The 69,613-nt window shown below is 58.0% G+C and overlaps 1 protein-coding gene across 1 annotated transcript; it reads left to right on the top strand.

Moving 5' to 3' along the window:
- Nucleotides 1–22,896: 22,896 nt before the first annotated feature.
- On the top strand, nt 22,897–57,258 carry UNC13A (unc-13 homolog A; the record flags this gene model as incomplete). Its single annotated transcript, XM_080359153.1, has 44 exons — nt 22,897–22,918; nt 27,320–27,349; nt 27,737–27,836; nt 28,048–28,165; nt 28,372–28,495; nt 28,651–28,724; nt 28,815–28,869; nt 29,728–29,763; nt 30,324–30,534; nt 31,078–31,203; nt 32,709–33,293; nt 34,869–34,962; nt 36,001–36,050; nt 37,196–37,292; nt 38,556–38,627; nt 38,935–39,154; nt 39,398–39,625; nt 39,876–40,017; nt 40,401–40,570; nt 41,025–41,140; nt 41,244–41,407; nt 41,667–41,829; nt 43,812–43,880; nt 44,016–44,105; nt 44,270–44,404; nt 44,736–44,869; nt 45,053–45,138; nt 45,390–45,516; nt 45,604–45,700; nt 45,845–45,988; nt 46,511–46,594; nt 46,862–46,939; nt 47,214–47,302; nt 47,458–47,610; nt 47,761–47,884; nt 51,131–51,169; nt 52,244–52,273; nt 53,478–53,534; nt 53,730–53,810; nt 53,933–54,080; nt 54,744–54,800; nt 56,314–56,406; nt 56,483–56,642; nt 56,970–57,258. 44 exons carry the CDS (start codon nt 22,897–22,899, stop codon nt 57,256–57,258), a joined length of 5,361 nt encoding a protein of 1,786 aa, XP_080215279.1.
- Between the last annotated feature and the right edge of the window lie 12,355 nt (nt 57,259–69,613).

Raw genomic sequence — 69,613 nt, 5'->3', positions numbered from 1 at the left:
GGTGCTGGGCGGGGAAGCTGAGCCAAATCTCAGCCCAGTGATAACGTTTAACACTGATTTTTGTGTTCCCCTTTGGCATGTGCGGAGCCAATATCTCCTGCAGCCACAGCCTCCTCGCCACGGGGCTACCCCCAATCCGTGTGGCCTCTCCATCCTGACCTGGCCCTGATGCCCAGACATGCCTGGGGGGCAAAAAACCCTCCAAACCAACCATATTTTGCAGGGGTGGAGGCACCCTGCCTTCAGGGTTTCTTTGGCCAGGAGCAGGCCCCCGCGGGCCGTTGCTGTGTCCCCTACCCCATGCTCTGCGCCGGCTCATCCCCTGGGGCTGCAGAAGAGCCCCAGTTCCATCTGTTACCCCCCCCCCGGCCCCGGCTGCCGCTTCCTGTGCAAAGCACAGAAACGCACATGGAAATCAAACCAATTGCAAAACGTGGGGCCAGGGCCGGGATTCCCCACCCCGACAGCCTGTTGGCACAAGAGGAAGCTGATGGAGGTGTCCCCGGGCACCCCCGCACTGCACTCGTGAGACGAGAGCAGGGCGTCGAGGAGCGTGGCGCAATGCCTGGGTTCCACATTGTCCCCATAAATACCGGGTTTGGGTCACATCCCCAAAGCCCCGGAGGGGACCCCACCCATCCCAGGCTCCTGCATGGAGCATCCCTGGCCATGGGGCTGGGTGTCTCTGCCCGGTGCACCCCAGACCTGCCGCCCCCCCAGTGCAGGGCTGTTGCTGCTGCAGGCCGGTCTCACCCCGCTCCTGCCCCGGCTTTCTACCGGCAGTGAAGCGTGCCGTGGCGGCCATGGCTCGGGGCTGCCTGGAGCCCCGCGCCGCCTGCCCCGCAGCGCCATGGACCCAGCTCCAGCCTCTGAACTGGGAAGTCTGTCTCGAAACCAGTCTGACTAGAATAACTGGGAAGGCAACTGTGGTTTCTTTTCAGGAAAAAAAGAGATCTCGAAAAAGAACTGAAACTGTTTTCATTTGGACAAAAATATTCCTAGACATTTTTCCACGTTTTGCCAGCGTGCAAGAGCATTTGCTTTTCATTTTTCAATGGAAACCCAGAGAAATGTAATTGAAAATGATGTTTTCCCCAAGGAAAAAAAAAAAAGCAATTAGTGCTGAAAATCCATTTTGGTAAAAACAAAGCGACTTGGTGAAAGAAAACCCTTCCAAAACTGGGCCTGGCTTGTGCTGACTTGGTTCCCCCTGCGCCCACGTCCTGCCGGAGCCGCGCTGGGCACACAGTGCCACACGCCACAGGCCGGCCGGCGGCTGCTGGAGGTTCTTGGTCCCTCGGGACGGGCAGCAGCCGGCAGGACACGCGGCTCCGGCCCCTCGCCCCGTGCCGGGAGCCGGGACTGGCCCGACGGCGGGTGCGGGGCACAGCGAGGCGTCCCCGCTGCGCCGCGTCCCCTGCAGCCTGCCTGCTTTTTGGAGAGGGGTGTGAAGCAAACATGAGACAGCCTCAAACACTCGGTCCCATGGTGCTTTTTGGAATAGTGATAATTAAATTCAGACTTTTTTCCTTTCAAAATGCCCTGGAAAAATCCAATCACTTTGCAAATCAAAATAAGCATTTCCAATTAATCCTCTAACTCGAACCACATGGCTTTTAGGGAACGCGGTTGCACTCTGCCGAGACGCTATTTTTAAACCGGTGACAGCTCCGGCGATGTTCTGAGCGTGCTGCAGGCAGGCGCGGCGCGGCCGAGGCAGCCGGGAGCTGCCAGGGACAGGCGCTGCCTCAGCGGGGCTGGGGGTCACATTGTCCCTGTCCCCATAGGTGTGAAGGTGCTGCCTGTCACCAGCGTGAGGGTGGGTGACACTCATGCCAATGGCCCCGCTGACTTCAGGGATGCAAGTTTTCCACCTCAACGTGGCGGCAGTGACCCCCCTGCTCCTCCCCATGGCCAAGGGGTCCCAGTGCCAGCATCCCCCAAGCACCCCCCCCACAAACTCATAGGTGGGGGTGCATGGTCTGTGGGGCAGGCACTGGGGCAGTGCCAGGGACAAGGGCAGGCAGGGGTGGGGTGGGAGCAGCGCCAGTGTCACCAGGGGAGGACGAGAACATTAAACCCTCCCCCTGAAACACGCTCCCGGGTGTACGGCAGAGATCCTGCCAGCAGGCGAAAATCTCCAGCCCCCCTGAAGGCCAGCAGCACCTGGCACCGCACCCGGTCGCCCCAGTGGGGTGAACAGGTGGCACTGCCAGGCCAGCTCTGCCGTCTCCCTCCACCCCGGGGACAAGAGCCTTGAGGTGCCCTGTGGCGGGTAAGGACACTTGGCTAAGCAGTGGGGCCAGATCCTGCCTCTCAGTCCTCGTCCCCCACCGCAGTGGTGGCATTTCCGAGGCCCCTCCGCGATGGCTCCAGGGCGGTGCTGAGCGATGCCAGCTGCCACCCGCCGAGCCCAGGGGGTTATTTTTAGCCCTGGCTGGGGATTTGGGTGCTAAGCAGCCGGCACCTCGCAAGCTGATTTGAGCACTAAGCTGAAAAGCTGGGGACGTGGCCAAGGCAGGCGGGGATGTGTCCCTGTCCCCCACCTACCCCTGGCGTTGGGAGAAGTGGTACCTGAGGCCTCCTAGGGAGGGGACCCTGGGCAAGCAGGAGATGCTGTGGGGTGGCACATCCCCTCCTGCCGGCTGTGTCCGTCACCTCTCTACGTGCAGGGATGCTGGGGGGCAGTGCTGCCGGGGGTGTGGGGTTCTGGCCCCCCTCCAGGCTGCGAGGGCGGGCGCTGCGCGCCGCAGCCAAAGTCAACTCAGCCATTGCCGTTCCCAGGCTCCGTGTGCTGACGGGTGCCCCAGTGCCCCGGGCCTATGCAACTGAAGTGCTACCCACCCCCCCCATCCTCCTCTTCCTCACACGTGCTCCTGTACTGGTTTTAATTCTGGGACTGTTCTGGGAGCAGCCAGGAGCCTGCAGCATCCCCTTTCCCCAGGGGCCGGAGCTGCGGCGGGGCCAAAGCTGGGCTTGGCACTGTTTCGGGCACCAAGCCAGCATGTGGAGCTGGGGAACAGGGGGATGCCTGGGGCCTGGTTCACCTCACTGTGGGGGCTGGAGCCCTCACATAATCAGTGGAGGGAGAACTGAGGGTACTGAGCTCCCCTGGGAGCTGCAGCAGAGGAGGGGCAGCCGAGCCAGTCCCGGGAGCAATGAGAGTGCCCCACCTCAGCCCAAGGTGCCCCAAACTTTGTGCTGTACCCCCCACCCCAGCTACTTCTGATCAGCATCCTGGCCTTTCCACCTTTGTCACCTCCTGCCCATGCCTTGTCCTCTCATCTCAGCTGTCCCCATGTCCCTACTGGGGTCCCCAATGGGCAGGAAGGAGCTGTTCCCCCGGGGACAACTGATGCGGTGGCAGGCTGGGGGTGGCCCACCAGGAACAACAGGTGGGTGGCAGAGGGGACAACCTGCACTCCTTCCCCATCACTCCTTGCTGGCTGCAGGGTGGTGCCCGCCTCTTGCGAATGCCCCGCAGCCGCCTGCCGCCCCAGCTGGCTGCCAGCCCTCCCTGGCACCCGCTCCCTGCCCGCTCCTGCCTGCACACGCTGCCGGCCGGGCCCTCGCCCAAGCCCCAGCACGCACAGCACCCGCCTCGTGCCAAAGAGCCCAGTCTGACCCGCTTCTCCCTGCCGCAACTTTGCCGATGATGGCGCAGACACCAAGTCTGGCCCCACACGGGAATGGTTTGCTCTTATGCTGATGACTGATTTATCACCGGTAGCTGGGCTCATGGCACCCAACGCCCTGGCTGTGCCGGGGACAGGCAGCATGGAGCCAGCCGGCATCGTGACCGGCTCCCCTTCCCCTCCCGAGGAAGCCAGCAGCATCTCCAGCTGCGCCCAGGCGGGTGGGTGTTTGGCAGAAGGGCGAAGAGGCGGCTTTGGGCGCTGTACCTGTGCCAAGCAGGCAGCTCCAAAACACCAACGGTGCTGGCAGCGCGTGGCTGGACCCCATGGGTGCCTGGGCCTCCCGGGGGAGCCGGCAGGGCTGAGAGTGGGGTACCCTAAGGGAGAAGGACTGGTCCCTGAGGGATGGGCAGAAGTAAGGGTGTTTTGCGGGGAGGAAGGAGGCCACCATGCTCAGCTCCTGGCCTCACAGTGTAGGCTTTCCTAGATGCTTGCTGTTCATTTCTGAGCTTATTAAGAGCTGGGCTTTGTCAATAAAGCACGATGTAAAGTTGTTGTCTCTTAGCAACCTTAACTAGTTTAAGAATTTTTGTTTGTGTGGAGTTTTTTTGTGGTTTTTTTTTGTTGTTTGTTTGTTTTTAATATAGAAGAAGCGCACCAGGAAATGGCTGCGCCAGCCGGGTTCATCCGGGAGCACCAGCTCTCCCGCGCGAGTTGTCGGCGCAGCACAATGGCTTGGCCCCAGCTCCCTGGCGCCAGGCCCCAGCTCCTGGCAAGCCGGCCCCGCTCCCAGTTACAAAATGGGAGTGCGGGGAGCACTGAGAGGCTGCTGGAGGGGTGGGATGCAGATCTGGGGATGGGCAGTGCTGGCGATGAGGAGGTGAGCGGGTCTGCCATCCAGGCAGGGTTCAGGGAGGCGAGGAGGCGGTGGAAGGGACCATGTCCCTGACATGAGGACAGGAGGGAGCCTTGGCAGTGCCCCGTCACTCTTGGCTCGGAGCCCTCTCCTGCCCCAGCCCTGTCCCCGGCACAGGAGCTGGTTAGGTGCCATGGCCAAGGGCGCTGGTCAGAGCAGAGCAGACAGGACCCCAAATCCCCCACTCTTGCCCAAGGGAGACAAGGTTGGACGGGGTCAGGGCTCCCACCACATCCCTGCCTAAGCTATACTGGGGTAACTGGGCCCCAGTCTTGCTCTCCCCATGGTGCCGGAGCCAGTTAATGGCAAACAGCGCCGGGGAGGATTAACCGAAGCGGGCGGCGGGGCAGGGGTATAAACAAGCGCAGAAGGTGAATCTGCAACTGCAGGAAGTCAGTTATTAATTTGAGAGAGACATTTTGCCCCTTGATTTCCTGTAATTGCATCTTTATGTAATGGTGAGGGAAGGGTGGGCGATGCTGTGGGGAGGGGGCAGCCAGCGAGAGGGGCATGTAGGGTCCAGGTTACCCCCCGCCGCACCCCTTCAGCTACTTCCTGAGCCCCACCATGTCAACCCCAAGGGAGAAGGGTATCAGGATGGGACCCTGGCTCAGTGTGACACAGCTGTGTGAGGGGGGACATCAGGGACCCCGAGTGCACCCTGTGCTTTCCCCATGGTAACTGCCCCCCCATCATTCCTGGCCTGGGTCCTGGCTGGCTGTTGTCCCCTGGAGACATGGCCAGGGCCTCGTGTCCTCATGTCACCTCCTGGGTCAGGGGACAGGAGCTGGCAGAGCTGAATGCCTCCTGCACGGTGCCAGCGTGCAAACGTGGGTCAGTTTGTGCATGGATGCCCTTGCATATGTGTATGTAAGTCCAGGTGTGTCCGTGTGGGCATGTGCACATGCCTGAGCACTCACATGCCCACCAGTGTGCATGCATGAACATTTGCATGTGTGCACACGTGCATTGCCCAAGCACACGCCATGCGGCACCACCACACACACGCTGAGGAACACAAGCGCACACGCAGGCCTGTGGCAGGGGCACACGCGGAGTGCTGGGGCCCATCGCAGCCCTTCATGCTGGCTGGCGGGCAGCCGGGACCATGGTGGGCTTGGAGAGGGCTGGGGGATGCACCACTCCCCTGCCTTCAATTGGCTGAACGGTAAATAAATAAAAGGGAATTAAATAAATAGAGGCGAGTCGGTTTATATAATCGCTGGTACAGTTTGTCCTGAACCTCTGCACGGATTAGAGAGCTGGCACCGGCTGTGGGTCATTAGCAGCTGGGCTGAGTCCCCCCAGTGCGGCCTCCCTGGCCCCAGCGCCCCGGCCAGCGGCCCCCAGCCTTGCCCCCTATTTACCTACCCGGGTACTTTTTAACAAGCAACCTTGGGAAAGCCTGTGCACGTGTGTGCACATGTGTGTAAGTGCCTACATGGGTGTGCGCACACATGTGGCTCTCTGAAGACATGCACAAGTTATGTGTGTGCATGGGAGGGCGCTCAGGTGTGTGCAGGCGCGTGCCTGCGGCTGAGCATGTTGGTGCGTGTGCGCAGGGGATTGTGAGTGCATGTGCATGCATTTGTGTGTGACTGTGTCCATGCAGATATTGTGCCTATGTGCATGGGTGTGCGTACATGTGCATGCATAGGTAGACGTGTGCCTATATGTGTGTGCGCACCTCCTTGTGTGCACACGTGCTTGTGTGGGTGTGTGTGTGCATGGGGGTATGTGCACGTGTGTTTGCATGGATGGGAGCATGCCAGCACATGTGTGTTCCTGTGTGCAGTGTACATGTGCATATGTGTGTGTGCCTCTCTACACAAAGGTGCGTGTGTGTTTGGGTGGGAGGGTCACCTCTCCAACGCTGTGGCACCCGAAGGAGGAGGTGGCAGACAGGATGCCACCAAACCAGGGTCCCAATGTCCCCCCACAGCCAGCCTTCACCTCCTGATCACCCCAAATGCCCCCACACCCTGCCCTTGGGGCCAGAGTCACTCCCAAACCTTGACCTCATTGGCCCGACGGCGCCCCCAGCCTCCGCAAGCCATGGCGGGGTGGCCACGGCAGAGCACCTCATGGCAGAACATCCCACGGTAGAGCACCCCATGGCAGAGCATCCCACGGCAGAGCACCCCAGGGCAGAGCACCCCAGGGCAGGGCACCCCAGGGCAGAGCATCCCACATCAGAGCACCCCAGGGCAGAGCATCCCACGGCAGAGGACCCCAGGGCAGAGCACCCCACATCAGAGCACCCCAGGGCAGGGCTACCTGTCTGGCCCGCGGCACCGCCCGGGCAGCGGGGACAACCCCCGCGGTGTCCCCGGGCTCAGCCCGGGCTGTCCCCGCCGGCGGCCCCGGGATCAGCGCTCCGCTCCGCGGCCGTGCGCGCTCTTCTGCTGCCACCTAGTGCTTGCCCACGGGCGAGCCCCGGCCCGCGGCCACCGCAGGGAGCCCATCGCCCGTGGCCTTTGGCCACCCCAAGACGGGCAGAGCCCCGGATCTGGGTGAAGCCACCTGCGAACCGGGCTAAGCCCGGGCACCCTTGTCCTTGCTTTGGGGAGGTGCTGGTGGGCTGGGACTACCCGGACCCTGAGGTGGTGATGGGGCCCTTGGCTTCGCAGGGATCTTGAGCAGCACCATCCTGGAAAGTGGGGGGAAAAAAAAGGCCTTTTCTTGCATAAACCCTATGGAATCACGGCGCCAGGGAAGGGTTTGATGGTGTTAGATGCTGTGATGCCAACGCGCTGCCAGGGACCGATGCTGCAGGTGGCTGCACCAGCCCTGGGCAGTGCCCGGCATCTCATCACCACTGTGGTGGACCGGACCGCAAACCACCGCCGCAGCCGTCCACAGTGGAGCATTTTAATGCAGGTTTATGTGAGCAGGTTTCCTCCCTTTCTCCCGAGGCAGCCTAGTTTCCAGGATGGATGGCCTCACCCTGCGCTTGCTATCTGCTGACTCAGGGACTTGTGTGCTAGCATTGACTGATCAGCCACCACATCCCTGCTGGGGCGCAGCAGTAAATCGGCTGTGCCGAAGCCAGACAAGCCCGTCAAACACTCGTATACAGATGCTTGCTCCAGCCCCATGAAGAAGGGGGTGATCGATGGGGTGTCAGCAGAGATTTGGGCTCTTTGGTGCTTTGCTCAGGGACGTCTCAGCAGGAGACACCACAGAGGTATTTTTAGCTGTGTAATTCACAGCTACCTTCAGCCTGATTAATTTTTTTCTCCATTGGTCAATCTATCATGTGTCCTTCACTGGCTGATGGTTGTGCACTGAGAGCTGGGCGTGCTGGGAGGGATGATACAGAGCCTCAGCCCCAACCTTCGCTCCTGTTTAATACAGGGTAATGCAAAATGCGACAAGACACGGCAGAGCCCGCCAGGGAGACAAGCCACCTGTTTCAGGGGGTTCACAGCTGGCTGGCGCCACCCAGCTGGGCAGGGTGGGCTCAGAGATGGGGGATTGTGGGGCAGAATTGGTGCTGGGAGTGTATGTTGACCATAGACTGGCTCCAAGGATGCTCTAACCTTTGCCAGGGCACTTTCCCAGGCAGAGATGCCTGAATGGGAACCAGGGAGAGGCTGCAGCAGTCCACATCTTTCATCCCCAGCGAAAGCATCTCCACTCAGCCCTGATTCAGCAAAACAGTGCTTTTGCCAAATTCTGCTGCTTCCAGAGCGAGGACAGACAGCCCCAGCGCCTGCCGGCATCTCCCAGGGGTGCAGGCACAGAAGGTGGATTTCCAAAATTTTTGGAGGGTTAAAATCAGGTGGCTGATGTGCTTGTCCTCTGGGTGGGTAATGGGGGCTGAGGGAGCTGAAAGGACCAGTCTTATTTGGGATTTAGGGTCCCATTTATGTTTTATCACCTCCCCATGTGCCCACTGCCTCTCCAACCCTCCCAAACCCTGTGAGCACCGTGGTGAGCAGCATGTCCTGCTCGTGCGAAAGCCGGCACACACGGGCGCACCACAAAGCACCTGACAGCAGGGCCACCTTGACACCCCCCAGTCTCCTGCCAGCCGCGCTCCCCGCCTGCCAAGCGTCACCCACCGCCCCCCGTCCTGGTGCGACCCGGCTGCCCCTCACCAGCGGCCAGGGACAGAGGCGGCGCGGGGCTGCGGAGGCGGCCTCAAAGGGCCAATGTTCTTGCTCTAAAGCCCCGGCTCTGTTCACTGTGTCAGACAGGGCCACGGGGCTGCCAAGACAGCGTGGGCGCTCCTGAGCAAAGGGGCACTGCGTTCCCACCACGGCACAGGGGACAACCCGAGTGGGGCAAAAAGTCAGTGCCCTCCACCTACAACCCTTTGATACGGATCCAGCCTCTTGCCCTGGAAACTGCAACCACCCACGGCAGGGCCACACAGGGCAGGATCTGCCCCTGCCCTCCATGCCTGAGCCCTGGTGGAGCTGACATGATGCCGAGTGCCATCCCTGCACGGGGACAGGGTGACCCAAGCGTCCCAAGGGTTTGTTTGTGCCCGAGCGCCCTGTGCTGCTCATGGCTGGGGCTTCTGGGCTTCTCTCGCCAGCCTGAGCTGCTGCGGCAGCAGCGTCTGGTGGTTCCCGGTAGGAATCTGCTCAGCCTGTCTGCTTCCCAGCAATCCTGCGCACTGATCTGGGGGTGCCGCAGAGCTCCTCGCAAAGGGAGACAAGTGCTTGGGAGATGCTGCAAGTGCCTGGGCAGAAACCTTGGCTGGTCCTCGGGGACGCATAGCCCCTGTCTCAACCTTTTGCTGCTAAGCTGCAGAGGTGTTCCTCTCCTTCCCAAAACCAGCCTAGGGCTGTGCCCAAACCAGCCTTAAGTCAGGCTTGAGCTGAGCCCTAGCCCCTGCCTTGAGCCAGGGTGGGTGCATGCCTCCCTGCTGCGGGGAAACCGCCCAACCAAACTAACATCAGCGAGTGGGTTGCACGCCAGACCTTGTCCTCCTCAGTCCCAGTCCGGGCTGTGACCCTCCATGTCCTTGGCCCAAAGTCGCGCTTTTGTACCACGACTGGCCTGCCCCCTCCAAAATCAACTGGCCAAGACCTGACCCTGGTTCCCCAACCCGGCCGCCCTTACTCACCATCCACCACGTCTTCGCCCTCATGTCGTAGCACAGCTGCCACTTCACCGAGCCCTCGTCCGCTGGTGCTGCTGCCATGCCCAGCTCCTCCATCCCCACCCGGCTACTCCAGGAGGTACCTGCGTGACGGCCCGCTCCCAGTGCCATCACAGACCCTTTGCCTCAAAAAGCATCCAGAGCAGCCCCTAGTCTGAGAGCACTTGGGGAAAAGCAGCTGGATGGAGGCGAGGAATAATCTCAGTCCCGGAGCTCCCTCCGCTGCCCCGGGGGAGGCGGGTCGTGTGCTCCCGGCCGGGCTCGTGGGTGGTCACTGCACCACAGAGGCTGTGCCAGCGGCCTGCGGGCACGCCTGCGGCATGGCACCCATGTTGGGGGGATGGAAGAACCCTGTGAGGGTGGGGAGGCAAAGGGATGTGTGGGGTCTCCAAGGCTTTGGGGGCTGTTTTGCCTCTGTCTTCCCAGGGAAGGGGCTGCTGCAGGTAGCATCTTCTGCCCACCAGCCCCCGCGCAGGGACCCTTGAAACCAGCCAGACACATAGACACGTTCCCGCATGGGTGATGGACTCCCACGCCACCCCTGCCAGTGCTGCCCACCTGTGTCCTCCCAGAACGTGCACTGAGCGCCGCGTGCTCGGCTGTGGGGCCCCGCTCCCCTCTGGCTCTCACACCTGTAGAAACTCGGGGATGCGGTGGGTGTGTGTCGGACAGGGGGGCTGTGGGAGCCGATCTCTGCGCACACGGTGGTGGCAGGATCTGGTCATTGAGGAAAGGCAATTGCAGCTCCCGGCCGGGAGCCCTGGCCCTGTTGCCCTGGTTTGGTTTCAGTTTGACCCAGCCCTGAGGATGATGGAGGCTCCTGGGGGGTGACGTTTTTCGGGCCCCACTGGTGCCATGTGCACTGCAGGGATCCCTGAAGGATCTGGGCCAGTGTCACGCTTGTCCCCTTCCCCCTGAGCCTGTCCCCAGCTCCCCACCCAGGGACTGGAACTTGGGCTCTGCTGTGAGAAAACTCCGACCTCCAGTGAGCGCTCACAGCTGTCCGTTGCCCGTGTCATAATCAACTTAGATGGATTTAGTATCCATCCTCCCAGCAATTACAGTTACGGGTTTTGGGGATCACGAGCTGATCACCTCCTCTGTGTATGGTTGAACTGCTGGTTACGGCAGCTGCAGCCGGGTCCTTGCAGGCACTGTTCACTGGGACACCGGTCCCCGCTGGGTGTCCGGCCTTCCCACCTGCCCCTGCCCGCGCTCCCACCCGCTGCCTGCGGGCTTTGCAGCCCAGCCTAACTGCCCGAGAGCCTGGCTCCTCCAGACGGGTCCGCACCCTGCCAGGAGAAGCAGCGGCTCCCCAGGGCACCCCTGGAGCCCGAGACCCACCGGTGGTGCTGGCAGCAGCAGCTGGGACACAAGGGTTTGCTGGGAGGATGGGGGTTGGAGGAGGTTTGGGTTTTTTGGATGTGAAGGCCCAGGAGTCACAGGAGAAGCTGGTTTTATGCTGCCCTAGGGATTCGATGACATTTGGGGATATTTAGACAAGAAGCTGTCAGGGATGGCAGCATCCTGCCGGCTGGGGCGGCCAGCGCTGGGCATGGCCTGTGCTGAGGGCTTGTGCACTGCTGCTGATGCGACACTGAATAATTTGGGGATGGGAAAAATGACTGTGGAGGGAGGAAAACAGTGTGAGAGGCAGGTTGCAGGAGTTCAGCTCCTGGAAATAATTTATTTCAAGGCCTGGAGATTTTTTTTTTCCTGAATACAATTTTTTGAATGCTTATTTTTGATCAAAAGCCAGGCTTTCCCTGGGAAAGACCTCAGGAGCTTTTCATGAATGCTTCTCCTTCCGACAAGGTTTGTTTTCGTCCAGGTGAGGGCTTGGAACAGAAAATAAAACCAAAGGTGAGCCATGGAGCAGCTCGGTGCCGGGGCCGGAGGAGGCGCTCCGGGCAGAGCGCGCTGAGCAAGGAAAACCTTCCTGTTTAAGAACTGCTGTATGGCTTGATGTGGCAGATGCAGTTCCTGTGCCCCCTGCCCTGAAAGCACCAGAAACCTCTCCATGATGGGCCGCTCCGGTCACGCAGCCACCCCTGGGCGGACAGACAGCAATGAAACGCCTTGGCTGAGAGATCTTCCTGGACCAGTCCCATAAATGGCCACAGCTCAGATGAACTGGGGTATAAATGGAGCCCCCGAGCCCCCCATGGAGTTGGTCTTCTCGGAGCAGCCGGTCTGTGGTCCCACAGTCCCCTCCTCAGACTGGCCGGCTCAGGAAGGTTCCTGGAGGCCTGAGGCCCCTTCCCTGTTGGGGACCCTGGAGAGGCCTCACTGTGCGAGTGGGAAGATGAGCATTTGAATCATCACCCTGGAGCTTTGGGATCCCTTGAGCCTGAATTGTCTGTGTGGTAACTGAACTCTTAACCGGTATCTGAATCTGTATTTTATAATGTTGTCAGGGTGTTAAATAATTTTGGATAAACCCTGTTTCTATTTGGTTCTCCACTAAACAATTCTGGTTAGAATAAAGTCTGTTTGGAGCTTATTGCCTGCCTAAATTAACCTTTGGGGTGTCTCTGTGACATTTAAATTGACATACTTGGCAGGATATCAAAAATGGAGAAATTATGGAGGCACAGCTGTAATCCTTCCTCGCCTTGTCGAGAACAGACAGAAGAGAGATGGTTTTATCCCAATGTGGTTGTAACCACGCGTGCTCTTCTGGTGCTATTGCATGTGTCGTTGTGCTGGTTTGATTGAAAATGGGTTAGTTTTCTTCATGCAGTTACAAGCCTTTCTTTTTCATAGCAGGCATGCTCGTTATTTGGGCTTTGAGAAACAGAAGATAACACCCAGCACAGAGCTAATGTTTTTAATTGCTCTGGTCTGAGAGACAAGGACACTCTGAGCTCTGCCCACAGGTGTGAGGCAGCAAGGAAGGGGATGGACAGACAGAGCCGGACTGACACCCTGACTGATCAACGCGACTGTTCCATCCCATTGGCGTCATGCTAATTATTTAAGGAGGTGGGACCTTCTGGGTTTTTCTTCCTGCTCTCACTCTCGCTTGCTCTGGGGTGCAGACAGGGGAGTTTGGTTCAGGATGTTCCATTCGGCCCTTTGCCATTTTGCAGAGGCCTCTGAGCATTTCTGCCTTTATCCTCTTTCTTCTCTTTTGGAGCAGGTGCTGTTTCCTGGGACTGGCTGCTCAGCGTGTCCGTGAAGAATTGCCTTGAGTATCTTTTATTTCTATTTTCTATATATATTTACTAGTAGTGTGTTAGTATTTTGTTATTTTATTAAGCTGTGTTTATCTCAGTCCAAGCTTCTCCCTTCCCTTTTGATTCTCTCCCCTGCTGGGGGGAGGCGGTGAGTGAGCAGCCATCGTGGTTGTATTGCCAGCTCAGGATAAGCCACGACAGCCGCCCTATGTGTCTGTTTAAAACAGGCACAGGACCTGCCTAAATAAGCAATTGGAACAGGTTAATTCTGAGAGGGGATCAGAGATAAATGATGTAAAGGTAGAATTGCAAAGAGAAAGAGAGCAGACACGTGCATTGGAACAAAGGATTGAGAATGCGCTGGCGCAAGCTGGGGAGCACCCCCACCTTGCCCAAAGCTGAAAGTTTGGCTTGGGTACAAATTTCGAGGATCAGGATGAAGAAGTCAAGGGACCCTGACGAAAGTAGTTCTAACGAAACGGAGAAATTGGAAGGAAAAGGTGTGTGACCTCTTATTAAAACAGAGGGACACGGGTCCATAAGCTGGGAAAACCTGAGCCATTGTCTGTGCAGACCCAGTCTGGAGTGAATTGCAAACTAGGTTTTTGCATTGACTGGGAGAAAGGGAGACAGAAGCACTGTCAAATGAGGATGAGACAGGAGGATGCTGCGTGGCTCTAAGAAAAGCATTGTTGGAGTTAGCAGAGGGAATACAAAATCCACTTGTGCACAGGTTTACATGGGCAGAGACTTTGCTTAGTATAGTTATTGATGGGCATGTGAAGGGATGGGCAGATAGGGGTAGAGGAATTTGGAAAGCCAGTCACGAGCCCTGCACTGGATGGTTCCCACCTCCCAGAAACCTGAACCCTCCTGCAGCCGCTGGGACCAAACCGGTGGCCCTGAGCTGGGTGACCTGTGGCACGGGGCATCAGCCTTAGGGGTACTTGAGCGCTGCTGCATGGATGGGCCACCCCTACCGGGGCCAGCAATTGCCCCCCAACCTTGGGAGCCTGAACCTCCTCTCCATGGTAGACTGGGTCAAATTTCTGATCCAGGAGGGAAGGATTTGTTGGAGGGGAAAACCTGTTCGGCAACTGCACACATGCACCACTTCAGAAGGGGAAACCTGACCTTTTCGTACCTCTGTGGGGGGAGCAAAATGAGTTACAAAACTAAGTTGTGGGTTGGGACATGGGCCAGGCACCCCATGTGGTGAGGTCTTGCTGGCGGTCCGCTGATGGTTTTTGTAACGCGGGAGTTGCAGGTGGAGCTGCTCGCGCCGCTGCAGCCTGAGGGAGCTGCTCCTATTGGGATTTTGCGCCTTGGTCCCGCATTGCCACTGTCCGAAACAACCTGCGTTCCACGATACCTACAAAACTCCACCAAATGGGGAAATGTGGAGGCCATTGACAGTCTTGAAAAAAGACAGATAATCGGCCACACTCATTCTCCCCATAGTTCTCTGGTTTGGTTGGTTTGCAAACCCAATGGGTGCTGGTGCTTAATGACCGATTATAGAACACTGAGCAGTAACACCCCATCCCTAACGGCCGCCATCCCAAACATGACTTCAGTGATGGCTGCGATATGAGCAGCAGCCCATCCGTGGGCCTTAGATGTCAAAGAATTGTTTTTCATGATTCCCCGAAGGGAGGAGGACAGACCCCAATTTACCGTTACCTGGGAAGGGAGATAATGCACGCCCAGTTGGCTCCCACGGTGGTGCAAACACTCATCCACTCCTGCTCACAGTGCCCTGGCTGTGTTCCTTGACGCTGTGAAAGTGCCCTCAGTCATTCACATAGATCAATAGATAGGTGGCAACGTGGTGGACTGAGACAATAACGGACAGTTTAGGCAGGTAGCCGAGACTGTCTAGAACTTATTGACAAAAGATGAACTGACTGTTCCACGCTTCAGGGTCCCGGGCAGAAAGTCAAATCCCAAGGGGCTTGCTGGGTAGCGGGAGCGTTGCAGTATGTGGTGATTCCCCATCTGTTACTCAGAAGGGGCAGACCCTGACCAGAGGGGACTTACAACAGCTGTGGGGCACACTGGCTACTGGAGCAAACACACACCAGCATTTTCTGTGGTTGCCCGCCCTCTGCTTCAGAAAAACAGGAGATGGGATTGGACCCTGCGGCATATGGAGACCATTAACGCCCTAGAGGTCCCAAAAGGTACCGTTGTTGTTTTACCAGACAGTGTGAGTGTTGTGTGGGTAGTTCAGCGTTCTGCCCACCCCTGGGAGTATCCAGAGTGACAACGGAACAGACTGTATGGCCACAGTGGTTCAGGACTGGTCTCGAGGGAAAGGTATTAAGTGGGTGTTCCATACTACCCCAAGCCAACGGGATCGTTGAGCAGACTAACAGTCTGATTCAAAAGCATACTGGTGTCTCACAGCCCAATTGTGACGCATGGCTGACACATTGTTAATAACCACTGGGGGAGTTACAGAAGTCCCCAAATCAGGGCATTTTGCCTCAAGAGGCCACCAATAGATGACAATTCTGTACTAAACAATGAAAAAGCCCGGCCTCCACTAAAAATACCTGTGGACTAACCTGTTATGGTGACGCTGTCCACTGCCCACTGACGCTGTGCCCTGGCAAAACCCAGAGGCTGCCGCACCTGGGGAGCCCTGGATGGCAGTGGGAAAACCCGTCACATTAGCGTCTGTGGGGTAACCCTGGACTGAATGCCCAGTTTCAAAGCCTGAGGCGAGGTTTGTGTTTTCTTACAGGATAACAGGAAAGGGATAACCCTCCCACTCCTTCTGGTGGTGGTGACAGCGGCCACCACACACTTTGAAGTACGACAGAAGCCCTGATGCAACAGCAGAGGCTGGAAATATTAGTGGCTAAATCTAGAGAATACCTGCTGTTCTAAAGAAGTCATGAATAGCTATTGTAGCTGTCTAGATGAAGAAACTGTCTCTGATAACCCTCAAAACAAGTTTAAGGTTATTAACGTGCATGGTGATGGCAATGAACTGGGTTCTGGCTTAATGGAACTTACAGATATGGAACTAATTTTATACACCCGTAAAGGGGATTCTGTAAAATCACACCTCCTCTGTTTCTTTCGCTGTGGCTATGACTCAAATATTTTCTCTTTTGAAGGAGACTGATGCACCAAACTGGACAAGAAATGTTTGCCTTTAAACGTGCCTGTGCAGAGGAGCTGTTTAGTATGTTGCAAGAGATAATGCAGAACAACGGCATAAAAGTGGTAGAAGAACCAGTAGAAGCCAGGTGTGTGAGTATGTGATGTCTTGCACATCTCAACGGGTGGGTGCTGCATCCACATCTCAAATGTATCGATGGCACCTCAGGACCAAATCACCACAATGAAGAAAACATCAAAGGACTCAGAGACAATTGTTGCTGTGCTGGGGCCTAATTGCTTGGGAAATGTTTAGACGTGTTTTGTTTTTCTCTGTCAGGAGGGCTAACCAGCCTACCTCAGGATAGTGCTTGCCTAACTACCTATCGCTGTTGTTGATTGTTGTTATAATTCTATTGTTGATTAACTATTGATTGATATTGTATTATTGATTACTGATGGTGTTTGTAACGGTTGGAAGATAACTGAGAATGGTGGTTCACAGTGTGCAGTAAGAATCACCGAAATTGCACTCACTTTTAACTTTGGAGGCAGGAGGTGGCTGCACCCGCTCCAGAGAGACCAGTTGAATCATGACTGTCACGGCGGCACACCAGAAATCAATTGAGGCAAGCAATAAGCTCCAAAGAGACTTCATCCCAACCAGAACTGTTTAGCAGAGAACCATCTAGAAGTGGGGTTTATCAAAAATTATTCAGCACTCTAGCAACATTTAATAAACTGCAGGTTTGATGTACCAGTCGGGGATGTTATTACTGTAAGACCACACAAGAATGATGGTCCACAGCACGTAGGCCCTCACAAAACAAGAGGTCTCTTTCACTCAAGGGTACCCAGAAGAAATAATCGCTTGCTCGGGGTGGGCAAGGCCTCACTCAAGGGTATATCCCAAAGAAATAATCACTTGCTAAAGAGAAGGTGAGGGATCTCAGTCCTGGGAAGTCTCCTCAGGCAACACCCCTGGTCTGGTACGGCCCTCAGACTACACGTGTTACTGGGCTTCCTTGTGGGTGGCGATGAAGTTGTGACCGGTAGTCCAAGGGCAATCAAAAGAGACTTCAGGGCCTTGGGATGGCTGGTGAGGGAGTTGGGAGTCCAGGTTGTTTTCTCCTCTCTCCTTCCAGTTAAGGGCAGTGACATTAGAAGAAACGACGGATGCAATCTATTAATGCATGGTTCCACGGCTGGTGTCACCACCACAATTTTGGGTTTTTTGATAATGGGATGGCCTACATGGCACCAGGTTTGCTGGTGTTGGATGGAGCTCACCTTTATCAAAGCGGGAAGAGAGTCTCTGCACATGAGCTAGTGGAGCTCATTGGCAGAGCTTCAAACTAGACATGATGGGGGAGGGGGATGGTATCAGGCTCACCTGTGACAAGCTGTGGGATGAGACAGAGGGGTGGGGTGTTAGTGAGGACCCTCAGCTGACGGCCCTGAGACGTGCTGGCCTCACTGCAGCACACCTGAGGTCTAATGGAGATGAGCCAGGTGCTCCTGAGGTAATAGAGGCCAACAAGGAAACACCAGTGAAACATCTCAAAGGAATTAAGGGGTGTTCCTCTGAGAGGGCGACGTGGCCAGCAGCCCAGCTGAAGTGCCTTTACGTCGATGTAGGCAGGGTTGGCACCAAACAGGAGGAGATGGAAGCCACCACGCTGCTGGAATGCTATGACCTAGTGGTCGTTATTGAAACTTGGTGGAACAGAACCCATGACTGGAGTGTGGCGATCAATGGCTCCAGGCTGCTCAGAAGGGACAGGCAAGGAAGGAAGGGTGGAGGGGTTGCCCATTAAGAGATGGATAGAGTGTGAAGAGCTGTCTCTGAAGAACAGCCTTGAGCAGGTTGAAAGCTTATGGGTAAGAACCAAAAAACAAGACAACATAGGGAACCTCGTGGCTGGCATCTACTACAGGCCACCCAATCAGGGGAACACTATTGATGAAGCCTCTTACTCCAGCTACAGGAGGCGTCGCACTCGCGGGCTCTTGTCCTGCTGGAGGACTTCAACCACCCAGACATCTGCTGGAAATTACCATGGTGAGATGTAGGCAATCCAGGAGGATAACTTCCTCAACCAGGTAATGGACAGTCCTACCGGGGGGGATGTGACGCTGGACCTGATGGTCACCAATGCAAGTGAGCTAAATGGTGACATTAAGACCAGAGGCAGCCTGGGCTGCAGCAATCGTGCTCGTGGAGTTCATAGTCCTGAGGGACGTGGGACAGGCAAAGAGTAAAGTCAGGACCCTGAATTTTAGGAAAGCCAACTTCCAGCTCTTCAAGGAGTTAGTCAGCCGGGTCCCCTTGGAAACCGCCCTCAGGGACAAGGGAGCAGAACAGAGCTGGCAGATCTTTAAGGACACTTTCTGTTGCACACAAGAGCTTGCAATTCCAAGTGTAAGAAATCTGGTAAGGAGGGCAAGAGACCGCCATGGCTGAGTCAAGACCTGTTGGTCAAACTAAAGAGCAAGAAGGAAACGCACAGGTGGTGGAAGCAGGGACAGGGATCTGGGAAGAGCAAAGGGACACTGCCCACTTGTGCAGAGATGTTGTTGGGAAGGCCGAGGTGCAGCTGGAGCTGAACTTGGCAAGGGACACAAAGAATTACATGAAGGGCTTCTACAGGTATGTCAGCCATAAAAAGAAGGTGAAAGAAAGTGTAGGCCTCTGGCAAGCTGGTAACAACGGACAAGGAGAAGACTGAGGTACTCAACAACTTCTTTGCTTCAGTCTTCACAGGCAAGCTCTCTTCAGACGCTTCTTGAGTGGAAAATTAACTGCAAGACAGGGACTGGGAGAACAAAGTCCTTGCTATTGTAAGTGAGGATCAAGTTTGTGAACACTTGAGGAACCTGAACATACATAAATCTACAGGACCTGATGAGATGCATCCCAGAGTCCTGAGGGAATTGGCTAATGTAGTTGGCAAGCCACTATCCATGACATTTGAGAAGTCCTGACAGTCAGGAGAAGTCCCTGGTGACGGGAAAAAGGGAAACATTGCACCCATTTTTGAAAAGGGTAGAGAGGAGGATCCTGAGACCTACCGACCTGTCAGCCTCACCTCTGCCCGGGGAGATCATGGAACAGACCTTCCTGGGAGCTGTGCTGAGCCCAGGAAGGACGGAGAGGTGATTCAGGATGGCCAGCACCGCTTCACCAAGGGCAAGTCCAGCCTGACCACCCCAGTGGCCTTCTATGATGGAGTAACTATATTAGTGGACAAAGGGTGGGCTACAGATGTTATCCGTCTGGACTGGTGTAAGGCCTTGACAGGGCCTCCCACAACATCCTTCTCTCTAAACTGGAGAGAGGTGGATCTGATGGATGGACTGTTTGGTGGATGAGTCACATACATGGGATAGTGGGCAATGGCTCCATATCTGGATAGACACCAGTGACAAGTGGTGTCCGTACTGGGACCAGTACTGTTTAATATCTTCATCAGTCACACAGACAGTGGGATCGAGGGCGCCCTCAGCAAGTTTGCAGATGACACCAAGCTGAGAGGTGCAGGTGACACATCTGAGGGACGGGATCCATCCAGAAGGACCTGGATAAGCTCAAGAAGTGGGGCCATGTGAACACCATGAGGTTCAACAAGGCCAAGTGCAAGGTCCTGCACCTGGGTCAGGGCAACCCCCAGTATCAGTCCAGGCTGGGGATGGAGGGATGGGGAGCAGCCCCAGGAGAAGGACTTGGGGGTGCTGAGGGAGGAAAAATTGGACGTGAGCTGGCAATGCGTGCTTGCAGCCCAGAAGGTCGATTGTATCTTGGGCTGCATCAGAAGGAGAGTGGCCAGCATGTCAGGGAGGTGATTCTGCCCCTCTGCTCCACTCTGGTGGATGCCCCACCCATGGAGACATCCCAGGCCAGGCTGGATGGGGCTCTGAGCACCCTGAGCTGGTGAAGATGTCCCTGCTCATGGCAGGGGGGGCACTGGGGAGCTGGGACGGTCCGTTCCAACCTGAACCATTCTGCGATTCTATGATCTCACGGGAGGGCTCTGCTCACAGTCCCACTGGTCCCAGAAGACCACTCCAAGGTGGCCTTTGGTGGGGGCCTCATTTTACAGCCCTGTTGGACTGGCTGTGGTCATCGCGAGCGTGATCCCGAAGGCCTCACTGTGTGCGAGTGGGAAGATGTGCATTTTGAATCATCACCCTGGAGCTTTGGGATCCCTTGAGTCTGAATTGTCTGTGTGGTAACTGAACTCTTAACCGGTATCTGACTCCGTGTTTTATAATGTTGTTGGGGTGCTGAATAATTTTGGATAAACTCTGTTTCTATTTGGTTCTCCACTAAACAATTCTGGTTAGAATAAAGTCTGTTTGGAGCTTATTGTCTGCCTAAATTAACCTTTGGGGTGTCTCTGTGACATTCGAATTGACATACTTAGCATACTGTCTAAATTGGCTTTTGAGGTGCTGCCACAGCCCTCAGAAAGGATGGTTTTAAACCAGCGTGTGCCTGCATGCATCTAATAATGTGTGCACGCCTGTGCATCTACCAATGTGTGTGCGTGCACAAGCACACGTTTGTGTGCATTTGTGTGGTGTGGCACATGCACATGTTGGCACTTGCACGCAATGCACCGACTGTAAATGGAGGAGACAGGTCCTGCTTGAAGCAGGGCTCTCCTGCCCTGGGGCTGTCATGTTGGCAGAAGCACGGAGGAGATGCCACAAGACGGCACCCAAAAATACATTGTGGTCTGGAAAAATGTTGATGGCGGTAGGAAGGGCTTGGCACGTCCCTGGCTGTGGGAGAGGCCCCTGGCAGGATCTGGGGCTCCTTGCACCTCCTGCGTGGCACTGCGGCCCTGCCTGCATGGGGGTCGTGGGGGTGGGCACCACAGGGAATGGGATGCTGCTGGGGCTGAGGGGGTTCCATGCAGTCGGGATGGTTTAGCACAGCTGGTGCATTGTCATGGGCATCCCCTGATTTCATGGGAGTTTGGAAGTGCTTTTTACATGCCAATAGGAGACAGAAGGGGGGTGAGCCCCCCACAGAAGAGGCAGGGACAGGTAGCGGAGTGCTGGCTGCCATGGCAGGCATTGGCACCTGCCCTGGTGTGGGCCAGCCCTGCTGTCCTGGGGCAGAGCTGCCTGAAGCAGAGCACTGTGGGCACGGATGTGGTGGAGAAGGGGATGGGGCTGAGACAGCCGCTGCAGTTGGGGGCTCTCCGGTGGCAAGACTTCCCTGACAACCCTGCACTGCCCAGAGCGATCCTGTCTCCTCTGTTTCATCATGGATCCATTGGTGCAAGGCCCAGCTCTCTGTGCCTTCACTTCCCTGACAGGCAGCGCTCTGCCTACCTCTGCAGCCCCCTGCATCACCTCCCTGTGAGTTCCCCTGCCACCCCCTGCCCATGCCTGGGGTCTTGTCCCTGGAGGGGAGGGTGGGAATTGCAGCCGTGCTGCTCCCAGCCTGGCTCTGTGGGCCTCCCCGCTGCCTGTTGTGGGCGGCCCTGCCAGCACTGTCACCTTGGGGTGGTGTCCGTGTGCACATGTGTGAGGGTACGTCTGTGTGGTTGTGCACACGTGCTGCTGCAGATGTGTGTGCGCACATGTGGTTGTGCGTGGGCATGCCTGTGTGTGCCAGGGCTCCACGCACATACCGAGGTGGCTGTGCACGTGTGTGCTGGCACACACGGATGTCCGTCCTTCATGCCTCTTGCTGCTGCCACCACTCACTCCAGTCCTCTGCTGGCAGAGGGCTGATCTGCTCCAGGCTCATGGCTCCTTCTTGGGGGGCTCAGGCCCTGCTGCAACCGTGTATTAGTGGCCGAGAGCCAGTATGCAAGATCAGATCAGGCCACTCAGGTCCCACAGGGCCTTGCACATGTTCCTTTGCTACCCGTGCCTCAGTTTCCCTTGGCATATTTTTGACCCCTCGTGTCTCTGACCCCACCTTCTGCTGGTCCTTGCAAGACGCCATGATCCCGTGGGAGTGGCACGGTGCCACTCTTGCTCATCCTACAGAGGCACTGGGACCATTAGGACGGAAGCCTGAGTTGATCAGCTGGCTCCGCAGCAAGAAGGGAGGCAGACGGCAACAGGCTCAGAACGAAACCCCGACTGAGTTGATGTTCCTGTTGGTGGAATTGGGGGCTCTGCTTTAGTCCCTATGTGGGATCACTCCCATGAGGGTCAGTGTCTGAAGCCGGGATACTGGTCCATCCCTGGGAGCATGGCAGCTCCTCCAGCCAAGATCACCGCGCCCCAGAGCTGAGCATCTCTTTGGGATGTGACATTTGAGGGTGGAGAGAAGAGAGGGGACCCTCTTGGGAAGAAGGGGTGATGACAGTTAATCCCCCACTACTTAGACCGATCTCCGAGCAGGCACAGCATGGCACACTGCTGCTGCGAGCCCCCGGGTGGGGTAAGCACCGCACCCCGAAGTCGTCCCCCTTTCTGGGGCTGTGAAGGCAGAACAGAGCCCTCCAGGGCCGCACAAGCCAAACGACACCGCCTGCCCCAGGGACAACGAGGGCACGACAGACCCCCTGGCGCAATGTGAGCAGGACCAACCCCCCCCGGAGCAACGTAGGTAGAACAGCACAACCTTCCCCCACGTCGGGGCAGGACCTTCGTCCCCTTATGCCGGGCAATGTGACAGACCATCCCGGGGCCGCACGGGCAGAACCCGCTCGGGGTCCATACGTTCCGGACAGGCCCCCTCGGGGCCGCACAGGACCGGCCTCTCCCCGCTAAAGGCGACCGGCGCCCTCAGCCGGGCTGCGGGGGGGCCGGGGGGCGGTGCCCGGCGGCTCCTTTAAGGCGGGGGCCGAGGTGTGACGTCAGGAGCTGTCCCCGGTGCTGAAGCAAGATGGCCGCCCGCTAGTCACCGGGGCGGTGGCGGGAGCGGCGGCGGCGAGCGCCCCCCGCGCCCCCGGCGCCGCCACCGGGACCATGTCGCTGCTCTGCGTCAGAGGTACTGGGGGAGAGAGGGGCACAAGGCGGGGGGGGCGGTGGGACAGCCCCGGGCGCCCCTCTGCCCGCTGGGGGATGGGGGGCTCCCCGCTCCGGTAACGGCACACCGGCCCCCCCACCCCGCGGCGGGGCCCGGTGATGGTGGGGGGAGGGGGCGCGAGGACGGCTTCATTCACAAAAACCGGCGCGTGGATTTATGAATGAACCGGCGGAGGCGCGCGGGGCCGAACCCGGGAGTGGGGGTGGGGAAGCGAGGGGGGGCTGGGCGCACCCCGCCCACCGAGGGTCCTTCCCCCCCAACCTCCCCCCCAGACTCTCCCGTCCACCGTCTCCGCCTTCCGCCCCCTCGGAGCCCCCTACTTACCCCCTTCCCACCTCGCATCTCTCCCCACCCCCACTCTCCAACGTCCCCAAACGCCCCCCTGCGCACCCTCAACCCTCCCCAATACCTCCCCCCCAAGCACCCCTACCCCGCAGACACAGCCCCTCCGCATTCCCGAACAACCCCCAGCTTAAAAACGCCCCCAAATCCCCTCCCACGCCCCACATCTACCCCCAAGCTCCCCGCTTCCCACTCCTCCAAGAACGCCCCTCCCCAAACACCCCCCACTCCCAAACATCATCTGTCCCCAAGCACCTCCACATTCTCACCCCCTGAAAGAAACCCCAGACACCCCCAAATCCCCTTATCTTTCCCCACCCCTCCAAACCCATTAATACCACCCCCCCCCTAAATTACACCCCCAGCCCCAAAGACGCCCCTGCCCCCAGCAGCCTGTGCCCCTGCAAGTGTTGGTGATGCTGGGGGGTTGTGGGCAGCTCAGAGGGGAGGGATGGGAGCGAGGAGCTCTGGTGCTGGCAGGGGGCCTGTTAGCCGTGCTGGTCACCCCATACCGAGAGGACCTGGGGCCAGTGCACAGGGGGGGTTCCCTGCACCCCAGCACGCTGAGACCTGCCCAACTCAGTGCGCAGGTGAATCCTGCAGCCTCGGGCTCTGCCTGGCTGGCAGTTACTCTGGATTGAGTGCTCAGTCTTGGGGGGGGATGAGAAGCCTGGGGGGCGTCTCTTCCCAACTCCTCAGGCCCTGCAGCACCCTGATGGGGAGGGGTGGCACCTGGGGGTCCTGGGGATGGTGGGACAGAGTGTGGCAGCTGGGGACAATGTGGGGCACACGGTGTCTGGGATTCCCCCAGCAGTGTCCCCTCCCTGGCGGAAATAAGGAAGAAAATGGGGACTCCCCCACTGCTGCCTGAGCTCAGTGGGATCGGGGGGGGGCTGTGCCCCCTACCACCCCCTGCTGTGTCCCTGTCCCTTAGGAGCTGTCAGAGCCCCTTCTCCCGTGGACACAGGGAACTGCTCTCTGGGAGGGTGGGCGCCATGGCCAAACGTGTCCCCTCTGCTGGACACCAGCCAGTCCCAGATTTTGGGTCCCCCCTCTGACAGGGGGAGGGCTGCATCTTTCATCCCATTTAAGGGACTTGTCACACGCAGTGACATCCTCAGTGAAGCCGGAGGCAGATGGTGAGAAAGAGCTTGCAGTGGGTTTGGGCTTCCCCCACCCTCCTGTCACTGCTCGCTGTGGGCAGCTATTTTTGTCACCATGTTTTTGGGATCCCAGGGGTGGATGTGCCACCCCAGAGCCTCCCCCAGCCTTCCCCTGCTCCTCCCGGGGGGCTGGGGCCATGTGTAGCCCTCAAGGGCTTCCTGTTGAGGGGACACACCTGGGTGATGGGGGCTGAAGTGGCCCTGGGAGGTGTGGGGTGAGTGGGAACAGGGACATGTGGCTGGGAGAGGGGGTCTGAAGTGGTGCGAGGCAGACAGACAGATGGACGGGCGGGCGGACAGGCATCCAGAAAGACAGATGGGGAGACAGATGGACAGATGGATGGAGGGGTGGGGAGATGTGAGCAGGTAGACAGAGGGGTGGGTGGATGGATGGACAGAGGGGAGGGGTGGATGGAGAGACAGATGAGTGGATAGATGGTCAAAGGATGGATGGATGGATGGACAAAGACACGGGTGGATGGACAGAGGGATGGACTGACAGAGAGGCCTGCTGCAGGATGCCTATGGTCCAGCCTGGTTTTTACACCATTGCCAGTCTAACCTCTACCAGCTGCCTCTTGCCTCAGTTTCCCCAACTGGCCAACGCCACCCTGAGAGGAGGCTGATTGCTAATTGGGAAGCACCTTGGGTCTTCCAGCCTGTTGTGGTGCCACCCAGCTCCCGTGGGGTCCCACTGTCCCCAGCTCCTTGTCTGTGGGTTCAGGTTGAATTTAGCTCTGGGACCCACCACCACTGCGCCATCTCTTGGGGCCTGTTGGTGGGTGAGACGGTGGCACAGCCTGTTGGGGGCCGTCAGGCGCAGATGGTGGCAGCAGGACTTCTCCTCGGCAGTAGATGACAGCCAGGAGAGCCGCGTGTTCCCTGGGTAATTGTTTGTTCCTGTCAGCTTGGGTATTTTTGGAGCTTTTCCTTCCTCTGCTCTCCCGTTTCGGAGGCAGCGGCTGGTGGAGAGCGGTCAGCCCAGGCGAGCGCCTGGGCCTGGGCAGGGACGAGCTCCCATGACAGGGGTCCCTGTGCAGCTCCGAGCATGTGCCATGGGCACTTCCTGGTACCAAATACTGTATAGTAATAATAATAATAAAAAAAATTGTATACAATAATACATTATATATATATAATATATATAATATATGTAGAATATCTATATAATATATGTAGAATAGAATAGAATAGAATAGAATAGAATAGAATAGAATAGAATAGAATAGAATATGCAGTGACGGTGGCCATGTCCTCGCAGTCCCTCAGGCTCCCAGCCCAGTGGCACTAGGGGATCTTTGGGGTGCCAGAGCCTCATGCCTGGCCTCAAACCAAGCCCCCATGCACAAACTGCCCCATTCCTGAGTGAAGCCGCAGCTTCCAGAGTCCTGTGATTCCCTGGAAACATGGCTGCCAGTGACACGCTGGTGACCTTCCTTTGGGCAAAGTCACTGCTCCCCGCTGCGTGACCCTCTGGGTGGCACAGGGCAGTCGGCCGAGCTGAAGGACCCCAATAACAGGGTGTTTTGAAAAGATGGACCCAATGTGACCCCACAGCACGAGGCATTTTGGGTCCATCTTGGCGAAACACTCTGTATTTCCTGAGGCTGAGCCAATGCAGTTTCCTCAGAGGTACCCGGGGCAGGCAGGGGCTGCTTGTGCCACATTGCCCCCACTCGGCACGTGGAGCCGGCAGCAGCCCTGCGTCCCCTCCAGCGCTGGCGGAGGGTGATAAGCGGCTGGTGAGTGGCACATCTCAGAAATCAAATTACCTTTGATATCGCCAAGGCTATTTTCATCCCTCTTCGGTCACGTTGGCCCTCCACCCGCTGGCACCCGCGTCATTTAACCGTTCTCCGGGTGCTGTGTCATTCCCTCCCTGCCTGCTCCCCTCCTTTGAGCCCCGAGGACACCCCTGGCCCCTGCCACTCGCTGGCATCAGCAGTGTTGGTACCTGGCTCTGCCCAGCTGCCTGTTTGCCCCCCCATTGCAAGCAAAACCTGGGTACCAACACTCCCTGCCCCTCCCGCTTGCAGCGCTGATGAAAAGCTGGGGGGGATCAGCCAGAATCAAGAGCTTTTGTTCCTGTGGTGCTGAGCAGGATCTGGCCCAGGCGCAAACACCCTCCCGCCGCCCTACATGCTATTAACTGGCTGGGAGGGGTTCCCAATGGGTGGGATTGAATCAGTCCCTCAGTACCCCCGGAGGATAGGGACAGGGCTGGGGTGCAGTGGGGGATGTTTTGGGGCTCCTGGCTGCAGCAGAGTGGGGCTGCATCTGCAGCTCCCCTGGGGCTGCCGGGGGGCACGCAGGGGTTACAACCTGTGCTCCCCAGGGTTCCTGTATGAAATCTGGGCCAGCAGTTTGGGAGACAGCAGGAGCCTTAACCCTGGTGCTGCTGGTGCTGCCTCATGGCAGGGACTGCAGCCGGGGGGGTCCTTCCCCCAAATGCCGCTTTTGCTCCTGAGATGTATATGGTAATATCATCCGTTTCCCCAAATGGATCCAAGTTCAGAAATGGGGGGCTGAGGGGGTTAAACACCCTTTCAACAGATGAAGGCTGGTCATTTGAGGTTGCAATGAGATGTTTCAAGTTATCTCAAAATGGCAGCTTTTTGGGGGGAGGCCTTTGCACCCCTCTGGTGCTCATCTCTAGATCATGCCTGATCCCCCACCTTGTGCCTGGCATTGGGGATTCCTGATTTACAGCAGCAAGCGGGATCCCGCCTCCTTCCCCTGCCTTGCAGCTGGATGAGGGGGGGGCAGCCAGGCCTGGGGTCCTCCCATCCCACCTTGGGGGGGTCCCCTCACATGGGGCTCTCAGGCTGAATCTCTTCCCTCCCTCTCTGTCCCACAGTTAAAAAGGCCAAGTTCGACGGACCCCAAGGTAAGTGGCCCCCACTTGCCTGCCCACCCCTGGCGGCCATGGCTTGGAGCTCAGCTCTTGAGCTGGTTGGATGTGGCAGGATCAGAGGAAGGGCTGGGGGGTGGTGAGGGGACCTCAGGTTCAGCATCAGCTCTGGTGACATCATTTGGCAAGTAGGGGAGGAGCACACAGAGAAACAGGGTTGCCCTGGACAGGATTGGGGGATCACAGCCAAGCCACCCCTGGCAGCAGCGGGGGTCTGTTCTGCCTGGCACACGGTCACTGGGGCGCTGAGGGCAGTGTGGGGGGACCCCATGGGTGGGCGGCAGTAGGGGGTGTCTGGGGGTTGGGTGCATTGCTGAGACGGGGGGGCACTGGGGTCACTTCACCCCCTGTTTGCTCCCACAGAGAAGTTTAACACTTACGTGACACTGAAGGTGCAAAATGTCAAGAGCACAACCATCGCCGTGCGGGGCAACCTGCCCTCCTGGGAGCAGGACTTCATGTTGTGAGTGCCCAGGGGCCATCCCAGGGCCCCCCACCCCTGCTGCTCTGCCCTGACCCCCACCAGGGGCAGGTTCCCCCCTGCCAGTGCTCCCCCTGACCCCAGCCCTGGGGAACTCACCTGAGTCTCGGGGTCGAGGGCACAGGCAGAGGCTGGGGTGACCCCAAGGGGCTGCTGGGGAGGGGGCTGATCCGACGCCTCTACCCCTCCCCAGTGAGATCAACCGGCTTGACCTGGGCCTGACGGTGGAGGTGTGGAACAAGGGTCTCATCTGGGACACCATGGTGGGGACGGTGTGGATCCCCCTCCGGACCATCCGTCAGTCCAATGAGGTAGGGAGCCAGGCACACCCATCCCCCCACCAGACCCTAAGGGACATGTAGCCACCCCCCAAGCTGTCCTTCAGAGGGGACAGAGCCTTCCCCATCCCTGCTTGGAGAGGGCTCTGCTCGGGGCTGGACCCTGTGTGCATGGAGTTGTGGGGCCAGGGGAGGGGGGATCCCTGGCAGCTCTTCTCACCGCCATTTCTGCCCCGCAGGAGGGCCCTGGGGAATGGCTCACACTCGACTCCCAGGTCATTATGACCGACAATGAGATTTCGGGCACCAAGGACCCTACTTTCCATCGTATCCTCCTTGACACCCGCTTCGAGCTGCCGCTGGGTGGGTACTGTCCCCGGTGCATCCTTCCTTGCCCCCAGCCCCAGGGATGCTCCTGGGGCTTGAGGTTGGGACTGGGGGTCTGATCCTCTAGGCCCAAAAGCTGGGGGGCTGTTTTGGGGAGGGGGGTGCACCAATCAGGGTCTTTGCCCTTGCAGATATCCCTGAGGAGGAGGCCAGATACTGGGCCAAGAAGCTAGAGCAGCTCAATGCCATGCGGGACCAGGATGATGTAAGTCAGTGCAGAGTCAGGCCCGGGCGAGCGCTGGGCAGGAGCAGCGATGCCGGGGCAGGCAGCCCTCACTGCCCTTTCTCTCCACAGTATGCCTTCCAGGAGGAGCAGGAAAAGCCTCTGCCTGTTCACAGCTCCCAGTGCTGTAAGTGCTGCCCTGTCACTGCCCTGCTGCAGGACCCCCTCGCTGCCCTGTCCCCCCAGCTCTCCCACTGGGGATGCACAGGAGTGGGGTCTGTGCCTGCCTTGGGCAGCTGAACCCCAACGCAAGTGGGGCTCAACCTCACTCCACACCCTATACCTGTCCTAATTCCCCCATCCTCCCTCCCATGTCTGCCGTTGTTCCTTTGCTGTCTCCCTGCCCCATAGTGCATGAGCCTTCCTATGGGGCTGAGCCGTAGGGGAAAAGGGTAAACATGGCAGTGGGGTAAGGACAGTCCCCTGGGGAGCCTGATTGAGGGGGCTGCTCAGTGGGGGCACTGGCAGAGGGGTCTGGGGGATTTGGGGTGGTAGCTCGGTTTGTCCCAACCTGTGCCTCAGTTTCCCCTTCCGTAATCATGCCATGGCCCTGCACAACCCAGTACTGTTCTAAGCACAGCTCAGTACCTCTGTGCCCAGCCCCAGGCCCTGTCCCCTGTGCACTTCAGTGCCACTGTGCCCAGCCATAATACCGTCCTCAGCCTGGGTAGGCGTCACTGTGCCCAGCCCCAGGCACTGTCCTTGGCCCGGCTTAATGTCACCATGCCCAGGCCTGTGCACTGTCACTAGTGCACTTCAGTGCCACCATGCCTATCCTCAGGCCCCATCCCCATCCCAGTACTGCATTGCCCCGCTCCAGTCACTCTCCTCAGCATGCCTCAGTTCCAATGTGCCCGATCTTGGGCACTGTCCCCAACCCATATTGGTGCCACCATGCCTGTGACATGCTGGTTCCTCCCAGTCAGCTCCTGATGCTGCCCCGTAGCTGCTTCCATCCTTACTGTGTCTGTCCCTTTTTTTGTAGGCAACTGGAATTATTTTGGCTGGGGAGAACAGCAGAGTAAGTATCCTGTCCCCTCCTCTCCTGCCAGCCTGGCAGTCCCCAGTGCAGCCCCCTTTGCCATGCTGTAGCCTGGTCTGGGGCTCAGGGAAACTGGAGCTCGGGTTCAGGTGGCTCTCTGCTGGGTGAGGACAGAGGCACTGAGTGCCCTGTCCTGGGAAGGGTTGTCCCCAACAGGCTGGTGGGGACAAAGCACCATGAGGCTCTGTGCCCTCAGGGTGCCCTGATGGAAATGAACAGCTTGGGCTTTACCTCTGTGGTGGGACATCGGTGGTACAGAGGGAGGGTCCCCACACCCTGAACTCTTCTTCCTCGCTTCTGTATATCCCATTTCTCCCATTTGCTCTCCCCTCATCCCCCAAAACCATTTTCTGCAGAGAACATGTGCAGCTTTCCCCTCAGCCCTTCCTGGGTCTGTCTCCCCAGCATGGTCCCACAGCAGTGGGGACATGGTGGTGACAAGTAGTGGGGCTGTGCCACGTACGGGGCACATCTGTGGCATCCCTGGCCACAAGAGCTGCGAGGCTGTCCCCTGTCCCACTCACTGTGATCCGTTGCAGATGATGACCCTGACAGCATGGTGGATGACCGGGACAGCGATTACCGCAGCGAGACTAGCAACAGCATCCCACCGCCATACTACACCACCTCCCAGCCCAACGCCTCTGTCCATCAGTACCCCATGAGGCACCAGCAGCAGAGCTCCCGTGACTCCTACACTGACTCCACGCAGAGCTATGAGATGGACTACTCAGACCAGCGTCCCATCAGGTAGCGCCAGCACAGCCAGCTCCTCCCTGGGACCCGCTTTCCCAATCACCCCCTGCCACATGTGACAGAGTCCAGAGGGTCCCTAGGGTGATGCCAGGGACGGTGCTCCCAGGGCAGTGGGTGACAGTGGGAAGGATGCTGAGGATGAGGGGGATGGTGCCGGCCTCAGGTCTTTCCTTCTCACTGGAAAGTTTTCAAGCTCTTTTGGGTCACTGCCCTCCTCTGTCCTCACTGGGCTTCAGGACCCCCTAGCCCTAGCTGCCCTTGCTGGCAGCTGAGCTAGAGGCCTGGCTGGGGATACAGACGTGCCTCACGTGCCTGTAGGCAAAGCTGTGGGCAGGGACGTCTGCCCAGTGCTTTGTCCCCGTGGTCGCAGCGTGGCCAAGTTCCTTGCCAACATACAGCCCAAAGTGCCAGCCCTGTCTACCAGGATAGAACCTCTCTGCCGGCGTCCCCAAGGCAGCAGGAGATGCCGAGGCGTGGTGGGTGGTGGTGGCGCGGCACCCGGAACCTCGCTGACCATCTTCCTCTCCTCCCCGGCAGACGCTATGGTAGCATAGACTCTGCCACAAACGGACGCAGTGACGCTGAGTCCGCTTCCGAGTCGAGCAGGCGGACCAGCCGCCAGCCTTCCCTTGAGAGCAGGCGGTCCCTAGACCTATCGGATAGGTGGGTCGCTACCTCATCGTGTGCCTGTGCCGTCGCAGAGTGTTATGGTCGGTCCTTGCAGCCGTGGTGAGGCCAACACCAGTCCTGGCAAGGGTGGCCTCGTGCTGCCATGGGGTCCCCCTCTTCCCGCCCTGGACTGTCTTGATGAAGAGCAGCGTTGGGATGCTCCAGGCATCTCTTGGCCCCGTGGCATCCCTTCTTGCTGCTGCACCCCCGTTCATGGGGGCAATGCCCCAGCATTCTGGCCCTGCTCACTGGCACAGTGACTGGTTGGCAGCACTGTTGCCTATTCCACATCATGCCAGCAGGTATGGGAGCTGGGGCCTTAGGGACTCAAATGCCACCCTCTGTTTCTGGTCACCTCCCAGGGAGCTCCTGGCTGGGCAACAGCCTCGTGCAGTGATTTGGGATCCTCGTGATGTGCCAAGGGCCCCTCTCCCAGCTCAGGCCAGGGAGGTGAGGGGTTTCCAGGCATGAGTTGCGTCTCCTGCACCCCTGTGCCCCAAGTCCCACTTCCCAAGGTACCTGGATGATGCCAGTACTGCTCCCTTCTGGGACCAGCCTGGGCATCCCCCAGCACCCTCCTCTCTACGGTGCTCCTGGGCTCCCACCGCCTGGCCCAGCCACTCTGGGCCCAGGGCTCTGCCCATGCCATCCCCTTGTCCCCTTCTCCTTGCCAACCCCTGAGCCCTGGCTGCTGGTGCTGGAGACGTGGTGTCGGCCTCTTCCTAGGCATGTCCCTGTCCTGTCTGCATGTTTGCTTATGTGAGCCTCTCCCCATGGAGCCCTGCAGCAGCCCTGTCCATGGCAGCATTCTGGGGTGCAGGGAGCTCTCTGTGCTGCTGCTCCCTCAGGTGTAGGCAGCTGTGAGAGGGGGATGCTGGAAGGGCTGGAGGCCAGTTGGGCAGATTGGGCAGTGGGAAGGGGTCTAGCAGGAAGAGTGGAGAGGGGACTCCCAGATAGGGATGACGTGGTTAAGGGGAGTGATGGGGTTGAGGTGTTGTCCTTGGAGAGTGGGTGCCCAGGACATCTACAGGGAGTGCTGGGATGTCAAGGTAGGGGTTGGGTGACAGATCTGCAGGTTATGGACAGGATGGGGTGTCTGGAGAAGCAGGAGGCACGATCTGGCTGGGGGTGCTCCCTGGCTCTGCTCTGCCCCCACCATTGGCAGGGGTGAGCTGAGGGGACAGACACCCCTTGTCTCAAAGCTGAGGGGACATCCCCATGTCCCCAAGCTCAGCCCAGGCACAGACAGGAAGGTCAGACCCCTGAGATTGCTCCAGCCTTGGGGGCCAGTCCCAGCCCATGGACTCTCCTGGGTCTGTGCCTTCGACTCCCAGGACGAGGAACGCGGTGCTCACCCAGGGCTGTGCCCCACAGGGAGCAGCACGTTCTCCTGCCCGCAGTGCAGGGACCCTGGGGTTCTAGCTGGGGTGCCATGGGGCAGGCAAGGCTGTGGCATGGACCCACGGGAGCCCTGTCCCTGTCTCCCCTTGGCTCTGCAGCCCCACAGGGAGCAGCCGCTACGCCTCATCAGCCGAGCTGAGCCAGGGCAGTTCCCAGCTGAGTGAGGACTTCGAGAACGAGAGTCTGCGGGACTCGGAGCTGGATGAGCGGGACGGCGACTCCTACCACTCCTGCCACAGCTCTGTCAGCTACCGCAAGGACTCGCCTCGCTGGGAGGAGGAGGATGATGATCTTTATCTGGAGGAGGAGGAAGAGGAGGAGGAAGAATTCAATGAGGACTACAGCGAGAATGAGGAAGGCTACCCCAAGGAGGAGGAGGAGGACCTGCGGGAGCAGGGCACCTACGAAACCCCTGAGCACGATGCCTACCCCCCACCGCAGAAACCCCCTGGGCAGCAGCAGCAACAGGTCCCACAGCAGCAACTGCAGCAACCTCAGCTGGTCCCACAGCTGAAGCCACAGCAGCAGGAGAGGAAGGAGGAGAGAAAGGAGGAAAGGAAGGAGGAAAAGGACACCTCTGCCCCCCTGGAAACTCCAGAGACCCTCCAGGCCCAGCGGGGAGCAGACGAAGCTCCCCTGCCAGAGGCAGCCCCCACACCTGAGCCCCCGGTACCGGCTGAGAGGTAGGAGGGAGATGTTGACCTGTAGCGTCCTTGGGTTGGCACTGTGCCTGGTGACACTGCGGGTGCTCTGGAGGTGGCCCAAGGCTGGTGCTGGTGCTGCTGGTGCCAAGGGGCAGTGCCAGGGACCTTCTGTGGTGTCTGGGGCCTTTCCAAGTGCCTGAAGCACCTGTGTGGGGGAAGCCCACTTGGTGCCCTCCGGCACACTACCATGGCCCAGCCACCAGTGCGCGGCTAAGCAGGGGCAGAGCTCAGGGCGTTCAAGATCCTGACAGGGCTACAGGGAGTACAGGTTTATAACCTGGGACAGACCTGGAAATGGGGGATGTGGGGGCCTAGGACTGCAATTCCTCTCCTCTGACCCCTCTGTTGGCTCCCTGGATGGAGGGGGTAGCCCAGAGCTTGGTGTGGTCAGAGGAGGAAATTCCCTTCACAAGAGTCCATCCTCTCCCTAGGCCACTGGTAAAAGCTCATCCGTGGCCTCCTGTGCTGTACGGATGAATGATTTGCTGGCCAGGTCCCTGGTACAGCATGTGGATAATTCATATATCAGTCTCTGCCTTTAATTATTGCACACGTCAATTTATTCCATGGTTCGGTGAGCACCACCACTCTGCACAGAGAGAAGTGTGATGGGCTTTTTTGGTCTTTTGTTTAGTTTAAATTATATACCAGAGCTGGGGATTTTCTAATTTAACAGAATGTGTAATGAGCTTTTTTAAAAAAAATACATATTTAGGCCCAAGGGTTTCATGTCTGCCCGCAGTGCCTGTTCTCTACGCAGGGGGCTTGGGTGGCCCTGTGCTGGGCACTGGGGACCACAAATTAGCACTGTGAAATGCAGGTTAAGGCTGAGGACCCCCAGAATAGCCCTGAGAACCCCAGATTAGCACTGAGGACCATGTATTAGCACAGGCAAGGCCCCCCAGGGCTGGTTTGGGGAGGTCTGTCGTCTAAGTTCTCCACAGGCTCATTCCACCCCGGTTCTGGGCACCCGTCTCCAGTGTCACATCACACCAGGCTCTCCAGGAGGCTGTGATGTTTGGATGATGTTTTTTCTTTGCCTTTGTGTCTCGATTTTGCAAGAGAGGAGAAGAAAACCCACAACCATCGTGTCCAGGTTGACAGGTCCCCCTGGGCTTGGAGCCACTGGGGTGCTGGGAGCTCTTAAGCCCAGGAGGTCCCAGTGTGGTGGACAGTGGCTGGAGGACATGCTGTGGAGATGAGGGCTGAAGGACATTTCATCCACGTGCTTGTGTCACCAGCAGTCCCCTGACCCTTTGCTCCTGAAGGGATCCCTCTGTATTGCTTGGGTGCCCAGGGCAGAGCCTCACAAAGCGGGGTGAACTTCTGGCTTGTCCCCATTGCTCTGCCTTGACCGTGCTGCCCTTTGCAGCAGGACTCGCTGCCTTTATAGAGTCCTTCCTGATAGGAAGAGGGGCTTTTTGCCATGGCCACACTGGTTCAAGGCCCATCAGGATCCCTAAATCTCAGCCTCAGTCCTGCCGGGGGTGTGGGGGCTGGCTCCCCCCTCCCCAGTGCCATGCTGGGAGGTGAGCAAAGTGTGTGTGCTTGCAGGGAGCAGGCGGAGGCGGAGGTGCAGGACCCCAAAGCACGAGCCAAAGCCAACTGGCTGAGAGTCTTCAACAAGGTCTGCCTGCAGCTGCAGGAGGTGAGCAACCCCGTGCCCGTCCCAGGGCTGCTGGGCGGGGGCACGGCCCCTTCCCACGCCCCAGCAGTTTCCAGACACGTCTGCTCCCCAGTCCCACAGACACCCCACTCCCTGAGGGCAGTGGGGACCTGGGGGGCCCCAACAGTGGTGGCCCTGCAAGCCCATTTGTGTCAGGTGGGACCCCCACAAGGGGCAGGGAGTGCTGAGGACCCTCTCCCTGTGTGTGCTGCATGCGGTGTGCTGGTGCGTGCCTCTCCCCCCTCTCCCTGTACTGTGCTGACAATTTTTTGTTCTGTTTTTAGACTCCATCCTCCATATTTTCTTTTTGTTTTGGCTCTGGATTCACCCCCTGGGGCTTCGATCCCCCGCCCCACTGCTTCTTTTCAGTTGTCCACCACCATGACCCTTGTGCCTGCGTCTCCCCTTCCTCCAGGGAAGGGGTGTAGCCTGCCCGCAGGTAAGCATGTCCAACGGAACGACCCCGCAACGTGTGTGCCTTCCCTGTGGGGGTGTGTGCAGGGACTGACCCACGAGGGAAGTATCTTTCCTCCCTCTCCCCCAGAATGATCTCCTCCCTGCAAAGGAGGTGGCACCGCGGGGTGGTCCCTGCACACACCCCATCCCCAGTGTGCTCTGGCTTTTCCCTGCGCTTCTCTCCGCTTGGATGTGGGTCCATGTGGACCTGATGAACCTTTCAAATGACGCTTCTCCAGTCCCCCAAACCCTGAGTTTTTGCACAGTGCATCCATCCCCACCGCTACACCAGCCCAGGCCCCTCTGCTGAAGCCTTTTCACTGCTTGCCCATCTCAGCCTCTTGAAAACACTTCCTTCCCAGTGCAAGCCCTTTGCTGCAAAGAACCCCATCATTTTAGGAATGTGCTTTTCTCCACCCACCCTGTAAACTCTTTACATCCTTCCTCAGTGCTGTGGGTGCTGGCTGGGTGCTCAGCTGCCAGCAGCACCAAGCCCCGGGGACGGCTGCCACGTGTGCCAGGGACTCAGTGCTGCCCCCGTAACTGCTGCCCTGTGTCTTGTAGGCCCGCGGGGAAGGTGACGGAGAAGCTAAGTCGCTCTGGTTCAAAGGCGGGTGAGTATGTTGGGAAGCTGGTGCTTTCTGCCTCCCTGGGATCTCACAGGTTGCTCCCCGCTTCTCATCGGGATGTGAATAATGACATTATGGGGGGGTTCTGACATGGGGAAGTGTTGCTGAGATGTGGACATGCGGGGGCCAGATTTTGGGGTTGAATGCTGGTTGCTCAGTGCTTTTGGAGGAGCCAGCAGAGATGCCACCACTCCATGTCCCCGAGAGCCAAAGGAGGAGACTGAGGAGGTGAGTGGGCTGGGATGGGACTGAGCGGGGGTGGCAGCTCCCACTTCTTTCCTGCCATCTGTGGCTGGAATGGTGCCATGGGGAACCTCGAACCTCTCACCCCGGCGGGGTGGGGATCTCGCCCTTCCTCTGACCCAGGCAGAACCTGGCGGGTTTCCTTGGGAGCCCACCAGCTCACCCCGGGGTTTCCTTGTGTGCAGGGCTGGAGGCTGCAAAGCAGCATTTCTGCCTGAGCTGTGCTGCCTCTGTTTCTTTTGCAGCAGAATGGCTCAGTGCTCACCTTTGGTGTCCCAGAGGGAAACCTCAGCTCTGCTGTTCCATGCTGCAAAGCCAAAGCCAACTAAGCCAAACGGGCTATTTTTTTCCTGTGTTTCACTGTCACAGCACTGAAGCCAAACATCTTCATGTGGGGAAAACCATGGTTTTCAAACAGAATCCTCTTCCCCCATAGTTTTTAGTCCAGTGATCTCTGCCCTGGCCAGGGTGGTGGTGGGGATGTGGGTCCCATGGGTGGGTCCCAGGCCATCTGGGCATTGCTGTGCAGTCCTGTCTGCCAGGTCCTGAGTGAACATGGGGCAATAGGGGCAATAGGAGTGGACCCCTTCCCCGCTGACTCTCGTCTCTCTTGCAGGCCTGGTGGTGGGCTGATTATTATAGACAGCATGCCGGACATACGCAAGCGAAAACCCATCCCCCTAGTTAGTGATTTGGTGAGGTTTCTCCTAACGCCTTGTAACACGCAGCTGCCGGCTTCGCTCCCGCTGCCGCCCCTGGACTGTGCCACCCGCCCGCCCTGGTTGGCGCTTGCCGGTTGCCCGCGCCCTGCTCCCCAACTGCCTCTAACATGGCTTATGTTTTGTGTTCTCTTTTCTGTGGCCTGGCTTGGCCATCCCTGGCTCCAGGGGGGCGGCAGTAAGGTTTCTGCGCTGCATTAACAGCATGCCCGACATTAAGCCTGGACGCAAATCTCTCCCTCTAGTCAGCGATCTGGTGAGCGCGGTACGAGGGGTTAAAGAGAGAGCACCCTTGGGTGCTGCTGCCCAGCTTCCTCCAGCTCTGCTGGCATGGGGTGGGGGTGTCCCAGGCTGTTTTGGGGTTCCCTTGGCCCTTGATCTTGCAGTGTGGAGCTGTGAGGATGGCACAGCTGGGCTCTCCGCATCCAAGAGTGCTTCTGTTTAACGGAGTTCCAGGGCCCTGTCCCTACACCAAGCATCAGCTCAAGGCTTCCCAGGGCTGCATCTGGTTTCCCATTTTCTTACCGGTGCTGCATCCCTGGTCCCTCCCTGTCCCACCTGCTGCAGGCTCCCTGCAGCTCTGTTGCTGGGCAGATGGAGAGGGGTAGCACTGGCTTTTCTGAGCTGCACAGAGCCCGTGCCCCTGTCCCCACCATTGTCATGCTGCGTCACTACAGCCACTACCCCATGCTGGGGTCCAGTCCAGCCCCCGGATTCTAATATATGGGGCCACTCTGTTGTCACATCCCTAGTGACAAAGAGACAGCAATTTTGGAAACCAGACACCCTTTGAACCCAGAATTATGTGCCCTTCTCCTCCATCCCCTCACTTTACCCCTTGCCACCTCCAATATTCCCTCCCCAGGGTTCCTGAATCCCCCTGCCCCCCCACTGCTGCCCTCACCCCAATGTCCTCTACCCCCCAGTCCTCTCGGGCAGCCGCTGATGCTTCTGCACTGTGCTGAGTTGGTGCTGGGGTTTTGGGTGGCGGGTGGTGACGGGGTGGGCAGGGTGTGGGGGTCCGTCACTGCTGGGTTTGGCAGGCTGCAGCCAGTGCTGTGGCTTGGGGTGGGAAACCCCCTGGTGCTGAATGAGGGGTTCGTGTTGCCCCGATTCCCACTCATTCTGACAGGGAAGGGTCCAGGACTTGCTCTGCCATGAGGTGGCTTGCACTAACAGCCTTTTATTCCCCCCCTCGCCGGTCCTGGCTGCCCACAGGCAATGGTAAGTGACCTCCACCTTGGTCTCCCCATGGTGTCAGACACACGTCGGGAGGCTCTGCCCTGTTGGGACTGAACTGGGAATGCCACGGGCTACTGAACTGGTTCCAGTCCCACTGCACAGTGGGGTGGCACTCTGCAGTGCTGCTGACACTTTGCTGTCCCCGCTGCCAGCCCATGCAGCCAGCACCCACCTCTGCCTGGGTGAGGTCCATCTCAGGTGTTTTATGGCCACTGAGACCCCAAAGGAGTGTGGGAGGGACACCCTGTGCTCTGCTAGATCTGTGAATTGTGTTTCTTACCCACAGTCCCTGGTCCAGTCCAGGAAAGCGGGAATCACGTCTGCGCTGGCCTCGAGCACCTTGAACAATGAGGAGCTGGTAGGTGCTGGGGTTGTCTGGGGTGCGGGGCTGTCATGCTTGGAGGGCTGAGCCCCAGCCGGCCAGGCCAGCAACAGAGTTGTGGGGTCTGTGCCACCCCAGAATCTTCCTCTGGCAAGGCCAAAGCAGCCAGAATATTCACGGCTGCACCTGGGGGTGGCATTTGTCCTCTTCCCTGCTTGTCTGCACCCAGTGGTGACATCGCATGTGGCCCAGCACCTGTGGCTGGGGTCCCCACACCTGCTGCACAGTTTAGCTACCGTATGTTGCCTGGGCTTTTCTCCCCCTCTCTTCTGTCCTTGCACAGAAAAACCATGTTTACAAGAAGACCCTGCAAGCCTTAGTGTATCCCATCTCCTGCACAACACCCCACAACTTTGAGGTGTGGACGGCCACCACTCCCACCTACTGCTACGAGTGCGAGGGGCTGCTCTGGGGCATCGCCCGGCAGGGCATGCGCTGCGCCGAGTGCGGCGTCAAGTGTCATGAGAAGTGCCAGGACCTGCTCAACGCCGACTGCCTGCAGAGTAAGGGGCTGTTGCCTGCATCCTCATCCCTTCTCCCTTTGGGGAGGTGGGAGGGAGCAGCCCAGGGAGAGCTGGACTGTCGCCTTGTGCATGGGGACATGGTGAACAGGAAGATCTGTCCTGGGCAGGGTGTAGATTCCACCAGGTTTGAATTCATTCACACATGGTGGACATAGAGCGCTCTCAGCTCTCTCCTGGATGCCACTTGCCTCGCTTATCTCACCCATGGTTGTCCTCTCCCAGGGGCGGCAGAGAAGAGCTCCAAGCACGGAGCGGAGGACCGTACTCAGAATATCATCATGGTGCTCAAGGACCGCATGAAGATCCGGGAGCGCAACAAGCCGGAGATATTTGAGCTGATCCAGGAGGTGTTTGGGGTCACCAAGACCACGCACACACAGCAAATGAAGGCAGTGAAGCAGAGTGTCCTGGATGGCACCTCCAAATGGTCAGCCAAGATCAGCATCACTGGTAGGCACTGGTTGCAGCTGGCACCATGTGCCATGTGGGACCACGGGGCTGTCCCCTTGCACAGGGATGCTGTGTGCTCCAACCCCCCTCCTGCCCCTCATTCTGCAAAGTGGCTTCAACCCCTGGGAACACAAGGTGCCTGTTGTGGGGATCTTGCTGTGGCTGTGGCACTGACTCCTCTCTCTGTTCTCTCCACTATGTGCCACACACGTCTCGTGTGGATGGGCGTTTGTGCTGTGCTGTGCTGCAGTCGTTTGTGCCCAGGGCCTGCAAGCAAAGGATAAGACGGGTTCCAGTGACCCGTATGTCACTGTCCAGGTTGGGAAAACAAAGAAAAGGACTAAAACTATCTATGGCAATCTCAACCCGGTCTGGGAGGAGAATTTCCATTTGTAAGTTGACCCCTGTCCCCCTGCCTGGCCACTCACAGTCATGCTGGGCTGTGCTGGCTGTTAGAACATCCCTGGGGCGTAGTGGGCAGTCAGCTGGGGCTTCATCCTGCCGCAGCCGAGGGTGGAGGGTGGCTGCGGTGAGTGCTGGTTTTGTGCCGTGGAGGGTTTGGCTCCCGGCAATGAAGGCTGATCCAGGCTGTGTTGGCGCTGCCTGGGGCCAGTGCAGAGCCCTGCGGAGCCCAGGGGGGAGGGTTGGTGCCTCACATCCAATCTCTTCTCCAGTTTCTTCCCAGTGCTGGGGTGGTCCCTCTTGTTTAGGGAAACAAGAGAGGCCAGAAACCTTTTCCTGCTCATCCTGGGGCTTGTCCCTTCTCGTCTCCCAGCGAGTGCCATAACTCCTCCGACCGCATCAAGGTCCGTGTCTGGGATGAAGATGATGACATCAAGTCCCGTGTCAAGCAGCGATTCAAGAGGGAGTCCGACGATTTCCTGGGCCAGACGATCATCGAGGTCCGGACCCTGAGTGGGGAGATGGACGTCTGGTACAACCTCGGTAACTGGCTGCCCCAGCACCACCTGCTTGGGCTGGGAGTCCCGGCGCTGCTCTCTGGGGGGATGTGCTGCTAGACGTGGCATGAAGGCTATTTCAGCATATTAGTATAGGGTCTGCTGTTAAAAACATTTAATCCTGAAAGGCATTGGGATCGAGTGTTTTCCCAGGGTCATTCTCAAAACCCTTTGCCCAGGAGGTCCGGAGCACCAGCCCTCTGCAGAGGTGAAACTGAGGCACAGAGAAGCCACTTCTCTGTAGTGTCTGGAGATATGGCCAAATCCCCCTCTGCAGTGCGTTGTGCCCTGGCCTGGCTGCACTCAGCTCTGGATGTCCCCTGGCCCTGGCCCCAAGAGCCCTGCCCTGCTGGAGCGCTCTGCCCCTCTTTGGAGCCAGGAGTGAGCAGAGTTCCTCCCAGGAAGCCTCACATCTTGTCCCCCTCCTTGTGCCCCTACAGACAAGCGGACAGACAAGTCAGCCGTGTCAGGAGCCATCCGGCTGCACATCAGTGTGGAGATCAAAGGCGAGGAGAAGGTGGCTCCCTACCACGTCCAGTACACCTGCCTGCACGAGGTGAGCAGCCCAGGCAGGTGCGAGGGGCATGGCTCCAACCCCAGCGATGCCACTGTGCCACTGCTGGCGCTGGGGACCTGATGTGACTTATTTGTACCTCCAGAACCTGTTCCACTTTGTGACGGATTTGCAAAACAATGGGGTGGTGAAGATCCCCGATGCCAAGGGGGACGATGCCTGGAAGGTGTACTTTGACGAGACAGCACAGGAGATTGTGGATGAGTTTGCCATGCGCTACGGGGTAGAGTCCATCTACCAGGCCATGACGTGAGTCTCTCGTGCTCCACCCTGCTCAAAGGGGTTGTGCCAGCCCTGGGTTGTGGGGATCACTGTTGGCATCTTCCTCCCCTGCCACTGTTCGCACCCATCTCCCTGCCATGGGTGCAGACATCTCCCTTAGCTCACCAGCACCCACGCATCCATCCCTCTCTCCCCCTCTCCATGCGTGCATCCCAAACGCCGCGCCCCTTCCTACAGTCAAGCCCTTCGGTGGCCCCATGCCCTCACCTTCCACCTCCTTCTGCAGGCATTTTGCCTGCCTTTCCTCCAAATACATGTGCCCAGGCGTGCCGGCAGTGATGAGTACCCTGCTAGCCAACATCAACGCCTACTATGCCCACACCACAGCTTCTGCCAATGTCTCGGCCTCTGACCGCTTTGCTGCTTCCAATTTCGGGGTAAGTCCGATGGTGCGTAAACACTCCTTCCTTCTTCTCTCTCTTCTCTTGGGAGGGGGTGGGGGGCTTGGGGCACAAAAAGGGCCGTGCAAAACACTCCGCTCCAAACCAAAGCAGGCGGCAGGTGGGTCAGCCCCTGCTTGCCCTGAAATTCATCCTGCTCCCATTTTGCAGAAGGAAAAGAGCCACCACGTTCCTGGGAGAAGGTCTAAAATTGCTACCCAGATTATGCGGGTAGAACCGCGACTGGAGCCCAAGAGGGCTGGGATGTTTGGCGGCAGCGTGGCAGGAGGGGGAATCCTTGCTGGCAAAATCACAAGCAGGTGGCAAGGAGCCATCCCTGCAGCTCACCAGGAGTTTTGCACAGCCCTGAGTGCTTTGGGCGCACTCTGGGACCACTGCAAACTCGCCTGGCTGTGCCAGCACCCATGGGTGCCTGCTGGGTGCCTTGCATGCAGCAAGTGTGGCGAGTTTGTGCCGGGGCTGGGTGCGCCCTTGGGGATGTGGGTGAAGTGGGACTGAGCTCTCATCCCGTCTCCCCCTGTGTTATCCCGGAGGCAGCTGGTTATTGCTCTGGATGCACATGGGTCGAGCCAGGATCAGTGCCCAGCTCGGGGTCAGGCCAAGTGCTGGGTAGCCAGGGATGCAGCCAAGGCCAAGTGTAGCTTCGAGCAGTGGCTGCTTTGGCTCAACTCCCAGGTCTTGTTGCAGGGGGCAGCTAGAGCCAAGCGAGCTGTGCATCCCGTCATGTAGGAGGAGGAAACTGTACAAGAAAAAAACCACCTTTCTCTAACATGGAGGGTTTTAAAAACTTCTTTCTTTCTCTTTTTTTAGAGAGCCTAAGGTTGGGTCCTAAAGTGCCCGGCCGTGTCGCTTTAACCCCGTCGTGTCCAGTTTTAAAGCGCTGCAGCCGTTCGGTGGCGGGGACGCACGGTCTCGGCCCAGAGCTTGGCTTTGCCGTCTCTGGCGGGCGAGCGCGCCGAAGGTTTGCGGTTGCCAGTGCAGGCTGCGGCCTTGGCCGAGCAGTGGCCAGGCGGGTGGGGGACTCGCTGCCCCCTCCCATCCCCTTGTCCTCCCCACCCAGGACTTGGGAAGCTGCTCTGGGCTCTCCGGAGCCCTATGGGGCAGCCCTGATACTGTGGAGGGAACTCAGGTTTCTCGTGGGAGGCCCATGAGGTTGTCCAACGCTCCCCCTGGCAGAGGTGCAGAGTGAAATACTTTCTGACAGAGTTTTGGGGCAGCCTGGTTGCTTTGCCCTCATCTCGGACACCTGATCCACAGCCCAGTGTGGGATTTGCATTCTCCTGCCCGTGAGCTGAGCTGAACTGAATTAAAGCCACTTGGCCCCAGTGGAGACCGTAAACCTAGAGCAGTTCTCTGCCTGTATCCCTCGATGCAGCCCAGTTGGGCAAGCGAGGAGCCCATGGAGGGATCCGACTCCTGGGGCCATCCTGGCCTTGTCTTGAAGCAGCTTGGCCCTGAAGATGGGCAACCACTGCAAGAGCCCAGCTGCCCTTTCCCTGCCCTTTTTCCTGAGCTCATCGAAAGGTTCAGTCTAAGGGCCACGCAGCCCAGGGCACAATCCTTCACACCCTCTCCCTGCTCCTGCCCTGAGTCCTGGCTCGGAGGTGTTCAAGTGGACAGGGCAGATAGAGCAGCCCGTCCCCACTGAAGCACTGACTGCCAGAGAATACACGGTGTTCCCTCTCGATCCTGTACCATGCCTGGCATGACTTCTGTGCCCTGGTAGCTGTTGATGGCTCCCTGAGAGTCCCAGCGGACAGCGAGGACACGCTCTTCTCCGCAGGCATCCCGTACCCGCCCACAGGGCACTGATGGAGGAAGGAGGGAAAGAAGGACAGCGGGAAGGAGAGGGATGAGCTGGGTGCAGTGTGTGAGCCAGGCTGTGGGCCGAGAGAGCCGGGGCAGTGGGGAGGGGGGTGGTCCCTGCCGCCTCTCCCCCATTTACCTGGCTCTGGGGCATTTCTCCACAGAAGGAGCGGTTCGTCAAACTCCTTGACCAGCTGCACAACTCGCTGCGGATTGACCTGTCCATGTACCGGGTAAGGTTACTGCTGCGCCTCAGTTTCCCTACCTGTCTAGTATGATCTGAAACAAGAGGTGGCTGTTTTCTCCCCCTCCACTTGTCCCTGTGAGATTTTTGTGTGCAACTCTGCTTGTTTCTTCCTCTTTGGCAGAACAACTTCCCTGCCAGCAGTCCCGAGAGGCTGCAGGATCTCAAGTCCACGGTGGATTTGCTGACCAGCATCACCTTCTTTCGGATGAAGGTATTGCTGGGGCCCCATTCTCCCTGTCCCTCCAGTTCAGAGCCTGACCCTTGCTGGCCCTGATTCTTTGCAAGGTTGGGGTCGCGCTGGTGCTGCGGTAGCTCCAGGCCGCTGGCTGGGGCTGCGGGGCTGCCTCCAGCGCTGCTCCCTCCCTGCACACCCAGGTCCAGGAGCTGCAGAGCCCCCCACGAGCCAGCCAGGTGGTGAAGGACTGTGTGAAAGCCTGCCTCAACTCTACCTATGAGTACATCTTCAACAACTGTCATGAGCTGTACAGTCGCGAGTACCAGACAGACCCGGTGCGTGGGGAGCTGGGAGGCATTGGGATGCCAGGTGCTGCAGAGGGAACTCGCTGCCCCTGGCTGACCTTCCCCATCTCTTGCCCTTCTCCTTCGTGCAATGCTCCTGGTCCCTCTCCAGAGCACTCAGCCCCATGCAGAATGAACCCCAAGACTTGAGCAGGGTTTAAGCCCTGCTGCTGTGGGGTTGGGACTGGGGCCAGACAAGGGGGGCTGTGTAGGAGCCTCCAGGGTGTTCCCAGAGCCCTCCTGCCTCCTCGTTAGCCCCACCACAAAATCAAGCCCCGTGGGTGGGATGACCGGAGCCTCCACTGTGTCCCCATCACTCCAGACTAAGAAAGGCGAGGTGCCCCCCGAGGAGCAGGGCCCCAGCATCAAAAACCTGGACTTCTGGTCCAAGCTCATCACCCTGATAGTCTCCATTATCGAGGAGGACAAGAATTCCTACACACCCTGCCTGAACCAGTGAGTAGGTGCTGGGGAAGGGAACCCTGCTTTGCACCCAGGGGGATGCTTTAGTCCTTTGGAAGTGGGTTGTAACATCTGTTCTACAGATGGGAAAACTGAGGCAGGTGGGAGGTGTTGGGGGGACATATCTCCAAGCGGAGAGCTGGTCCACCCCGTTTCTGTGCTTTCCTCCCTTCCAAGGTTCCCCCAGGAACTGAATGTAGGGAAGATCAGCGCTGAGGTGATGTGGAACCTCTTTGCTCAGGACATGAAGTACGCGATGGAGGGTGAGTCCACCCCCACCGCCCAAGCTAAGTGGGGAACCAGGCAGGACCCGCACTCTGCTCCCACCTTGTCTGTTCCCTGGGCAAACCCATTTTACACCCCCATCAACACAATGCCTGGCTTAAATCCCACACAAGAAGCACTTCCATCTTCACCCCATTACCCTGGCATCCCCAGAGCTGCCCTTGGGGCGGCTGCCCCCCAGGTTTGGGGCTTGAAGCAACACCCTGGTGCGCTTACCTTCCCTGTGCAGAGCATGACAAGCACCGGCTGTGCAAGAGCGCGGACTACATGAACCTGCACTTCAAGGTGAAGTGGCTGTACAATGAGTATGTCACGGAGCTGCCCTCCTTCAAGAGCCACGTGCCCGAGTACCCTGCGTGAGTGCAGCCCTTGAGGGGGCCATGGGTGGGGTCCTTGTGCCCCGGGGGCTGGCTGGCCTCACCGGGGATGGGCCTCTCTTCCAGCTGGTTTGAGCCCTTTGTTATCCAGTGGCTGGATGAGAACGAAGAGGTGTCGCGGGATTTCCTGCATGGAGCACTGGAGCGGGACAAAAAGGATGGGGTATGAACAGGGCTGTCAGTGTGCGTAGGAGCCACAGCCAGGAGTTGGCTTGGGGTTTGTTCCTTGATGCCCAGTGTGTCCCCATTGGGACCAAAACCTCCCTTCCCTGCCTTCTGCTGACACTGTATGTCCCCCGCCCCACAGTTCCAGCAGACGTCAGAGCATGCTCTCTTCTCCTGCTCCGTGGTGGATGTCTTCTCCCAGCTCAACCAGAGCTTTGAGATCATCAAGAAGCTTGAGTGCCCTGACCCCCAGATTGTTGGGCACTACATGCGAAGGTTTGCTAAGGTGGGCAGCTGCCAGGGCGGGGGCCACTGGGCCAGCAGCACCCCTGGGAACACAGTCCCAGCCCTGGCCTGGGACTCCTGGGCTCTCTGCCACCTCCCATCCAGCTACAGGCAGTGGCATAGGGTACAGATTGCACCACCTCTAACAGCAATGCTCAAGTGAACATGCTGCCAAAAGACCCTATAGCTCTCCCAGCTTTGCTAGCACAGAAGATTAGCTAATTAATGAGTTAATTGGTTAATTAATCTTGATTAATTAAATGCCACTGGCTTGCTGCAGTATGGAGGGAGTTATATGCAGGCTTGATGGCTGATGCTTTTTCAGTGGTGCTGCCTGTGGAGATCAGGTGTGCTGGATCTGGCTGCTGTGCCCATGCAGCTCCTGTTGCATCTGTGGGGCCAGAGGGTTTAGAGGTCCCAGGGTGTACTCATGCATTGTGTTGTTTCACTGCTATGGGACTCATGGTCTCCTTTCTCCTCTTTACTGCTCTCCGGGTGGCTCCCATCTCTCATCTGGCTGCAGACCATCAGCAATGTGCTACTCCAGTATGCTGAGATCATCTCCAAGGATTTTGCCTCGTACTGCTCCAAGGAGAAGGAGAAAGTGGTGATGTATCTCCCCTCTGCTTGCCACCTGCCTGGGGCTGCCAGGCAGCACTGTTCCCATATGGTGACCTCAGCTCCAGAGCTGGTCCCCATGATGCAGATCATGTCCTTGGTCTATGATGACAGCCCCTGAAATGCTGCCAAGGAGACCCCTGTGCCAGGCTGTTATTGTGTCCCCCAGTGCAGGGTGGGAGGGACCTGGGGTGGTGGGTAGCCATTGCAGCCACATCTGTTGGTGCTGACCCACCTCTCCATCCCACCCCTCCAGCCCTGCATCCTTATGAACAACATCCAGCAGCTCCGCGTCCAGCTTGAGAAGATGTTTGAAGCCATGGGTGGGAAGGAGGTTCGTATTGGGGTTCTCCAGGAGGGAGTCCTGTGGAGGGGCTGGATCAGTCCCTTCTTCCCCAGAGGCAACACCTTCCCTGGCTCTGCAGTGGTGGGAGTAGACCCTGGTTTCTCACTCCTAAATGGGCTTGTCCTGTCTCACCCCCTGGCACCCTGCTCTCCTACCATGTCAGATGACAGGGGTGCTTCACCCTGCCCAGGGCTGCATTTGGGGTGCAGAGGCCTCCCCAAGGGCTGGACCAGGCACCTGATGGCTTCTCCTGTCTCTCCAGCTGGACACAGAAGCCAGTGATATCCTCAAGGAACTGCAGGTGAAACTCAACAATGTCCTGGATGAGCTGAGCCGAGTTTTTGCCACCAGGTACACCTGGGCAAGAGGGCACAGGTGGGGGGCCAGGGAGACGTTTGGGGGTCCAGGAGCTGCAGCTGGGGCCAGGCTGGGGGCTCTGCTTAGGCAAGTGAGTCCTGGTCACGGCTGTGGGGGATGCTGAGCTGCCTGGGTGTTATGGTCCACAGTTTCCAACCACACATTGAGGAGTGTGTGAAGCAGATGGGTGACATCCTGGGCCAGGTGAAAGGCACTGGCAATGTCCCTGCCAGCACCTGCAGTAGCGTTGCACAGGATGCTGACAACGTCCTGCAGCCCATCATGGACCTCCTGGACAGCAAGTGAGTGTGGGAGGCAGTGGGGACAACCACCCTCCCCAATGCCCTTGACCTGTCCTGGGAGCGTGGGGGACCTGCAGGGTTAGGGTGGCAGGGCAAGGGATGGCATGGGGGTGCTGTGCTAGGACCTTCAGCCCTGTCCCCTCTCTGCAGCCTGACGCTCTTTGCCAAGATCTGTGAGAAGACGGTGCTGAAGCGGGTGCTGAAGGAGCTCTGGAAGCTGGTGATGAACACAATGGAGAAGACCATTGTCCTGCCCCCACTCACTGATCAGACGGTGAGTGACAGGGAGGGGGACTGTGGACAGGGGGCCCTGGAGCTGAGATGCAGATGGCTGATTTGGGCCAGTGTGGGACATCGTTGGCCAGGTGCCTCCACTGGCTGCTGAGGGGGTGTGGACTTCAGCAGGCCACCCCAGACCTGCCCCCAGCTCATGGCGAGGGCTAGGATGGAGAAGAGAAAGGTCATTCTTGACCCAGGTGCCCAATGCAGCCCGGTCCCTGTGCCAAGAGGTGAATCAGGAGGCTCTCGGAGTGCAAGAGGCCACCACGCGTCAGCTTTGCTGTGAGGCTAGGGTTCCTTGAGGAGCAGGGACTGGGGTGATGTGGGGATGGGGGGCATGTCCCTGTAGCAGGGCTGAACTCTTCCTCGCTAAGGGGCTGAACAGGCTCTAAGGGAGCAGAACAAAGCCCAGGGAATGGTCCCTCCTCAGAAGGAGTTTGCCTACAGGCTTTGAGGCTCTGTATCGCAGTGCTGTGTGTCTGTACCCCAAAACTTTCCAGGGCAGCTGGTCCCTTGAGGTTGGGCAGGGAAGAGTGACACCAAGGGCTCTGAGCCAGCCACACACCTGTCTCTGTCACTGTCAGTGGCTTTAATCACTGTCACAAAGCTGGTTTCAGGCTCTTGCTTGGAGTTCCTGGAGCCATTGGCTGCTGTGTCACTTTTCTGGGGCTATGGGGCTTCTTGTACTGTGGCAGTAAGGGACAGTGCATTGGTGACTCGTCAGACCTCAGTGGTGCCACCTCACTGGGACCTTGTCACAGCCCTGTGTTGCTCCCAGCCAGGCTCATACACCCTTGGCCAAAGGTGGCCAAATCCAGCAGGACTGCTGGCACCACTGGGTTCCAGTTGCCACTCCAGTCCCTCTCTCTGTCCCTTTGCGGCCATGTGTGGCTATGCCATGTTCTGGAGGCAGCGGGCCCTGTGCTGAGGGCAGAGGAGGTGGTGTGGACATGTTGGATCTGTCAGGTGATTTTCCTGAGGGGAGGCAGCCCTGGAGGGGGCTGTCCTGGGCTGGTCCCTGGGACAGTCCCCTCGTGGCTCTGGGCTGCAGCCGGGGGGTGGCTGGGCACGCTGGTGACGTGGGAGCTGTGTGTCAGAGCCGAATGTCGAGTGGAGTCTGCCAGCTCCCTGGAGCCCAGTCCCCCTGGGGCAGAGCCCCCCGTTACCTTATGGAAAGATGGGGCCGCTTCAGGGCTGTAGAGACCTGTGGCGCTGGTGGCAGGGTGTTGACACTGAGTACTGTGGCACATCAGATGGGGGACAACTCTGCTGTCTCTCCTGGCTGGTGGAGGGGTGATACCCAGCCATGGGGCAGCTGGGGCTCGGGAGGATGGAGGATGGGACCGACACTCATGTCATGGTTGTTCTCTCCAATTGCTCTGCTCACCCTCTCAATGGCAGATGATTGTAAGTACGGCAGCTCCCTGTCTGTCTGTCTGTCCGCTGTGTGTCGGTCCTGGCCTCGCCAGTTTTTGTCTTGTGTGGCTGCCCGTGCCCTGCCCACACCCTCCTCCAGCTCCCAACTTGGTCCATCTCTGTGGTCCCCATCCTTGTGCTGCCTGCTTGGTGGGCACTTGCTCATGGCCCCAGCTGGGTTTCCCGGGGGGGTGTGGAAAGGTCCTGGACAGGTTCACAGTGCCTGGATGTGGGGAGATGCAAGGGTCAGTGATGGGGTGGGAGGGGACGGTGATGGGGCAGTGCCATGTAATCAGGGACAGCCAAACCCAGGCTAATCCCATCTTCTTGCTCTGCGCTGAGAGTGAGAGGCCACTGGAGACAGGAGCAGAGGGAATGGCATGTGCCGGGCAGTCAGGGCTACTCTTCCCAACCCCTTGTGCCTCAGTTTCCCCTTGAGGCCCTGGCTGAGGTGGGGCTCTGTAGAGAGCAGCATCTTGCTGGGACATGAGGGTTCCTGGCTCAGCAATGGGGCAGGTTGTCGGCACGATTTGTGAGACTTTTTTCCCAGGTCAGGATATGGCCCTGGGAGCCCAAACTCCTGAGTTCCCTTCTCAGCATTGCTGCTGGGTCCTTGCATGGCTTTGACTGATCAGTTTCCTTTTGTTGTCTTCTGCTCAGTTGGTGGCCATGGGCTTATGTTCCATGGGGCAAGAGAAGGGTCACATCTACCCCCAATCCTGCCCCCACCCCTGCTTTGACCGTGGGCACCTTTGTGAGGAGGAGCAGTGTTGTGGGCACTGGTGGCTGGGTGCTGGATGCCAGTCCCTGCAGGGACAAATGCCCATCCCATGTCCCCCAACACCTTTTGTTTCCAACAGCAGCATTTGGAAAGACCCTGGGGTCAACATTGGGCTGAGCCTCCCCTCAGACCTCATAGGGACTGTATGTCCCAGCCTTGCTGAGGCTGCTGGGTGGCTGGGGTGGTGGTCAGCCCTATGGGATACAAGGTCTTTTGGTTCATCCATCACCCTGTGCCTCAGTTCCTTCTAGGGCAAGAAACCCTCCTGGCAGCCTGCTTGGCCCTAACAGTGCTGCCTGTCCCTTCTGCAGGCTTCTCTGCCAGCTGACCCCTGCTAACCTCTCCTGATTCAGATGTGCCCCAGCCCCACCGAGATGCTGGTTAAGAACCCCCCATGTGGCACTGCTGCCCCATTTTACACTGTTTCTTTTGCCACTGCTGAGGCCTGTGTCAGTGCAGGGTTGTCACTGAGCCCAGCACTGCGTGGACCAGAACTCTGTGTGCAAACCCCAAGTACAGTTGCCCCTTCTCCGCTCCATCCCCAGGGCTGTGAGCATCTTCCAGAGCTGGAGGAGAATGTGGTGATACCCAAGGCTGCCCACACAGTTCCTTCTGGCTTCTATATCCCAGTGGGAAAGAGTCCCCCATGGGGTCAGCATCCCTGTAGCCCAGCAGGGACCAGCTACCCATAAGCCCAGAATCTCAGTGAGGGGACCAGTTCCCCATCAGTGCAATATCCTGCATTCCAGTGGAGACCAGTTGGCCCAGCACTCCAAAGACACCAGTTCCTCACTGACCCAGCAACCCTCTGGGGTCCAGTTCCCCACTAACCCAGGATCCCAGTGGGGACCAGTCCCCTATAGGCCCACAGGCCAACAGGGACCAGTTCCTCATTGGCTCTGGCTGTACTTTAGGAGTTCAGTGATGTCCTTGTTGCCAGCCTGCAGCCACCCCATGGGCCCAGACTTGTCCTTGCATCCCCCCATGTCCCACCCCATGCTGCCCCCTCACCCACTCACTCAACCTCTGACATTGCTTCTACAGGGCACGCTCTTGAGAAAACATGGCAAGGGGACAGAGAAGGTAAATAGCTGTGGGTTCTGTGTGTGTCATCACCCTGTGGCCACACTTGTGGCCCCACACCTGCCTACTGTGAAGGTCCAGGCCTGTCCGTGCTTCCTCTGTCGTGCTGTCTGGATGTGCCGTTGCCTGCGTGGCGTGTTGTTGTGTTAGGTGTGCCGTGTTGTCCAGGACGTGCTGCCTGTGTGCAGGATGGGGGCAGGGACCGGTTCCTGTGTGTCGCCCGGGGTAGGGAGCAGGTGTCATGTCGTGTTTGGTTCCCATGGGTGTGTATGTGGGGTGTTAGCCATCTCCGGACAGGTATGGGGGATGCTGCCCCACGGTGCCCAGCACCCCTTCAGGTGCCTGGCTGGGACAGTGTGGAGACAGGGCACCCAAGCATGGGAGATCCTGGGCACAGACCTGTCCCACCGTTGCGGGCTCAGGAAGAGGTGACCCCCAGCATGCTGAGCCATGCTGGGGCTGTGCGGGGCACACTGAGGGCCATGGGGCTGCTGAGACCCTCTGGAACTCTGAGCCTGCTTCCCCCTGATTCTTGGGGGGCCTTAGCAAGGCTCACTGAGCCCCAAAACTTGCCAAAAGGGCTTTCTCCAGGCACATGGGCTCTGGGTGCTCCCCACTGCCAGGTCCAGCAGAGCCTTCCAGGCTGCCCACTCTCAAACCCCAGCTTTCTGGAAAGGACACGCCAGCATCGACTGGGCAATGCCTGCGGCTCTGCTGGCTCTCCACTCCTCTCGCAGGGGACACAGGGTCCTGTTCCATTTACCTGACAGTGCTGGGTGAGCTGCTTTCCTCCATCTGCTGCTACTTTCCCAGCCCCAAACAAGGAGGGGAGCAAGCCTGCCCTCGTTTGGGAAGAGGCCTGGCACAATCATCACAGGTTCACCAGCAAGTGCACAGGGCTGAGCCTTTGCAGGTGTGAACTGGTGCCAAACCAGTGGCACCAGCAGAGAACTGGGCACAGCTGGAGGAGAGTACAGGGCCAGAGCCCCCATGGCTGGGGGATGTGGGGGTCCTGGGCCCACGGCTGGCTGCTGCTGGGGCCACCAGTAACTGTCCCTTGCTGTTCTCTTCCAGAGCAGGGTGAAGCTGCCCAGTCACACTGAAGTAAGAACATGGCTCTTCTGCTCCCCATTTGGCTCTGGTTCCTTCTCTCGCACCCTCCTCGTCCCATGTGCTGTGGGGTGGTCCCAGCTTAGTGCAGTGACCCATCATGCTCTATCTGGGTGACACTGGTGTCCCCATCTCCCAGCCTATTCACTGGTGGGGGTAGACAGGGACAGCAAGTGAAGGATTAGTGGGACAGAACTCGGGGGGAGCACAACGGATTAATGGGGGGTACAAAAATGAGGGCACGGTGGGGGAAAGGTCCCTGCAGAAGGTAATGATCAGTGGGATAGATGCTGGGGTTTCTCATTGTCAGGAAGGACTGAAGCTACTGGTACTGGGAGAGGGAAGGAGGTGGGAATCACTGGCTCTGCCCCACTGGGCCTCAGTTTACCCAGTTGCATGTTGCACCCTGGAGGGCTTGAGAAGGGAAACTTGCACTCAGACTGGTAAGCGGATGCCAGACCAGGGAGGGGAGCAGGATCTGCCTGTGTCATGGGGCTGCATCTCCGGGAGCTGTAGGATGGCTTCATGGCCCCTGCCCATGGGGGTGGCAGGGCACAGAGCAGGTGAGGGTGGTCAGGGTCTCCCTGCTGTGTTCACTGGGGCTGTAAGGGACCAAGAACCTCCCTGGATCTGGGCAGGAGTCTGTGTGGCAGGGAGGTGTTTGACTTGGCTGCCAGCGCTGTGGAGTACAAGGAGGACCACGCCACATCCTTCCCATGCTCACTGTCCCCCTGTACTTGCTCTCTGCTCCCCCTGCCCAATGTCATATGATTGTCCATGTGGTGCGGTTGATGTGCTGTTTTGGGCTCTGTTGGATGCAGAAGCAGATGCTTGGGCACCACAGAGAAGAGGATGGGATCCTTATGTCAAGCCGCTTGTGCTGAGCAGGGTGTGAGGTACCTGATGCCAGGGTGATGTCCTATGCTGGGGTGCCCAAGCCCCCAGCCACACACCTTCGCTGAGAACTTGGAGGCCAGATAGGGGCTGCAGCAGCCCTCTGCACCTGCATCACTGTGCCTGGCATGGCTGGTGGCCCCTGGGGGTCTCTGAGGAGGACCCCTCTGCTCCCTGGAGCGTGGGGGTGCTGGGGGAGCCCATGGAGCCACAGAAAACTCCTGGCACCCTGTGCCCAGCCTGACCGTGGCAAACCCAGCCTGGCCACTCACCAGAGCTGTTCCTGTCTCTTTGGTCTCCGCAGGGCACGCAGATGATTTTCAATGCAGCCAAGGAGCTGGGGCAGCTCTCCAAGCTGAAGGTGAGGGCTGGGAGGCTGGAGATGGGAAGGCTGGAGGAGGCAGGTGGTCTGAGCTCCTCTCTGTGCAAGGGTGGGGGGCACTTTGCACACTGGCATTGGTGCTGTGGTAGGGACCCCACCAGTGCTTGTTTGCTGGCACTGGGTGAGGGAGGTGGGGCCCAGTCCCATGCTGAGAGCAGAATTTGTGCTATGCAGGACCACATGGTGCGGGAGGAAGCCAAGAGCCTGACCCCAAAGCAATGTGCAGTGGTGGAGCTGGCGCTGGACACCATCAAGGTAAGGGCACCCTGGGGTACAAAGAGGTGCCCCTCAGGGCTCTAGCCCCCAGGCACAGACGTGGGAGGGCACTGAGCTCCAACAGAGCTGCTGAGAATGCAGTGGCTGTCTCCCCGCTCCAGCAATACTTTCATGCCGGCGGCGTGGGGCTAAAGAAGACGTTCCTGGAGAAGAGCCCTGACCTGCAGTCGCTGCGCTATGCTCTGTCCCTCTACACCCAGGCCACTGACCTCCTCATCAAAACATTTGTGCAGACCCAGGCTTCACAGGGTAGGATGCGCTGCCCTGGACCCCCACCTAGACCCCTGTCCCCACACATGGGCTCATCTGCCCCATGGCCAGGGCCCCACCCTGCCTCCGTCCTGGTGGGGTTGGGGATCCCAGCCAGGGTCACAGAGGGGTGGGAGGGGTGGGTCTGAAGGGAAGGGCTTTTTGCTCCCATGGTTTGCAGGTGAAGAGGGGCCATGGGTGCTCAGCGGCAACCTGGCACCCCCAAGTTCCCCACCAGCAAGAAGAGGGTGACGGTCATGGGCCATCACATAGTGCCCCTGCCAGGCTTGTCTGTGTCCTTGGGAAGTGGGATGTGCTTTTGCTGTCTGTGCACCTCCTGCAAGGGACGTATGTCCTGTTTGTGCCTCCTGTGCCAGCCATGTTGGGGGTGTGGGGTTGGGTATGGTGGGTGCCAGCACCCCTGGGTCTCTCTGTCCTGGCCTCAGGACCCCTGGGCTCAGAGCTGGGTGGTGCCTGGCACTCCCGTGTTGCTGCAGTGTTGTCCGGATGCTCGGTCATCCATCTGTCTGCGAGATCTGATCTTTCTTTCTCTCTCTTTGTTTTTCCTCCCCTTTCACTGTTCCTGTTCCCTGTTGTCTCCTTCCTCCTCTCTTCATCTACTCTGTGCCGTGTCTCTGTCTCTTTCTCTCTCCTTCCCACTAGTTCATGGTGGGAAAGGCATTAGGTTTACCCTTAGTGAAGAAATTTATCCTGAGAAGGGTACGTGTGCTGCTTGCCCGCCCCGCACCTGCCTGCTGCCGCCAGCCTGGGCTAGTAACAGTCCTGGCAGTGCGGGCCAGGGTGGCCAGAAGCCCTGTCCCAGCACTCCTGGCCTTGGGGACCCCTGGTGTGGGCAGAGCTGGAGCTCTCTGCCCACAGACTCACACTCCCAGGGCTGCTTTGGGCTGAACTGGGAGGAACTGTGCTCAGCCATACTGATCGCCCCTGAGACTGGGGCAGAGGTCCATGCCCCATGGAAATAGGGGTGCCTGCCTTCCCTTGCAAGCTCTGGGCACCCCACGTTGTTCCCAGTGCCACTTCCTGGGTGTGGGCACCTCTCACAACCTCCTTACAAGCTGGGGAGCTTTCCTTTTGGCACATGTGGCCCCAAGGGAGGGCATGGCAGTGTCCCCCTACCATCCACCCTGCTGCCAGAAGGACCATTACTAGCCTTGCTCCGGTGAGCTCTGTCCACCTGCTGAGGGATGTGAGGGATGAGCCCAGCTCCAAGGTCCCTGCTTGGCCTCCATTGCACCCTGCCAGAAGGGCCAGGACTGCACTCCGCGCTTGGCCTTCTGTACCCAGACCCAACCCCTCACCCGCCATCGCCTCCATTTCGGCTCAGCATGCGGCGCTGCCCGGGTGGTGGGTCCCTGGGGGAATGGGGTTCCGGGGGTGGGATGGAGCATGAAGGTGGATGAAGAGGAGAGGGGAGCTGTGCCATCACCAGCCTCCCCCCAGCCCGGCGCCATCGTGCTGGGCCTGTGCAGTGACACAGGGGCATGTGTCCTCCTTTGCACTGTTTCTACTCTGGGAGCTTTCTGCTGAGCTTGGTTTGATCTCCTTGGCCATCTCTGACCCACAGAGCCTGTCTCTCTGCCTTGCACCCCTTCCTTCACCTATGGGTGCATGCACAGCTTTTCCAGGGATGAGGGGAGGTGGTGGGCTGGGCTCTTGGTTTTTGGTCTCTTGGGCTCCCCAAACTCAAGGACCCCAGGGCGTGATGTGGTCTGTGAGCTGGAAGGAATTCAAGAGGGGGCAGGTGAGCCCCAAGCCCCTGGCGGGGCCATGGCTGCCCTGTGGCACGAGGGCCAGAGCAGGTGCCAATGCCCTTTGCCACACACCAAGTACTGACACCCCCCTCCCTGTGCCCACAGTAGAGGCAATTGGGCCCCTGTGCCCCTGCCTCATCCCACCCAGGCACTTGAGCCCCTGCCTGGGCGAGGGAGGCTCGCTGGGGTGGGATGACAAAGAGCCAGCCTGGTGCTGGGGATGTCCTGCCGTAGCCCAGCCCAGCCTGGTGCCAGGCTCAGCCATCCTTGACAGCTGCTGCACCCATGCTGCTGTCCCCAGAACTCTTTGGCAGAGACCTCGCTGGGCCAAATCCTACTGCCCCCCACCTCCCACCCTGTGGTGGGTGACCTGCCTCCTCCAGTGGGGTTGGTGGTGGGCAGAGGACATCAGGGACACGGCAGGGAACAGGCTCTGATGTCTCCTGCATTTGCCCACACAGGCTCTGGTGTGGATGACCCTGTTGGGGAGGTGTCCATCCACGTGGAGCTCTTCACCCACCCCGGCACGGGAGAACACAAAGTCACTGTCAAAGGTGGGTTCTGCAGCTGGGATGCCATGGTTGGGCAGGTGGCAATGCCCCATGAACCTCACTTGCCCTGTCCTTGCAGTGGTGGCTGCAAATGATCTCAAGTGGCAGACATCGGGCATCTTCCGGCCCTTCATTGAGGTCAATATCATCGGGCCCCACCTCAGTGACAAGAAGAGGAAATTCGCCACCAAATCCAAAAACAACAGCTGGGCCCCCAAGTACAATGAGAGTTTCCAGTTGTGAGTAGCACCATGGGGATGGGGTTGTGGGGCTGAGCTGGGAGCTGTGTCCCCACAATGTGGGGACCCTCTCCTCCTGGTGTCAGACAGTGAGTTTCTGTGTCCCCCAGGGGATGTTTTAGATGTTTTTTGCATTGGTAAAAGCAGGAGTTGTTGAAACAAACCACACACCAACACTCCCCCCCCACCCCAAACCCGAAGATGCTGCTTTAAAGTGTTTTAGGGGCAGTGGGGAGGTGGCAGTCATACAGGGTGCTGACACGGAGCCAGGGCCCTGGGAGTGTGACCCTCCTTTTCCAACACTGCCTGTCCCTTGGGCCCCCACAGCACGCTGGGGACGGAGACGGGCCCTGAGTGCTACGAGCTGCAGGTGTGCGTGAAGGATTACTGCTTCGCCCGGGAGGACCGGACGGTGGGCATTGCTGTCCTGCAGCTCCGCGATATCCTGCAGCGACCCGGCTGCGCCTGCTGGCTGCCCCTGGGCCGCCGAATCCACATGGATGACACCGGCCTCACCGTCCTCCGCATCCTTTCGCAACGCAACAATGATGAGGTGGCCAAGGAGTTCGTCAAGCTCAAGTCGGACACACGCTCAGCTGAGGAGGGCAGTAATTAAAACCCTCTCACCCCCCAGCCCTCTCCCCCCTGCTCTTGGCCCCTTTTCTAAAGCAGGTTCCAGCCATGTACAAGCCATAAGAGCAGCCACAAGAGGAGTCTCCTTCTTGGCCCTGGTGTGGGTGAGGGGGTAATGTGGCTGCAGTGACAGACCCACTGCTGTCCCTCCCTTGGCCAGACTGGCTGGGTGACAGCAGTGCAGAGCACAGCCATTCCCCCATCCCACCCCAACGAGAAGGTGCTGGGGCTGGTGGGGCTGCAGGGAAGGGCTGGACCCCAGACTGGGTGATGGGACAGATCTTCGCAGCCTGTCTGAGATGGAAGACCCCCAGTGGCCCATCCCCGACCCTACCCTGTCCTAGCCAGTCCCAAGCTCCATGGAGCGACACAAGGAAAGGGCTGAGGGCAGGGAGAGTGGTGTTTCAACCCGGGGGTGTTGGTGAGCAGCTGGCACAGCATGATGGCCCTTTGTCCCCATTTCTTGAGTGTTACCTGGCACCGTGAGGGACAGGGAGGCTCCTCCCTGCTGAACACCCTGTACATATGTAAATAGCTGTACATACATGGGGCAGCTGGACCATGCGGCTGTGTCCTGCACCTGGAAGGGCTATTGGGGCTGCTGGCTTGGGGGGCACAGCCTCTGCATGCCCCACACAGGGTCCCCTCCCTGGCTGGCAGCAGCGTCACTGGGGCCGGGAGTGGCAGGGAGCAGCCCCCGGCCCATATCCTGTCTTCCCTGCCTTGCTGCCACAATGAGCTGCTCCACTGCTGTCCCCAGGGTGCCAGGACTTGGGGACGAGGGCTGATGGCACTAGAGCAGAGGGACCTGTCTCCCTTTGTTCTGGCCAGTGGGGACCAGCTATCCCTGTGCAGTGCAGCAGCGCTCATGGGACCTCCTTGGCACAAGCAAGACCCTTCCCACCCCCCAACCCAGAGGCCCCTCCACCCCAGTTTCCCATTAACTACCATTTCTGCGTGATCTGTGGTGTGCGTGTCTTGTGCGAGTGTCCGGGAGGCCAGGGTGTGCGGTGTCGGGGATGACCACCCCAGCTGGCCAGCATGCCCAAGAACCGGGGAAGACAGAGGCCTGATGACCCCACAAATCAATATACCTCTCTCAGCCCCCTCCCCATCCCAAAGCAGGGTACCCTAACAGGCCCCCATGGTCCTTTCTCCATAGGGTTTGCCTGGGACCAAAGGGTTTAGCTTTCCTCTCCTTTCTGTTCAATGTTTACACCCCTTTTCTAACCACTGTTCCTGCACGGCCAGGCTGGGGCTCAGCCGACTGTGGTGCCCCTGCCTCTGTGCCCCCTCCCCAAACTGTCCTCTTTGGCATGTGATTGAACTGACCAATTCTGCTCCTGTAGCACATGTGTCACCGATGCCTGTGTGTCTGTACAACCCCCGTGCGGCACTGCCGGTGGTGGCTACCATGGATGCATGACAGTGAGATGTTTTGCACTATTTTGAATTTTTTGGGCTCTGTAAAAATATTTTATTATAACAGACATTAAAAAGCACACCCTTCGTTATGGCTACTGTGGCAGTATGAGAGGGCAGACACCCAGGGGCTCGTCATCCCCACTCCCACCCCAGTGCAGCACTTGCACTTTTCATGTTAACACCAAGGCTGAGTAGCCCTGGGACGCTGCCGCGACTTTGCCCGCACTCAGCCTCCCCGAGGGCTGCTCCCACCCTTTGCTAAGCCAGGGCCTTTGGGACAGGGGTCAAATGGAACTGGGATAGACCTGCCCTGAGAAGTGCCGTTCTGTTCTCAACCACTGTGCTGCAAACTCCCAGGCATGGCAGAGATTAGAAACTGCCATCATGGCCTCGCCAAAGGCAGACCCACACCTCGCTCAGCCAGTGGCCTTCCACAATGGAGCAGCTGCATCCACAGACAAGGAAGAGCTACAGACATAATCTACCTGCACTCCTGTAGGGCTTTTGATGGAGTTCCCCACAACATTCTTGCTACTAAATTGCAGTGGGACCGAGTTGATGAATGTGGGGTGCTGGTGCCCCAACAGAGACACCTGGGGCCTTTGCCAGGGCCTGGGCCGGGTCTTGCTCCTCTCCAGAGAGCCCCAGGGCCGCTGCTGGGCTTTGCTGGAATCGTAGAATGGTTTGGGTTGGAAGTAACCGTTAAAGATCATAGAGTCCAACCCCACCCTGGCTACTGGGAGCTCTTGTCCTTTCCCAGTGATCCTCCTGGATCTTTCTTGAGGTTAATGCATCACTGTCCCAGGCTTTAATCATCAATATTGGAACTCCTGTGACCATGGGAAACGAGAGAGAATATCATCATTTACCGCTAATAGTATACAAAGGCTATTGCTAATATTTAATTCCAAAAGCTTTGGCTGCTTGGAGTGGGTCATGGGAACTCCTTTGAGTTCCTCCGTCAGTTTCCTGATAGTGGGGCTGGAGGAGCAGGTGGGACAATTTTATCCAACACCTTCTTAGCATCCAGGCCATTAGGGCAATCCCTTTCCCGATTATCCCATCATTTCTGTGAGGTGGGTATGGGGAGCCTGTTGAGCTGGCCTGTCATGAATCCTGTTCTCCCAGGAGGCCCCATAAACATCTCCGTTCTGGGTCTTGCTCCTATGGGGCAGGGGGTCCTTTTATGTTCTAATGGGGGTCCCCTTTGTTTGAGTGGGGAGTTTTTGAATATTTTGTCTTCTTATGCCTGGTCAGGGCCCCACTGCCCTCCAGAGAGCCCTTGACCTTTCCCCAGGCCTCACTGGTGCCCACATGGGCCCTCCTGGCACTGCCGCAGGGCCGTTCCCCATCTTCTCCAGGGCCTGGGCCGTGTTCTGCCGGGCTCCGGATGGCCCCAGGGACTTAACCTGGCTTTGCCGAGACCTGCAAAGAGCTTGGCACTCCAGAGTGCACACAGGCTTTTGCTGGTGTGTTTGGTTCATGTGGCAAAGTTTGGTATCTGGGGAGGCTGCAGTGGTGGCTTCTGGGAGATGGCAGAAGCTGCCCCCCCTCCCCACCGCACCATGTCAGACTGGGCCACTTCCAGCTGGCTCCAAGGCAGACCCGCCACTGGCCAAAGCTGAGCCCAGCAGTGTGATAACAACTTTAAGGGGTAGAAACTGCTGCATTACAGTGGCTGGGAGAGAGGAGTGAGAATATGTGAGAGAAACAACTCTGCAGACGCCCAGGTCAGTGAAGGAGGGGGGGAGGGGGCCCAGGCGCCAGAGCAGAGATTCCCTGGCAGCCTGTGGCGCAGCCCATGGTGAGGCCGGCTGTCTCTTGTCTTGGTTGAGACGGACAAACGACATAGACCAAGTTCTTCCAGGATGAAAGTAGTAGATGCCATTTATTGCCACAAGTGCATTTTTATACAGTTTTACCAATTCATGTGTCTCTTCATTATTGGTTACAAGTTACAGCAGTAACATCTCATTGGCTAATTTTGCCGTCATCAATGTTACTCTTCTACTCTCTTCTCTCTAACGGGTACATCCTGAACATCTCCAGATACTCCTTTACTCCCATCTTTCTCACGGGTAGGCCTTCATATCTTCAAGGCTAATTTCTGTTCCCATGCTCTCTGTCAGGGAATCCACGGACCCATCATAGTCCCTTACGGTCTCTTGCAGCCATGGGCATCCCCAGTGGAACAGAGATCCACCTGCAGCCCAGGGAGGCCCATGGTGGAGTGGGGGTGACCCCCATGGAGAGCCCACACTGGAGCAGGTTCCTGGCAGGACCTGTGGCCCCGTGCGGAAGCCACACTGGAGCAGTCTATTCCTGAAGGACTGCACCCGTGGAAGAGACCCAGCTCGTGCAACTTGTGAAGAACTGCAGCTGTGGGAAGGATCCATGCTGGAGGAGTTTGTGAAGGACTGTCTTCTGTGAGAGGAACACCATGGTGGAGCAGGGGAAGAGCGTGAGGAGGAAGGAGCAGCAGAGACAACATGTGCTGAACTTGCTGCAACCTCCATTCCCCGTCCTCCTGGAGCATTTGGGGGAGAGGGGTAGAGAAGTCAGTAGTGAAGTTGAGGCTGGGAAGAAGATAAGGGTGGGGGAAGGTGTTTTAAGATTTCTTTTTATTTCTCATTATCATCCTCTGATTTGCTTTGCAACAAAATAAATTAATTTCCCCCAGTTAGGTCTGTTTTCCCCATGAGAGGAACTGCTGAGTGATCTCCCAAATCTGTATCTCGAGCCACAAGCCTTTCATATTTTTTCCCCCTATCCACTTGAGAAGTGGGCATGATAGAGCAGCTTGGTGGGGACCTGGCAGCCAGCCTAGGTCAACCCAGCAGTGCTAGGCTTTGCTGGGGTCTGAACTGAGCTCTGAAGCTCAACAGAAACCTGTGGCTTTTGTTGGGCTTTGCCACGGCCGATGCAGGGCCCTACTTCTCTTCGAAGTGTCCCGGGGCTTTCATGGTGCTTTGCTAGGCTGCAGTTGGACCCTCGGAGAGAGCAGGCTCTGCTGCCATCCAGATTGCCCAAGGCCTTCAATGAGCCTTACTGGAAGCATCAATGGGACCTGGTGTCCTCAGGAGGACCCCAGGGGCTTTGCCAGGTGCCATAAGGTGCCCTGCTTGTCTGCAGAGTTTCCCAAGTCCTTTGCTAGGCCTGCAGTTGCTCAGGCAAGGCCCTGCTGCCCTCTGGAGATATGCCTGGGGCTGATGCTGGGCTTTACTAGGGCCTGGTCAGGGCCCTGCTGCTCTCCAGAGAGCCCTGGGGCATTGTCCAGAGGAGGAGCAGGCTTTGCACTGCATGCTGCACCTGACAGCATCTCCTCACACTCTGCCTCAACAGATCCCAGCTCCAAACCAGACACCCACCACCGAGGGCTCCCACACAGAAGTGGCCAGGACTGAAAGGTGCTGGTGGCCCTCACCTTCCCTTGGCAGTGTTTTCACAGTCCCAGCAAGCCTGGGGCTCTGTGCTTGCTCTACCAACCAACCTCTCACCCTTGCTGAAGCCTCAGCCTAGCCAGAGTCCAGGTCCAAAAGGGACACCCATCACATAGGGCTTGGACACACAGGTGGCCAGGACTAAAAGCTTAGTGGCCCTCAGGAAGAGGAAAAGGAAGAGCAAGAGCAAGAGCAAGAGCAAGAGCAAGAGCAAGAGCAAGAGCAAGAGAAGGAGGCAACAGACAGCAGCAGGAAGAAAGATGAAAAACTGGTACCAGGAAGAAACAGGAGGACGAGACAACAGAACAGAGGATGCAACAGAAGGAGGGGGCAGAGGAGGAGGAAAGAGGCCACACGGTGAGGAGGAGGAAGAACAGGAGGAGGAAGGTAAGGGGGTGCCAGGGGCCTGCAAGAGAAAGATGAGGAGCAGGCAAGTGCAAGCAACAGGAGGTTAAAGGAGGAGGAGAAGCGGGAAGAAGAGGGGGAGAAGGAGGAGGAGGAAGAGGAGGCAAAAACAGAACAGGGAGAAACAGGAGGAGGAGCCGTGGGCTGGGCTAGAGTTAATCTTCTTCCTAGTTGCTGGTACAGTGCTCTGTTTTGGATTTAGAATGAGAATAATGTTGATAATACACATTTTAGTTGTTGCTAAGTAGTCATAGGTTTATAGAATCATTTTGGTTGGAAGAGTCCGTCAGGATCATTGAGTCCAACCATAACCTAACCTAACCTAACTCTAGCACTAACCCATGTCCCTAAGAACCTCATCTGAATGCCTTTTAACCGCCCGCAGGGCTGGTGACTCCAGCACTGCCCTGGGCAGCCTGTTCCAATGCCCCACAGCCCTTTGGGGAAGAAATTGTTCCCCAGATCCAATCTCAACCTCCCCTGGCACAACTTGAGGCCGTTTCCTCTGCTCCTGGCGCTTGTTCCTGGGGAGCAGAGCCCGACCCCCCTGGCTCCAAGCTCCTTTCAGGCAGTTCAGAGATCAGAAGGTCTCCCCTCAGCTCCTGTTCTCCAGCTGAACCCCCAGGTCCCTCATCTGCTCCCATCACACTTGTGCTCCAGCCCCTCACCAGCTCCGTTCCCTTCTCTTCACTCTCTCTAGTCCCTCAATGTCCTTCTTATGATGAGGGACCCAAAACTGAACACAGGATTCAAGGTTTGGCCTCCCCAGTTTCCAGTACAGTGGCACAATCGCTTCTCCAGTCCTGCTGGCCACACTGTTCCTGATACAAGCCAGGATGCTGGTGGCCTTTTTGGCCACCTGGGCACACACTGCCTCATGTTCAGCCGCTGTCCATCAACACCCCAAGATCCCTCTCTGCCAGGCAGCTTTCCAGCTGCTCTTCCCTGAGCCTGCAATGCTGCCTGGGGTTGTTATGAACCAAGTGGAGGACCCAGTACTTGGCCTTGTTGAACCTCAGACAATCAGCCTCAGCCCATCGATCCAACTGGTCCAGATCCCTTTGTACGGCCATCCTACCCTCCAGCAGATCGACACTCTCATACAACTTGGTGTCATCTGCAAACTTACTAAGGGTGCACTCGATCCCCTCATCCAGATCATTGATAAAGATATTAAACAGAACTGGCCCCAATACTGAGCCTTGGGGACACCACTCGTGACCATCCACCAACTGGATTTGGCTCCGTTCACCACAGCTCTTTGGCCCGGCCCTCCAGCCCGTTCTTTACCCATCGCAGATACACCATCCAGGCCACGAGCTGCAGCTTCTCCAGGAGATTCTGTGGGATATGATGTCAAAGGCTTTACTGAAGTCTAAGTACACAACTTCCACAGCTTTTCCCTCATCTACTAGTTGGGTTACCTTGTTGTAGAAGGAGATCAGGTTGGTCCAACAGGAGCTGCTTTTCATAAACCCATGTAGACTGGGCCTGATCATATGTTTATCTTGTTAGTGCTGTGTGATGTTACTCAAGATCATCTGCTCCGTGACCTTGCTCAGCATCGAGGTCAGACTGACAGGTCTGTAGTTCCCCGGATCATCCTTCCGGCCCTTCTTGGAGATGGGTGTCATGTTAGCCAACTTCCAGTCAACTGGGATCTCCCCAGTCAGCCAAGATTGCTGGTAGATAATGGAAAGTGGCTCAGTGATCACCTCAAAAGTCGAGGACTTTTCAGCTTGTCAAGCCGTGCCATTTGCACAAGAAGGTGTGAGGGGGCACAGCCAGGACAGCTGACCCAAACTGGCCAAAGGGATATCCCATACCATACCCCATACCATACCATACCTCTGGTATTCCATCATGCTCAGTCCATATTTTAGGAAAAGTTGGCCAGAGGAACTGCTGCTCAGGGAGGAGCTGAGCATCAATTACCAAGTGGTGAACAATTGCATTGTGCATATTTCATTTTGTATATTCTTCTATTATTGTTATTATGATTATTTTATCTTCCTTTGCTGTCCTATTAAACTGTCTTTATCTCAAGCCCGCAGGTTTACTTTTTTGTTCCATTTTCTATCACGTTCCACTCAGGGGGAGGGGAGCGAGAGGCTGCCTAGTGCTTACCTGCCAACTGGGGTTAAACCACGACACAGGGGAAGCAGCCCTTTGGTGGGGGAGCCAGGACAGATGGGTCCTTGCAGGACTCAGGGACATGGCCCGACACAGAAAGCAGCACGGAGCCTTACGGGGGCCAAGCACAGACCTTGGGGGCTGGGGCTGAGGGGCAGATACACATGAACAACGGCTGCAAGTTCTTCACCCAGCGCACTGTGAACCTGCTCCTCCCACAGCTGGATAACTAGTGCAGAAGGAGGCTGTGAGGGCCAGTACCAAAAGCCTTAATAAAATCCAGAAAAATGATATCCACCGCCTTCCCTTCACCCACTAGGCGGGTTACCTTATGCTAGAAGGGTACCAAATTGGTTAAACAGGACTTTCCCTTTGGGAACCCATGTTGAGAGGGCCTGATGATTGCATTGTTCTGTAAATGCCTTTCCGTAGCACTCAGTATAATCTTCTCCATAATTTTCCCAGGAGTTGAGGTTACGCTCACAGGGTTGTAGGTTCCTGGGTCTTCCACAGCCTTCTTGTCCATTGGAATAACACTGGCAGCTTCCAGTCAGCAGAGACCTCCCCAGACTCCCAAGATCTTTGGCAGATGATCAAGAGGGGTCCTGCCAGAACATCCACCAGCTCCTTGAGTGCTCTGGGGTGAATCCCATCAGGCCCCACAGTGAACGTTCAGCTGATACAGCTGCTCCCTGACAACGTCAATGTCCACGCTGGAAAGTCACTGTTCCTGCACTCACGGCTCTCCGACCTGGGGCACTGGGCAGCCCAAGGTCCATCAGTGGCGTTAAAGACTGAGGCAAAGCAAGCATTGAACACGTCCACTTTTTCTCCATCCGTGTCAGTCAGGTGACCATCTTCACAAAGCACCGCTCCAATGTTTTCTTTAGATCTCCTCTTTGCTGTCAGTGTACTTTCAAGAGTCCTTCTTGGTGTCTGACAGGGCACTGGCCAGTTTCAACCCTAATTGAGCTTTGCCCTTTCATGTCTTCTCCCTGCGTCTATGAACCACGACTGTCGTCTTCCTGCCCAGCCTGAGCTTGCTGCCAGAGATCGTACAATTCCTGCCTCCTCCGGTGCTCTGCAAGGAGTTCCCTGCCCAGCCAAGCTGCTCTTCTGCCCGCTCACTTGGACGTCTGATCGGGGAATTGCCGGCTCCTGGCGCTTCAAGGTGCTTCTTCAAGACTGACCGATTCCTGAGCCCTCAGCAGCAGATTCCAAGGGACTCTGCTCAGGACTGCCCTGAATAGCACAACCTTTGGTCTCTGGAAGTCCTGGGAGCAACTCTGCTGTCCTGTTCTCTCCTTACACTGACAATTTTACGCTCAACCATTTCCTGAGCACTGTGGCCAAGACCATCCCATCTCCCAGCAGGTACGGCACCCCTGTCTGCTCGGACACCCCGGCACCTTCGGCCCCTTCACCATCCTCGACCCCGGGCACTCCCAGCACCCACCACCCCTGCCCTGGCCTGGCTGATGCGTGCCCAGAAAATCCCATTTCCAGAGAATTTCCTCCGTCCCTGGGGCCATCTCTCCTGTTTCCTCTCGCAGAAGCGAGTCTCCTCCCCCTTGCAGCCTCGTTCCTTGCTCAGCAGCTCACGCCATGGGGATGCCCATGTGCCTGGGCAGAGCCGGGGGCGGTTGGTGATGGGGGCCAGCTTGGGGGGTGCCCATGGAGGGTCCCCCCGGCCCAGCACGGCTCCCTCTCCCCCACACAGGGGGAGTGCAGAGAGCACCGTGCGGCTGCTGCTTCGATCCCGGGGTGTTCCACATAGAGTGCACGAGTCCCTGTGGCCATCAGGGCACAGCGGTGGCCCCAGCCCTCCGGTGCTGCCGACCTCCATCCCCGGCTACCGGCACGTCCAGGGGCAACGGGCACAGCCCTACAGCTCTGGCACGGCCACCGCCGCGGGGGCACCGTGAGTTGCTTTTCCCCAGAGTTCTGTATTGCTGCAGCTGGCAATGAAGTTGCAGTTAGAGCGTGCTGCAGCGCCAGGGCAGCTGCTGGCAGTACTCTGCGGAGATTTCTGCTCTAACGGGTTGAATTCCTATCAATGAGCAGTCTTTTCCTGGAACTCATTCGTACAGAGGCCGGGTGGCACGTGGCTGCCGCCTGGCGGCACGGCCCGGGGTACTGACTGTGTGAGCGGGTGGCGGCCGTGGAGACGGGGGCTCTAGAACACGGGAGTGGCCGAGGGGGAAGGGAGGGAGCGGGGACAGAGGCCCTGGGCCTGGGGCCGGGGCTGCTTGGCCTTTCCTCTGAGCGGCTGCCTGGGACTGCACTCTTGCTCCTCCCATCAAAAGATTGGTCAGAAAGCCTGTCAATCATCCATGTGCCACTCTCCTTCCAGGTATGATTGGTGGAGCCGGCATGGCCCGCCCTTCACAGTGCCCAGCCTTTCAACCCCTGCCACCTCCCCTGCGGCCTCAAAGGTTATTGGTTGGTTACATATCAATCACAGACCTTCTCCCCATCCCCTCAAATGCCATTGGCTGTCCTGACTCCCACACCGACTTCTGGGTGGTTGTTGCCAGGCTGGGGGCCCTAAGCAAAGGCCATGAGTAATGGAAGACATGCCAGGACCCTAAAAATGAGGGTTTGGGCTCTAAGAAGGAGGCTCTGGGCACTCAAAAGGATGGGCAGATGCTACAGCTGGCGCTTTGGGCCCTGAACACGAGGGGAAACGGGTGGTTCCCACCCGAGCTGGGTTTGGTGCCCGTGACCCCACGGGACAGACACCAGTGCTGTCCAGAGTGGCCACGGAACAGACGGAGCCCAAAGCCACGGGCTCCATGAGCTCAGTGGGGTGTTGTGACATTTCATGGACATTTCACGGACATTTCACAGGGGTGGTCCATGGGCTCAGGAAATGTGGGGGGAGAATCAGAATAAAACTGAGAAAACTTGTGGATTGAGGTCAAAAGCTTTTAATAATCAAAGTGAAATAATGATAATAATTTCAAATTGTAATGAAAAGGCAAATAGAGAGAGAAGTAAAACCCAAGAAAGACAAGGGATGCAGCTGAAAACAATTGCTCCCCACCAACCGACCGATGCCCAGCCAGGCCCTGAGCAGCGGCACCCCCACCAACCTCCCTCCTCGGTGGAAAAAGGTACAAAAGGGTGACAGGAGTGGCTTCTGTGAGAAGCTGCGAGAAGCTTCCACTGTGTCCCATAGAGCCAAGTCCAGCCGGCTCCAAGACAGACCTGCCCAAGGCTGAGCCAATCAGCGGTGGCACCTCTGTGATGATGTGTTTAAGAAAAGGGGGAAAGCACCAAAAAGAACAACAAACTGCAGCAGTCAGGAGAGGGCCAGAAGCTGCTTGGACCTGTAGGACACTCCAAGATCATCCTCAAGACTCATCACTGTTGTCTTTTTTTCCCCAGCACTACTGTCCATGTTTGCCAGGAGAACGCAAGCACCTGAGTCTCTAATCGAGCAGCTCTGGAGATGCTCTGTGCTTTGGCATATTTTCACTGAGAACTCTACATGCTAATTTATTATGCTCAGCAGCTGTAGAAAGCTTCTGCCCTTCTAGCTCACAAGGCTGCTTGCATCGATGAAGGCTGAAATTTAAAAAATGTAAAGAAATAAACAACCAAACAAAACCCAAATCAAGCTCCTCCATTCTTTCCTGAGTCGTCAACTCTCTAGGGAAATCAGGTGGCGCCACTTAGGACTGGATTTGGCTATGACGGCAACTTTATTGTTGCAAACACACATGTCAAGTTCAGCGGTCAGCATCCTCTTGAGAATGTTTGTCTGTGGCCCCTGATGGTCAGTGGCCAGTGTCGATGGTAATTTCAGTCACGAGTACTGAACGCTTCTGTCCATAAGCCGTGCACCTGGAACACCTGGCAGAGAGGTTGGCAACATTGCCAGGCGAGGCTGCAAACGCAGCCTCCTTTGCAGTCCTCCTCTCCCGAGCTCGCTTTGGATTTCTTGATCTTCTTCCCGTTCTGGCATTTCCCTTTCAAGGCTGGATGGCCAGAAGGCTCACTTCTATCCTCCGCCGCTTTCTTTCGGGCGCACTTTCACCCTCCTCTGCACAGGTCTGTTTTCTCTTTCTGCACGGCGGTTTTTTGTTTGCAGCCCCTGGGTGAACGGGCACTGGGGGGAGCGCACCTTGTTTTTCGAGCGAGTATTTCCCAGGCTGCTGCTCCCCTCGCGACCCGGGGTGCCAGTCTGCTCGGCGGCCGCTCGGGCTGTACAGCCGTTCCCAAATGGACCTTCGGCCATAACCAGAGCTGTTTCTGGCCCTGTGGGAGGAGCGGCGCAGGATCCCACTGCCACGCCACGACTGACGAGGAGCGCGCTTCCGCGTTTCCACAGGGCCGGTGCGCCTGCGCTTGGGAGGCGGACAGTCTGGGTGGCTCCCGTCCAGCTTCTCCCCCTCCTCAGTGGCAGAGTGCCTTCTCTTCCTGCCGCAGCGCTGAGGGGGAGGCGCTGGGGAGTCCCGTGGGCTCCCGATCTGGTGGATCCTTTGCGTACTTGCTTCCCCTTCCGGCTTTCTCGGTGCCACGAAGCCTCCAGAAAATGGACTCTTCGGCTCTTGAACCGACTTTGTGAACCCAGCGCTCTGTGTCTCTTGGCATTCAGCGCCCGCTCCAGGGGTCAAATCGTGGTGCCTGGAGAAACAACAGGGATCTTAGTCTAGGGTTGTTCTCGCAGCCTCCACGTGGCCTCACTCTCATCCTGGCATCTTCTGGCAGCACTTGATATGACACGCAGAAGACTGGACCCGGACTGGAAGCTGGAAATTAGATCGTGCTCTGTCAGTCGTATCTGCCCCTTCCAGAGCAGGAATTCATCTTTCTACCCGCTGGGACCCCCGTTTCACCTCTCTTCACAGCCAGACGGGCCCAGAGAGCAGATGGATAGCAATTAACTCAAGCACAACAGATTAGTGCCAAACAAGGAAGAAGAAGAGA

The sequence above is a fragment of the Nesoenas mayeri genome, assembly GCF_963082525.1.
Source record: "Nesoenas mayeri genome assembly, chromosome: 25".
In the NCBI taxonomy this organism is placed as follows: domain Eukaryota; kingdom Metazoa; phylum Chordata; class Aves; order Columbiformes; family Columbidae; genus Nesoenas; species Nesoenas mayeri.
This window is presented reverse-complemented; position numbering and strand designations above follow the sequence as displayed.